This window comes from Pelobates fuscus, chromosome 7 (assembly GCF_036172605.1).
Source record: "Pelobates fuscus isolate aPelFus1 chromosome 7, aPelFus1.pri, whole genome shotgun sequence".
NCBI classification, from domain to species: domain Eukaryota; kingdom Metazoa; phylum Chordata; class Amphibia; order Anura; family Pelobatidae; genus Pelobates; species Pelobates fuscus.
The window spans coordinates 199034990-199107078 of record NC_086323.1 but is presented as its reverse complement, the minus strand read 5'-3'; the positions used below and the strand labels follow the sequence as shown (position 1 = coordinate 199107078).

General features: G+C 40.9%; 1 protein-coding gene across 1 annotated transcript; it reads left to right on the top strand.

Annotated features, from left to right (window-relative positions):
- Positions 1-17091: 17091 nt before the first annotated feature.
- On the top strand, positions 17092-59556 carry LOC134568457 (oocyte zinc finger protein XlCOF7.1-like). The gene is made up of 2 exons (XM_063427059.1): positions 17092-17196; positions 58055-59556. Exon 2 carries the CDS (start codon positions 58105-58107, stop codon positions 59500-59502), a length of 1398 nt encoding a protein of 465 aa, XP_063283129.1. The 5' UTR covers positions 17092-17196; positions 58055-58104; the 3' UTR covers positions 59503-59556.
- Positions 59557-72089: the final 12533 nt, after the last annotated feature.

Sequence of the window (72089 nt, the reverse complement as noted above, 5' to 3'; positions counted from 1 at the left end):
GAAGCACAGGACATGAAACTAGCAGACATGGAAGACAGATCCCGCAGGAATAACCTACGTCTAAGAGGTATAGAGGAGACAGTGGGCACAATCGACCTCCAGGCCCATGTCACAGGCCTCATGACACACCTTCTACCGGACTGGCTGCAGGACATGCTGCTTATAGATAGAATACACCGTACAGCGAAGCCGAGTTTTCTACCCCAAGACACACCGAGAGATGTGTTACTGCGGATGCACTACTTCCACGCTAAAGAAGCAGTCTTAGACGCAAATAGAAAGAAAACAAGCCTGCCAGATAAGTACAAGACTGTAGCAATATACGCAGACATATCTGCTTACACACTAAAACGCCGCAGAGATTTTAGAGAAATAACCCAAGCTCTGAGGGAACGGCACCTTCCGTACCGATGGGGATATCCTACAAAGCTCCTGGTGAATAGAAAAGGGAAAACCATTGTGTTACTGACACCTGAAGAAGGACGAAAGACCCTAGCAACATGGGGAATTGATGCGCCAGCCCAGCCGACCACAGAACAGAACAACATCAGACTGTCCCCGGACTGGAGGAAGAACAAGAAAAAATGAACTATCAGATACATTCCAGATAAAGATAGGGTGTACTAAGTTACAGAGACTTAAACCGGGCTGAACGGGGGATGGGTAAAGTATATAATATTGTAAATGTCATCTATTCCTATGTTGCTTGACTAGATACACCTTGCAAGGCGCTAGTTTATTCTGATGACGCTAAACACTAAAGTAGATCTTATGCCACTATGCACACTTCCATAGAAGATAGAGCAGCCTGCAAGAGATCTGAAGCAGACCTACAGCACAAGCAGCACTGTATAATTGACCTACCTAACCCTCCCGGTAATGAGACAATAGACCTCACCCTAAAATACCCCAACAAGTCAAAATAAAGGTGACTGAGTACCGACAGTCAATAGCCTACCTAAAGGCGATACATAAATATAGTAACAGAGATTAGCCGTAGGAGCGGAGATTTGCCAGGCAGTGAAGCTCGGCTTCATCCCCCGAGGCACATATATGCAGTGCCAAGCCGCAAGTAAGGCAACTCCAATCTTTGTAAATACTTTTGTTATTCTGGTTTTGTTTATGTTTATGTTTATGTTTCATACTTTGATTAATGGTTATGCTCCTATATGTTACCCTCCAAGCAATATAGGGAGAATAGGGAGCTACCCCCTAGTGCCAACCCCACCACACAGGCAAAAAGAGCCTCCACAGATCCCCCTAGCCGCCATTTCTATGTCACCTTCATGCACCCCTCTAAACTTTCGTAGCAAAAGGGAACCAGCGCTTGGCTTGACGCTGCTGGGAGAAGTGCTGGTCCCCGAGCAGGTAGACTACATAACAAAACATTTATACAGATACCTTGGGAAACCACCGTGAGAATCTGCACTTATAATGTGAGGGGACTGAACATCCCTGCAAAGAGGCATATGCTTAACAGAGAACTAAAAACCCTCGAGGCTGACATAGTATGTCTCCAGGAGACACACTTCCGACACAATGACCACCCCCACATACAAACGACCAACTACCCGTACCAATACCACGCCACGACACCGTATAAATCTAGAGGCACCTCCATCCTGCTGAGTAGACACCTACACTTTGAATTGAAACGCCAAGAGACTGACAGTAATGGCAGGTACATCATCCTTCAGGGCATCATAAACAATATGACTTACACACTAGTCAACCTGTATGCACCAAACAGGAACCAAAAGAACTTCCTCGAGGGAATCCTCAGGAAGATAGGCCAACTACAAATGGGCATCACCATCCTGTGCGGGGATTTCAACCACATTTGGGACCCTACCCTAGACTCCACTATTTCCCAGAATAGCCGTAGACAAAAGCCGCTGAGAAGGCAGTGCAAGGCAATACAAAAACTACTACACGAGCACCACTTTTATGATGCATGGAGAACCATGCACCCAGGGGAGAGAGCATTTACACACTTCTCCACAGTCCACAACACATACTCAAGGATAGATGGTTTCCTTATCTCTGGGTCACACTTAAACCAAGTCAGTCAATGTGACACAAAACAGATCACATGGTCAGACCACGCGCCAGTTATCCTTGACATGAAAAACATCTACGATTTCAAAAATCGTAGCCCATGGAAGCTTAATGACACACTACTGCTAAGTAAAGAATATGTAGAGGAACTCAGCAGGGATCTCAGGTCATACTTCACCCTGAACGATAATGGAGAGGTAGCCCCAGAGATGGTTTGGCAGGCACACAAGACGGTAGCAAGGGGCTTATTAATCAGGAGAGCGTCCTATCTCAAAAAAATATCACAAGCTAGATTAACACAATGGCATCAAGAACTAGGTGACCTAAACGTACAAAACCAAATACACCCGACGGAGGACAGGAAACGCCGCATACTGCTAATAACGGGGTTAATACGACAACAAGCGCTAGAGCAAACGCAGGCCAACATGACCAAACTTAAAATTAACCATTACATGCAGGGAAACAAAGCGGGTAAACTCCTAGCAAACCATCTTAAAAAGAAACAGGCCACTCAAAAAATCGCCTACTTAACAGACAAGGGCCAAAAACGCACCTCACCCAGAGAAATCAGCGAAATATTTGCCGCATACTACCGAGGCCTATATAACCTACAAGACGACAAAGACACAACACAACCAGACAACAAGAACATAACGTCCTATCTAAATAAGGTAAAACTCCCCACATTGACCCCACAACAAGTAACAGACCTGACCAGGAAAATAGAACCACAAGAGGTCATAAATATCATCCAGACCCTACCATCAGGCAAATCGCCAGGCCCGGATGGGTTCACTAATCTATATTACAAGAAGTTCAACCAGATACTGGCACCCTTTCTGGCAACAACATTTAACAATGCAATAGAGACAAGAACCCTACCAAGGGAGATACTAATGGCACACATAGTTACACTACCAAAACCTAACAAGCCCCCTACCTCGCCACAAAACTTCAGACCCATTTCATTACTAAATACAGATGCGAAAATGTTCGCAAAAATCTACGCTGCGAGACTGGGGACCACCATTCCACACATAATACACACAGACCAAGTGGGCTTTGTAAAGGGGAGACAGGGGGCGGACAACACACGAAAGGTTATAAACTTGCTGCACAAACTCCAGACGCAAAAAGAAGGGGGAGTGTTTCTGTCATTAGACGCTGAGAAAGCCTTCGACAGACTACATTGGGGCTTCCTCAAAGCGGTACTAACAAAATATGGGATGCCAGAACAATTCATAGCGGTAGTAGAGGCGCTATACAGCGCGCCTGAGGGGCTCAACTCGGGGTTCCTCTCAGACCCGTTTAGACTGTCGAACGGCACGAGGCAGGGATGCCCCCTGTCACCCCTATTATACATACTGGCGTTAGAACCATTGGCCGCTAGGCTGCGAAACAATACGAACATACACGGGATAAGGATAGGACACAAGGAATACAAAGCGAGTTTATTCGCAGACGACGTTATGCTGACAATTACACAACCACAGATCTCCCTGCCAAACCTTCTAGGGGAAATTAAAGAGTTTGGGGAACAATCATATTATAAATTAAACGTCAATAAAACGCAGGCCATGGGAATAGGGATGTCACAAGCCACGATAACCACCTTAAAGGAAACTTTTCAATTCGACTGGAGAGTCGACTACCTAACATTCCTAGGGTTACGCATCCCAAAATACCCAGGCAAACTCCTAGAACTGAACTATGGCAAGCTATTGAAAGAGACAAGCGACACGTTAAAATCATGGGAAACCAAATACTTGTCGTGGGTGGGCAGATTAACGGCCTTAAAAATGATGCTATTGCCCAAGTTTCTATATCTGATAAGGACACTACAAATCTTCCTACCAAACACGTATCTAAACAAACTCCAACGCACGCTCACGCAATTTGTATGGGCACATAAAAAGATACGGGTGGCCTCGGCAACACTGTGCAGACCCATAACCAAAGGAGGACTGAGCATGCCAGATGTGAAAATGTACTACAGGGCGACACTCGTGGCAACTGGCCTTCTACTACACACAAACAGAGATAAACCTCAATGGGCAGAAATGGAGGCTATGGAAATAGGACAGAGCAACTTAAAATATATGTTCTGGGTGCCCCACGTTCTGAGACCCATCCCCGACAAATTGCTCCCAACTACATCACTTCTATTAAAAATGTGGGATACCACGATGAACACGCTAGGTCAAAGCACACAATGGGGCATGTCCACTCCACTGCTCAGCCTACACGTAGCAAACCCCACGCTAAATCTCCGCCCATGGATACAGGCAGGGTGCACTTTAATAAAACATCTTTATCATGAGGGCACTCTAGAACAATACCCTGTTTTGAGTCACAAATATCAATTACCTAGCAACACGATATTCTCCTACCTCCAAATTAAATCACTGTTGGCAAAAAACACGAATGTTAATACCCCGACACCCCTAAAACGTGTGCACAACATATGCGAATCAGGGAAGATTCCGGACAAAACGATATCATTCATGTATGCACTACTTCTTGAATATCCCATGTCGAACAAAGCGGACAAGTTCAAGGAACAATGGCATGCCGACTTGCACACACAGTTCACAGATGCACAATGGCTGAAAGCTTTCACAGCACATAAGGGGAGATCAAGATGCACAACACACCTAGAGCTCATGAGGAAAATACAATATAGGTGGTATATGGTACCAACCAAATTAGCTGCGATGTACCCGCAGGTTTCAGGTATGTGCTGGAGATGCGGCACAGAAAAGGGCACAATGCTCCACACATGGTGGACATGCAACAGAATAAAACCATATTGGCAAGAGGTTGAGGGGATAATCAGGAAATCCCTCGGCCCTGACATATCGTTGCAGCCTGAGTGTGGATTACTATTCATGACACTAGAATCATACAGAAAGCCGCAAGCGGCATTACTGTTCCACATCCTTATAGCAGCGAACACGCTGATAGCCAGGGCATGGAAACAAACCACACAACCTGACCTGGAAGACCTTATAGCACAAATCTCCACTAACCTGATATATGAAACAAAACTTAACACGATACATGGGGCATCCCAGCATGTACTAGAGGCCAAAGAACGGTGGGATGATACGCAGAGGGAGATAAAGGAAGGAGTGGTATAAATGTATATATGTCAATGTAAAAAGTGAAAGAACAAGAGAGGAGAGAAAGAGGTGACACAGCCGAGCTTAGACGGCAGCTACAAGACTGACATGAGACACTGTAGAGAGGGCAGCAGACGGGCAAGAGGGACAGACACCAAGGGCTCAATGGCACTAGCATGTATATTGATATGTGTATATAGTTATGTAGACTAGGAATTGTATGTTAATAGCTAGGACAAACCACACAAGAATCCATACCAGTACTGAAGAAGAGCTAAATCGAGATTGGTGATAGGAGATGACACCCCTGAAAAAAGTGGTGCACCTAACTTATCTAAGCTTCCTAGGTTGTACTGTATAAACTGTTCTTTTAAAATTGCAACCCCATGACCTGGGGAAAGTGTATGGAAAATTTCTGTAACTACAATGCATGTGGACTTGTCCCCCCCCCCCTTTTTCTATTTCTGTACCCTAATTAAGAAAATGTTCAATAAAAAGACGATTGGAAATAGAACCTCTTCCTCTGCAAACTCACGTGTAATAAATGACTCATTTATCCTTTTTCTTAACTGAGGTCCCTTTCCTTCATTTTCATCTGTAAATACCGAACAAAAATATTCATTGAGGCAGTCAGCTAGACCTTTATCCTCATCTACATACCTTCCTTCTTTTGTTTTTAATCTAACTAATCCTTGTTTTACTTTTCTTTTCTCATTTATGTATCTAAAAAAAGTTTTGTCCCCCTTTTTTACTGACTGTGCTATTTTCTCTTCTGTGTGGGATTTGGAAGCTCTTATAACTTGCTTAGCCTCTTTCTGCCTAATCTTATAGGTCATTCTGTCTTCCTCACTCTGGGTTTTTTTATAATTACTAAATGCTAACTTTTTGTTTTTTACTATTTTGGCCACATCTGCGGAGTACCACAGTGGTTTCTTGAATTTTTTGCTTTTACTGACAAGCCTAATGCAATTTTCTGTTGCCTTCAGTAGTGTAATCCCATTTCTTTTGGACTCCATATAAATTGCTCCAGTCTGATAATGACTCCTTTACACATATTCTAATTTTAGAAAAGTCTGTTTTTCTAAAGTCTAAAACTTTTGTTTTTGTGTGGTGTGACTCAGTCACTGTTCTTATATTAAACCACACTGACTGATGATCACTGGATCCTAAACTTTCACCTACAGTAATATCTGATACCAAATCTCCATTTGTTAACACTAAATCTAGTATGCCCTCTTTACGAGTTGGCTCCTCAACGACTTGTTTTAGAGACAATCCCAGTAGGGAGTTTAGAATATGTGTGCTCCTGGCACAAGTAGCTATTTTTGTTTTCCAATTCACATCAGGAAGATTAAAGTCACCCATGATGATAACTTCCCCCTTCATTGTCATTTTAGCTATTTCTTCAACTAGTAGATTATCTAACTCTTCAATTTGTCCTGGGGGCCTATAAATCACACCTACACGAGTTACTGTGTGATTACCAAATTCTAACGTAACCCAAACGGACTCTATGTTCGCCTCACTAACCTTTATTAGGCTAGATTTTATGCTATCCTTTACATACAGGGCCACCCCTCCCCCTTTCTTGCCTTCCCTGTCTTTTCTATATAAAGAGTACCCTGGTATTGCTATGTCCCAGTCATTTTTCTCATTATACCATGTCTCAGTAACAGCGACTAAATCTACACTATCAGTTGCCATTATTGCCACAAGTTCATGGATCTTATTCCCTAAACTGCGAGCATTTGTAGACATGACTCTAAGCTTATCATTTTTTAACACACTTGCTACAGGCACCTTCTGTCCTTGTTTTGGGGGACAATTGGATTGATGTTTTATCACCCTTTTGCCCCCCCTCCTAGTTTAAAAACATCCTAGCAAAACCTCTGAACTGCTCACTGAGAACATTTGTTCCCTTTTGAGAAAGATGCAAACCATCTTTTTTGTACAGTTTATTTCCATTCCAAACAGAGCTACCATGAGCAATAAAGCCAAATCCTTGCTCCCGACACCATTCACCAAGCCACAAGTTAAAGTCCCTAATACGCATCCGCCTGTCGTTCTGAGTGTTATGCACAGGCAGAACTTCAGAGAATGACAGTGTGGAAGCAACCTGCCGTATATCATTGGCAAAAACACTAAAAACTTCCTTAACCTCTGAAGCCTCATTGCAAGCCAAGTCATTTGTCCCTAAATGGACAAGTACATCCAATTCCCCTTCCTGCTTTGCTTGCTTAACAATATTACAGATACGTCTCCTGTCTCTGTGAGCAGTAGCTCCGGGAAGACACCTCACAAGACCACCATTGTCCATCTCCACACCTCTTATGATGGAATCTCCCAACAACAACTGCTTTCTATTAGGCCTCACCATAGTCTTCAAGCCTCTCTGCACAACACCACTAGCCTCAGTGCCTCTCTGCACAACACCACTAGCCTCAGTGCCTCTCTGCACAACACCACTAGCCTCAGTGCCTCTCTGCACAACACCACTAGCCTCAGTGCCTCTCTGCACAACACCACTAGCCTCAGTGCCTCTCTGCACAACACCACTAGCCTCAGTGCCTCTCTGCACAACACCACTAGCCTCAGTGCCTCTCTGCACAACACCACTAGCCTCAGTGCCTCTTTGCACAACACCACTAGCCTCAGTGCCTCTCTGCACAACACCACTAGCCTCAGTGCCTATCTCCAGGACACCACTACACTCTGAAAGTGCAGAAAATGAATTATGTAGAACAACAGACTGTGCAATATGCCTTTTATCCACAACTCCAAGTCTACCAGATCCTACAGTAATCCATCTGCCATTCCTAGTATGTCTCTGCGGCAATGGCTTTGCAGCAGTTCCAGACTGAATCTGTTTACCAGATAATTTACAAATCTCAGACTTCAAAAATACAATCTCCTGCCGCAAGATAGAGAACTGTCTACAGATTAGACAACAACCAAACCTCCAAAAAGTGGAACGTGAAACAAATGCAAAGCAACTATTACACTGAACTAAGTCTGCCATTTCAATGAGGCGAATAATTTAAATCAAACAAATTTTACCTTTTTTTTTATTTATCCTCCTGAATACCTCAGATTACCTCCAGATAATCTCCAGAATATCTCCAACCACACACACACTTAGAAGCAACACTCTCCAGAATATCTCCAACCACACACACACTTAGAAGCAACACTTAGATGAAGCAACCAATCTCTATTAGCCAAGCTAATGACAACAGCCCTTATATACTCCTCAAATCACCTCCCACTAGGAATGTTTAACACCTGGGCAGGCCTCTGCTTATTAGCAAACAATAGCTAATTTACACAGCAATCAATAGCAAGTAGCTACCTAATCAAATCAAATGCCTTATAATTACCAACAGGAAATCAAACCTTGTGCAATCAGTAACCTTTTCCTACAGACGAATCTTACCTGTAACAGTAAAAAAGAAAACTCTTAGCACAACTCTTAGACAGTTGAAGCTTCTGTAAAACTCTCCAGAATATCTCCAACCACACACACACTTAGAAGCAACACTTAGATGAAGCAACCAAGCTCTATTAGCCAAGCTAATGACAACAGCCCTTATATACTCCTCAAATCACCTCCCACTAGGAATGTTTAACACCTGGGTAGGCCTCTGCTTATTAGCAAACAATAGCTAATTTACACAGCAATCAATAGCAAGTAGCTACCTAATCAAATCAAATGCCTTATAATTACCAACAGGAAATCAAACCTTGTGCAATCAGTAACCTTTTCCTACAGATGAATCTTACCTGTAACAGTAAAAAAGAAAACTCTTAGCACAACTCTTAGACAGTTGAAGCTTCTGTAAAACTCTCCAGAATATCTCCAACCACACACACACTTAGAAGCAACACTTAGATGAAGCAACCACGCTCTTTGCGTCCATAGAGCAGCTCGAATGGAGAGAACCCTGTTGTTTCCTGGGGCACCTCCCGGTAAGCGAACAGGAGGTGGAGAAGGCATCGCTCCCAGCCTTTATATTCCTGGGTGAAAGTTTGCAACATCTGTTTGAGGGTTCCATTGAACCTCTCACAGAGACCATTAGTCTGTGACAGACATGCCATAGCTGCTGCGTGAGTTCAGTCGTAAATTGGGTGCCCCTGTCGGATTGGATTTAACTCGGGAATCCTACCCAGGAAAACACCTGAACTAACGCATTAGCTACGGTGTCTGCTTGGATGTTAGATAGGGCTACTGCCTCTGGGTAACGAGACGCATAGTCCACCACGGTAAGGATATACCTCTTCCCAGATGGACTGGGGGTGGCTAGTGGTCCCACTAGGTCGATGGTGACCCGGCTAAACGACTCCTCTATAATAGGCATATTCACTAGTAGACAATCACACGAAAAATAAATTCATTGCATAAGCAAAATCTATTCGTCCTGAGAACAAAGGGAAATGCCTAGAAATCAAATGTTGACAAACATTTATAATGTTGTCATCCAACCAGTTATTTTTTTCAATATCCCATTTATCACGGTAAGTGAGTGAAATATTATTTATAGTCACCCATTTATCTAATGGATTTAAGTCAACCACTCTTGCAAAAGGATCTTCACTACTTTCCCAAACCTCTTGTTTTTGCATGTCTGCTTTGGACCCAAATCTTTGTGATCCGAGCGTTTTAGGCCTTCCATATGCTCTTATTGGTAAAGGCTGCAGATTTTTCGAAAGTTTGGATTTCTGTGGAGACTCAAACAGAGGGAGTCCATGGTCTACAGATATTTTTAGTTTTGCGCCTTGGAGCAGATCTTTGATTGAGGAATCCAATTCCCCAAGATAGTCTTCATCCTTGATTAAATACACAGAATCCAAGAGACGCTTTAAATTCTGTGTACAGCTACGCAGTAATGTAACTCTTTTTGTTCTCCTGCATGGTGGAAGTGGAGGTGGAGTAAGAATATCAAGGTGCAATAAGGTAGGGCTATTAAAATCTGAAGTTTTTGTTTCTAGCTTGTGCTCAAAATGCAATAAAAAACATTCTAAATCCAAAGAGAACAGGGGATTACTAGAATATTATGAATGGAGCTTTTCCCATGCCCATCCATCCACAAATTTAAAAATGCAACACATGTGCTTACAAGGTAATAAATGTTTTTTCCAGTCCTCACATGTGCATATTGGTACATTTCCTGAAAAATTAACAGTATATTCTTGAGATTTTTGTGACTCGCTGTTTACTGTAAACAGTCCTACTGTGTAGTTGACATTGGTGATATCAGCCTCCGTAAGAGAGCTTGACATTCTATACATCACGTGAGAAATAAACTCTCTTGGACGATTTTTAAAAAATGCAGGAACATCTTCTTTATATCGCCGATACAGTTCAGAACTTTGTGAATTCATTTGCACATATCTGAAAAATAGTTTTAAAAATGTAAATATCAAATTCAACCATGTTTACTACAGGCGTGTATTATATGCATTCATTAATATTTTTCTACATTGTATAACATACAATGATCTTTGTGGGATAAGTGTTCTTCAGCATAAACACCTTCCTTGCCTGTATACTCAATCTTGTTATCGCCTTCCCTACATCTTCCAATTGAATAATGTACCTTTTACTACAAGCATCAGATAAAGTGATATTATATTAACACAGGTCACTACCTCTGTGCAATTTTACATTTCTTTCCTGTGTGCCAATGACCGGAACGTAATATGTACCCTGCTGTATGTACCTAGTACTAGCTATCTTTTTTAATTTGTCAATGTATAATGATGACATTTAGGAAAATAAAGTATCACATGTATGTTTAAATAAATATATTAATTGAAATAAACTTTGCAATATCTGACATCCATTGTCACCCAATATCTGGATCCGAGGCTTATTAGCGGATCTCTATTGAAAAAATTTGATCATAAGGTGAAATAGAATATAAGGTGAGGTAACTTTAATAGCATTTCCTCAGAAAAATTACTTTTATTATATTTGAGTAAATACGATATATACTTTTATAGTGTTATAGTTCACATAAAATGATTTCCAATAGCTTAACTTACTTTTTGTAGGCATTTGGAAAAAAAATACAATGAAGAACTGTTATCAACTCTCCAAGGGTGCAGTTATTATTATTATTATTATATTATTATTTATAGAGCGCCGTCAAATTCCGCAGCGCTTTACAATGGGTGGACGAACAGACATGTAGTTGTAACCAGACAAGTTGGACACACAGGAACAGAGGGGTTGAGGGCCCTGCTCAATGAGCTTACATGCTAGAGGGAGTGGGGTAAAATGACACAAAAGGTAAGGATAGTATTAGACTAGTGACAGTTGCAGAAGAGGAATCAGTTGGGAGCTATTAAGAGTTTAATTGATACGCTTTTATGAAGAAGTGGGTTTTTAATGATTTTTTGAAGGAGTGGAGACTGGGTGAGCATCTAACGGAGGAGGGAAGCGAGTTCCACAGGAACGGTGCAGCCCTCGAGAAGTCTTGAAGGCGAGCATCACAGGTGGGAGTACGGACAGAAGATAGACGTAAGTCTTCAGCAGATCGTAAGGGCCTAGACAGGACATACTTGTGTATAAGGGAGGATAGATAGGTGGGAGCAGCATTATGTAGAGATTTAAAAGCAAGAACCAGAATTTTAAATTGAGCTCTATATTTTATAGGAAGCCAATGTAGGGACTGACAGAAGGGTGAGGCATGGGAGGTGCGGGCGGACAGGAAGATGAGCCTCGCCGCCGCATTCATTATGGACTGTAACGGCGCAAGTTGGGAGCACGTAAGACCACTGAGAAGCGGATTACAGTAGTCAAGGCGAGAAAGGACAGTGGAATGGACCAACACCTTAGTCGCATCTGGCGTTAAGTAGGGTCGGATGCGCGCAATGTTTTTGAGATGGAAATGACAGGATTTGGCGATAGAGTGAACATGAGGCTTGAAGGAGAGGTTGGAGTCAAATATAACACCTAGGCAGTGAGCCTGCGTGGTGGAGCTGATGGTAGCACCATTGACTTGGAGGGAGACAGATACAGGAGTAACAACACTTGAGGGAGGAAAGCCCAGAATTTCAGTTTTCGTCAAGTTTAGTTTAACCCCTTTAAGGACACATGACATGTGTGACATGTCATGATTCCATTTTATTTCAGAAGTTTGGTCCTTAAGGGGTTAAGGAAGTGGGCAGCCATCCAGTTAAAAACAGCAGAGAGGCAGTCAGAGACACTAGTCAAGAGGGACGGGGAGAGATCAGGAGAGGACAGGTAGATTTGCGTGTCATCTGCATAGAAATGATATTGGAAGCCAAAGGAGCTAATGAGTTTACCAAGGGAGGCACTATAGATGGAGAACAGTAGGGGACCAAGGACTGAACCTTGGGGGACACCAACAGAGAGGAGTTGGGGAGAAGAAGCAGAGTCAGAGAAAGAAACACTGAAAGAGCGCTGGGAGAGGTAGGAGGAGCACCAGGAGAGAGCAATATCTTGTAGACCGATATTGCTGAGGATGAGAAGAAGCTGTTGATGATCAACAGTGTCAAAAGCTGCAGACAGGTCAAGGAGAATTAAGATAGAGTAGTGACCATGAGATTTTGCAGCGAGTAGATCATTGGATACTTTGGTCAGTGCCGTTTCCACAGAGTGCTTAGCGCGGAAACCAGACTGAAGCAGGTCTAGCAGAGAGTTTGATTCGAGGAAGTCTGTCAATCTCGCATACACAATTCTTTCAAGGATCTTGGATGCAAAAGGCAGTAGCGAGATAGGACGATAGTTGGATGGGGAGTTAGGGTCAAGATTGGGCTTCTTTAGAATTGGGGTTACAGTTGCAAGTTTGAAGGGCGATGGAAATATACCAGAGGAGAGAGAGAGATTGAGAATTTTAGTGTGAGGTGGAGAAAGAGAAGAAGACAGAGTACGGATGAGATGCGAGGGAATTGGATCTAGGGAGCAGGTGGTGGGGTGGGAGGACTGGAGCAGAGCAGAAACCTCTTCCAATGTAGCGGGTGCGAATGAATATAGAACAGCAGAGGGAGTGAAGTTAGGGGAAGTATTGCAAGAGGGAGGAGAAAGATGAGAGATCTCTTCTCTGATTGTAGAGATCTTGTCAGTGAAGTGGGTTGCAAAGTCTGAGGCAGTCAAGTTAGTAGGTGGAGGAGGAACAGCAGGGCGAAGAAGAGAGTTAAATGTGTGAAACAGTCATTTGGGTTGGCGGGAGAGTGTGGTTATGAGGGTATTGAAGTAATTAACTTTTGCAGAGGAAAGAGCCAAGCTGTATGAGCTCAGCATAAATTTATAGTGGAGAAAGTCAGATGCACAGTGAGACTTTCTCCAACAGCGTTCAGCAGTTCTGGAGCATTTTTGGAGGTATTGAGTGAGCTTGGTGTGCCAGGGTTGTTGTTGGGGGGGCCTGCGGCGTTTAAATGTACAAGGTGCCATGATGTCTAGTTGAGAGGAGAGGGTGGAATTGTAGAAGGAGGTTGCAGAACTAGGACAGGTGAGGAGATTGTGTCGGAGATTGCGGCCTGTCGGCGCCATCTTGTTCACTCGCGTCCGATGCGAGTTGTTTCTCTAGATGAGAATGCAGGGTTTTCTGCTTAAATTTTTTTATAGGTTTAGTTGCCATCCCGTCCGGGATCCGATTAGCTCTATAAAATGAGCGTTAATCGCTATTTTCGCCGTTTTTTACACGTTGAATTGCTCGCCACGCGGAGGAGCTGCAGTCCTACACGTCTGTTCCCATGCGCGGTCAGGACACGCCCCCCTACAAAAGTATTTTTTATGAGAGAAAGTTGGAAGAAGGCTCGAATGGAGAGAGAGGTTTGGGATGATTGGAGGAAAAGAATTGATTACTTGAGTAAATTGAAAGAATTAGGTTGGGATGTTGAAATTGAACTTGAGGATGCAAGAGAAATGAGGCGTAAATGTTTGGAAGAGAAAGGTAGAAAAATTGTATTTGCAGCAAAATTGAATGTTTTGGAGTGTGATGAAAAGTGTACGAGATATTTTTTTAAGAAAGCGTATGATTGTAGAAAAGGTATGGAGGGTGTGTTGAATGAGCGTGGGGAAGTGCTGCATGGTAAAAATGAGATTTTGAATGAGGTTAAAAAATTTTATGAGAACTTATACATGGAAAAAAGGCGTGATGAGAGTTTGGAAGAGGAGATGTTTGATAAACTTGAGAATGGTGTAAGTAAGGAGGATGTTAGCTGGTTAGTGAGGGAATTGAATAAGAAGGAGTTGTATGAAACTGTTTTTGAATTTAAGTTGAATAAAACACCTGGGAGTGACGGTTTGCCTGTGGAATTTTATAGAATGTGTTGGGAGATTGTTGGGGATGATTTTTTGGATGTTTGTAAGTATGTGTTGGAAAAAGGTGTGATGTCTGATTCAATGAAGAAAGGTGTGGTTGTTTTGCTTTTTAAGAAGTGTGATAAGTATGATTTGGGTAATTGGAGGCCTATTACGTTGCTGAATGTTGACTATAAGATTGTTGCTAAGATGATGCTAATAGAATGAAAAGAGTGATTGAAAGTATGGTAGGTGACGAGCAAGTTTGTGCGGTTCCTGGCAGACAAATAGCGGAAAGCTTGATTGGTGTGAGAGATGTGCTATGGTTTTGTAAAGTAAGGAAGATAGAGGTAGCGATTGCAACGATAGATTTTGAGAAAGCGTATGATAGGGTAGCGCATGAATTTATGTTTCGTGTTTTAGAGAGAATGGGATTGCCTGGGCAAATGATAAATTGGATAAAGTGTATGTATAGAGGTATTGAAAGTGTTGTGCAAGTTAATGGATGGTTTACTGATAGTTTTAAGGTATGTTCGGGAGTTAGACAGGGCTGTCCTTTATCTCCTGTTATTTTTATCTGTGTTATTGAACCTTTGTTGCGTAACTTAATGAATGATAAGATTGTGAAAGGGGTTGAGATTCCTGGGAGTGGTGGAAGATGCATGAAAGTAATTGGGTATATGGATGATGTCACGGTTGTATGTAGATCACAGGCGGGCTTGAGGAGGGTGAAACTGATAGTGGAATTTTTTTGTATGGCGAGTGGATTTCGAGTTAATTGGGATAAATGTAAGTGTAAGGCTTTTGGTGAATGGAGGGAATTGGAGTTGTGTGGATGGCCGGTTGCTGAATATGAGATTGAGGTTTTGGGAGTGAAGTTTGATGAGGATTTGAAAGGGAAAGAAAGTTGGAAGAAAGTTGTTAATAGAGTGAATCAAAAGATTGGATGGTGGAGTGTAAGGATTTTGTCGTTTGAAGGTAAAGTGTTGATAATAAAATCTGTTTTGATCCCTATTATGTTGTATTTGAGTTTTGTGTTCCCCCAGGATGAGAAGAGTTTGAGGAAATTGATTAGGATAATCTTTTTATTTTTTTGGAGTAGTCGCATGGAGAGATTGAGTAGAGAGAAAGTAGTGAAATTACGAGAGAATGGGGGTATGAATGTCCCGGATGTGGAAAGATTTTTAATGGTGCACTATGTAAGAATGTGTGTTAGGATTTGTAAAAAGGATAGTTTGATTGCATGTATGTTGAAGTATGCAGCTGGGATGTGTTTGAGGAGGTATGGTTTGCATGAGTTTGATCAAATGAAACCTTTGTGTTTTAATATTCCGTGGTTTTACAGAAAGATTGAGGTGTGTTTAAAGAAGTATGAAGTTCAGAATGTGAAGTGGGAGGATTGGTGTGAGAAGAAAAAAGTTTTTAAAATTTTGAATGACAGAGAAACTGTGTTAAGGATTGATGGATTGACTGAAAATATGAGTAAGGAAGTATGGAAGAGATTGAGTGATATAGAAATTTTGAATAGGCTAAAGGATATAGCATGGATGGCGATACACAATTGTCTGGCTACAAGAGAGGTACAGTATGGAAGAAGATTAGGGAGAACAGAGATGTGTCCAAGGGAAGGGTGTGGAGATAGAGAGAATGTGGTGCATGTCTTCTGGAATTGTGGTTTTGTGAGAGAAGTGTTGAAAAGATTGTTGAAATTGGTAATAGGTTTGACTGGGATTTCTGTATTTTCATTTGATGTATTGTTATTTGGTATGTGTTCAATAGAGAAGAAAAGTGAGAGAGTGTTGTGGACTATTAAGGCATGTATAAAAGAGTCGTTGTGGGATGTTCGTAATTTGTTAGTTTTTAGACATGAATGTTTAACGGTGGATGCATGTGTACGTATGGTAAGAGGGAAAGTATATTTGTATTATTTGAGAGATGTTCGGAAAAATGGAGAAATGGATGCGGAAGGTGTATGGAAGACGAAAAAATTGAATAAATGGTGTGCGTAAATATGGGATTTTTTGGGGTTTTGTTTCAATTACTGAGTTTCGTTTTAAAAAAAAAAAGAAAATATATCAAAAGTGGGAGAGATGGCATTCTTTTCATGTGAATAACATGTTTATTTTGTATTTTTCTTTAGGTTTGTGAAGATAAATTTTATTGGTGGGTGGAGAGGTAATAGAGGATAAGTGATGGGTATTGGTAAGGTAGGGTGGTGGGTTAGGTGGTTTAATGTAGAATGAAAATAATGTAAATATTGTAGAAATGTAAATATTGTAGAAAAGTAAATGAAATTTGTATTACTATGTTGGGGGTAAGTATGAATGGATGGATGACTGCGCTATATGAGGTTGGGGTAAGTAATTTGCTGTGCCTTTTTTGGTGTGTTGGGTGGTGGGTTGTGGTGGTGTTTAAGGGGAGGTGGAGGGGCTTTGCTGTGGTTTTGCTGTGATGTAAATATTTATAAAATTTTATTGAAAAGAATCATGAGGATGTTATCCGAGAGATTCCTTGAACTTTATCTGGAGGAAATGCTCTTTGACGGAATGGTTCAAGAAAAAAAAAAAAAAAAGTGTGCAAGGCATGCTGGGTTGGATACACCCCCTAGATTTGCTCTCTCTTCCCAGTGTGTGTATGGAGTTCGGCCATGTTGGGTGTATGTTACAGCAGGAATGTGTATATCAACAAAGGGATCGAACATAATATGTGACTTGTGATCAATAAATCCTGGCTGATTAATAGACGGTATGTTATTGTAAGTCAGCTATCATCAAACATAACAGGTACTCGGTATCATTATACAGAGCGACATGTTTATTATCAGTGTATAGATACTCAGTATTATTATACAGAGCGACATGTTTATTACATAGGCGTGCGCAGCCTATTGCATTAGGGTGTGCACCCTAAAGCACAAACACACGCCGCATGTATATGTATATATATATATATATATATATATATATATATATATATATATATATATATACACACACACACACATATATACATACACAGCTGTGTGTGTGTGTGTGCTGTTAGTGTGCTGTGTGAGGGTGGTGTGTGTAAGGGTGCTGCTGTTTGTGTGATGTGTGTGGGTGTCTTGTATTTCTGAGGGGGCTGTTTGTGTGTGTGTGTTTGCGAGGGTGTTGTTAGTGTGCTGTGTGTGAGGGTGTTGTGTGTTTGTAAAGGTGCTGTGTGTGTTTGTGAGGGTGCGGTTAGTGTACTGTGTGTGTGAGGGTGCTGTATGTGTACTGTATGTGTGTGGGTGCTGTTTGGGTGCTGTGTGTGTGAGGGTGCTGTGTGTGCTGTTTGTGTGAGAGTGCTGTATGTCTGTAGGTGCTTTTTGTGTGTGGGTGCCATATGTGTGTGTGTGTGCTGTATGTTTGGACAGATTGTGGAGGTGGGGGCAGATTAGTAAATATCCCCCCTCCCTTCTTACCTTATGTAGGGAGGGGGGATCCTTGCTGCCATGTGCCATCCCTGGTGGTCCAGTGGAGAGTGAACTCTAGCCTGCGGGGCTAGAGTTAACTCTCGTGAGATCTGAGCGTTGCCGCGGCAACGCTCAGATCTCGCCAGAGGAACCTGGCGGAGCTGCTGTCTAGAGCTCCCCGGGTCCTCTTCTGCCTCCCTTCATGCTGCTGTGGGCCGGTGAGGTAGATCATTGATCTCCCCGCCGGCCCATGGAGGCTTAGAGCAGAGCTGACACTCAGCGCCGGTTCTGCGTGAGCCGACAGTGGAGAATAAAGTCCTGGGGAATAAAGTGTGGGAACCAAGATTCCCACCCCCCCAAAAAATAATATACACTCCAGTGTGTGTATGTATATGTGTGTGTGTGTGTGTGTGTGTGTGTGTGTGTGTGTGTATATATATATATATATATATATATATATATATATACACACTGACACGCATACTCAAACACACACACATACACTCACAGACACACACACACTCATACATTCATAGACACACACATTCACAGACACACATATTCACATACACTGCCACACATTTACAGACACACATTCACAGATACACATACACACATACACTCACACACACACATTCACAGACACACACACACACACACACACACACACACACAAACAGACACACACACACACACAAACAGACACACACACACAAACAGACACACACACACAGACACACACACAAACACAGTCACAGACACACACACACAGTCACAGACACACACACACATTCACACACCCAAATTATTATTTTTTTAATTAAAAAAATGTCCACCCAGCCTCCCTACCTGGAGTGCTGGCGTGGACTTGTCCCTGGGGTCCAGTGGGTCGGGCGGCTCTCTCCATATCAGCCGCGGCGAGGGCTACAGCAGACAGCCCGCGCGGCGAGAGGGAGCAGAGAGCACACAGCTCACTCGCCGCGGCTGATATGGAGAGAGCCGACCGGGGGGGGGGGGGTTGTTCCATAACCTCTTGCCCCCCCCCCTCCCATCCATGACAGGGGGGGCATGGGGGGAGGAAGGGTGGCGCTGAGTGCCTGCAGGCACCCCGTGTGCACGCCTATGGTTTATTATCAGCGTATAGATACTCAGTATTATTATACAGTGCGACATGTTTATTATCAGCGTATTGATACTCAGTATTATTATACAGAGCGACATGTTTATTATCAGCGTATAGATACTCAGTATTATTATACAGAGTGACATGTTTATTATCAGCGTATAGATACTCAATATTATTATACAGAGCGACATGTTTATTATCAGCGTATAGATACTCAGTATTATTATACAGACCGACATGTTTATTATCAGTGTCTAGATACTCGATATCATTATACAGAGCGACATGTTTATTATCTGCGTATAGATACTCAGAATTATTATACAGAGCCACATGTTTATTATCTGCATATAGATACTCAGTATCAATATACAGAGCAACATGTTTATTATCAGCGTATAGATACTCGGTATCATTATACAGAGCCACATGTTTATTATCAGTGTATAGATACTCAGTATTATTATACAGAGCGACATGTTTATTATCAGTGTATAGATACTCAGTATTATTATACATAGCTACAGTTTTATTATCAGATTATAGGTACTCAGTATTATTATACAGAGCAACATGTTTATTATCAGCGTATAGATACTCGGTATTATTATACAGAGCGACGTGTTTATTACCAGTGTATAGATACTCGGTATTATTATACAGAGCGACATGTTTATTCTCAGTGTATAGATACTCAGTATTATTATACATAGCTACAGTTTTATTATCAGATTATAGGTACTCAGTATTATTATACAGAGCAACATGTTTATTATCAGCGTATAGATACTCGGTATTATTATACAGAGCGACGAATTTATTACCAGTGTATAGATACTCGGTATTATTATACAGAGCGACATGTTTATTCTCAGTGTATAGATACTCAGAATCATTATACAGAGCGACGTGTTTGTTATCAGTGTATAGATACTCATGATTATTATACAGCGACATGTTTATTATCAGCGTATAGATACTCGGTATTATTATACAGAGCGACGTGTTTATTATCAGTGTATAGATACTCAGTATTATTATACAGAGCGACATGTTTATTATCAGTGTATAGATACTCCGTATTATTATACAGAGTGACATGTTTATTATCAGCGTATAGATACTCCGTATTATTATACAGAGTGACATGTTTATTATCAGCGTATAGATACTCGGTATCATTATACAGAGCGACATGTTTATTATCAGCGTATAGATACTCAGTGCTATTATACAGAGCAACATGTTTATTATCAACGTATAGATACTCAGTATTATTATACATAGCTACAGTTTTATTATCAGATTATAGGTACTCAGTATTATTATACAGAGTGTGGTGGAATCTCGGTAAAAATAAATTTAGTAGGCCGAGATTACCACGTGGCATGTGTACGTGCATATGCTGACGTATCGATCAGTTGGTTGCACGAGGCAAGATACGATCAGTAGTGTACGGAGCATGTGCAAGAATACAGGATATAGTATTCCCCTCCTCCATTGTGTTGGACAAGCCATGCGGTCAAGCAGGAAGTTAATTCTTATTTGTGTTGATTGGTTAAGAGAATGTGCGGGTGGAGCTTAATATGGGAGGAGTTATGTGCCTATATAAGGAGCCTGCACTATTGTCCGGGGCTCAGAACTTGCTGTATTTTTGGTGACATTAGTCCCTCTGAGTCCCGATCGGTGATCCAATAAAGAATCTCTTCCTTCCTGAAGAAACCTGTGTCCATCTCTCTGTGCTTCGCTTCCGTCAGTTTCTCCTGTATCATTTGGTGCATTGGCCGGGAAACTCATCGTTCAACGGTAGCTGAGAGGCAGAGGCGTGAGACGGTCTATCTTTGCCCACGTTCTCTACCGCTGCACCCCTGAACTTCTGCGTGGACCTCCCTTCGTCTCGGCGCCACTGGTCTGTTGTCCAGGAGATCATCGGCCTCTACGTAAGAAGTGCTGGGGTGTCCCCATCGATGAGTGTGAACTCAGGTTCAGGAACGAGGAGGTAAGACAACTGCTGTTTTAGACGGCAGACCCACTAGGGGTATACCGATTGTGCGGTAGGCCCATAAGGGGTTTGAATTGTGTATGGAATCTGCCCCCTCTGTCGGAGGGAAGGAGCGAAGGCGCACCGCTCGATCGAACGCTCTTTAGTCAGACCGTTTGATTTTGTTAGTCAGGCGGGGTTCTGGTGTAAATAGCCCTAGCCGGACACCGGTGTCTTGTCTAGACTAGCATTCTAGGGTGTATATTTTGTTCGCTAGGTCGGAGGGACCGGGAGACTAAGCGGCGTCTGTGTAAATTCGGTTCGCTAGCTCTCAACCTATCTTGGCTAAGTGGGAAGGCGTGTAAATTTGGAACCCACTAGATTTTTGATAGTTATCGACTAAGAGGCGTCTGTGTAAATTCGGTCCTCTAGCTCGCTATATGTGGTGCTTGGGCAGTGTGGCTAACCAAAACGGATGTAGATAGTTTTAGGTAGTCCATTCAAGGTACTGGCCAATAGTTTAGTTGGGAATTGTAAATGTGTTAAAGATTGTTTAGTAAAGTGTATATCTTGTTAGATAGCGCGAGCTCAGCCGTCTAGCGAGAGTGTTAATAGTGTGTTGCTGTATCATAGTGCACGGTACCATAACCCTGTATATTTACTGACACTGTATATAAGTACTAATCACTGTCGTCCATTGCATGTTTAACACCATAACCACTAATAATTGTATTATAGACGGGTAATTCATATATAGAGAATTATAGCGTGGGTGACTGTATAGTTTCGCCAAAGGGCATAATATTGATTATCTAGTGACTGGTGTAACAGCTGTGCGTGTACGGGAATTCCCTGAGTGTTTATTGTGTTATTGTGTACGTTTCACTTGGTAACCGTACCACGTGGTGCTGTTGCCAGAGGAAACGGGTGTGACTGTTGAAAAGTGCGTGTGCATAGTATTCGTTGTCAACGACGTTCCATTGATAAGTATGGGCGCGTCGGAGTCAACGATTCCGGATCCCTTAGGTTGTATGGTGAAGAATTTTAAAAAGGGATTCAAAACTTGTGATTTTGGGGTTAAAATGTCTCCTGTACGTTTGGTCACTTTGTGTACTAGGGAGTGGCCTACTTTGGTTGCGGAATGGCCGCCACGTGGCAGTTTGGATCCAACTCTGGTACAGCGCTTACACGTGGCTGTATCAGGTAGGCCTGAACTTTACGGGCAGTTTCCTTATATTGATTGTTGGAGACAGGCCGTAAATGACTCGCCAAAATGGATTCAGACATGCCACGAGGAGCAATGTCGCCTCATGGTGGCTAGGACTTGTTTGTCCACTAGGACTGGTGTTAGGCCCATTTTGGACACGCCCCCTGAGTCCGAGATCCCTTTGCCGCCCCTTTACTTTCCTTTAAGAGGAAGTGACGCAAATGCAGGAAGTCCTGCACCCCTCCCCTCATTGCCCTCATCCACTTCCGCTTCCTCCTCCAGTACAGAATCCACCCCCTCTCGTACTAAATCTCCCCTTCAGGAACCAGAACCAACCCCCATTAGATCTGAATATCCTGATTTGGCGCCACTTCAGACTTCCGGTCAAGCTTCTTCTAGCTCGGCTTGAAGTGTTTTATTTACTACCTTTTCCCAAAACCAACCTCCCCCATCCTCATGCCTTATTACCCCCCGACCGGAACCTCTAACTGACGCCCCTCTACGTAGCCCCATACTAACCCGACAACTGACCGGTACCCAACAATTAAAACATTATCAGATGCCTCTACGTCTGAATCCCGGGTCAGCCTATATCGATGCCGCAGGTCAAATGGCACATGCTGACCCAGTCTTCGTATATGTCCCGTTCACGACAACCGATCTCTTAAATTGGAAGACCCACAATTCCTCGTATACTGAGAAACCACAAGCTATGACCGATCTGTTCACCTCAATAGTTCAGACACATAACCCAACATGGGCTGATTGCCAGCAGTTATTAATGACTTTGTTTAACAATGAGGAAAGGACAAGGATTAATCAAGCGGCCATTAAAGCGCTAGAGGATAGAGCCCGTGCTTTGAATCAAGCCAATCCAGCAGCATGGGCCGCAACACATTATCCTAACACCGATCCCGACTGGAATGTAAATGGTGCTGATATGGTTCAACTCAGAGCCTATAGGGACGCTATAATTGCTGGCATGAAAGCCGGAGGAAAGAAAGCCATTAATATGTCGAAGACAGTTGAGGTGATTCAGAAAAGTGATGAAGCGCCCAGTGTCTTTTATGACCGATTATTGGAGGCATACCGCTTGTATACCCCCTTTAATCCGGAAGACGCAGATAATTCCCGAATGGTGAACTCCGCCTTTGTCAGCCAAGCTTACGGAGATATTAAGCGCAAGCTACAGAAGTTAGAAGGGTTTGCAGGTATGTCAATCACCCAACTAATGGAGGTAGCGAATAAAGTATATATGAACAGGGAAACAGAAAGTAAGAAAGAGGAAGAGCGCAAGATGCGTAGAAAGGCAGATATGTTAGCGGTAGCGATCACAGGCGTAGATAGACGGGGCCCAGATAGAGGCGATAGTAAGTGGAATGAGGAACCTTTAAGTAGAAATCAGTGCGCATACTGTAGGGAAGAAGGGCATTGGAGAAATGAGTGTCCGCGAAGAGAACAGTATGAGAGAGACAGACCTAGGACAGGTTATGGAAACTTTAGAGGCAGAGCGAGAGGTAGAGGAGGCCCCGGAGGGAGTAATGGTAATAGAGGGAGCAAAGGGAACAGAGGAAGTGTTAGGGAAGATAGGTATTTTCCAGCAGCGCAAAGGTCCCGCGATAGAGAAGGTAGGGACTTTGTAGGATTGGCTGACACGGTCATGGAGGACTATTGATACCGACCGGGCTCCATCCCCCTTGGTCGAAAAAGGAGTGCGTTCATGATCGACACTGGTGCTGAACATTCGGTGGTGACTAACCTAGTTGCTCCTCCATCTGGAAGGACTATTACTGTGATAGGAGCAACTGGAAGAAGTGCTGAAAAACCGGTTCTTAAAAGTCGACTCTGTACATTGGGAGGCCACGTAGTAAAACATCAATTCCTTTATATGCCTGAATGTCCAGTCCAATTGCTGGGACGTGATATGCTATCTAAATTACAAGCGCAGATTACGATCCTACCAAATGGAACAACATCCTTAAAGTTTAATGGACCTTCAGGTATTATGACATTATCCGTACCAAAGGAAGAAGAGTGGCGACTTTATACAGCGTTGACTAGCCAAAACCCTAGGAGTGATGAATCCTTATTCAACATACCAGGAGTTTGGGCAGAGAACAACCCACCAGGACTGGCCCGCAATATTCCACCTATTAAAATTGAACTAAAACTTGGGGTTTATCCAGTGAGCCTAAGACAATACCACATCCCGCAGAAGGCTAAGAAGAACATCCAATCTTATCTGGATAAGTTCATACGGTATGATATCCTAAAATTCTGTACTTCCCCCTGGAACACCCCATTGCTGCCTGTTCAAAAGCCCGGTACAGATGAGTATCGACCTGTGCAGGACTTGAGAGCAGTCAATGATGCGGTTGTTAGTATACATCCAGTTGTACCCAATCCATATAACCTGCTTGCTTTAATTCCGGGCGGGGCTACTTACTTTACAGTCTTAGATCTCAAAGATGCCTTCTTTTGCCTCCGAATTGCCGCAGAAAGTCAATGTATCTTCGCTTTCCAATGGGAAAACGCTGTAACGGGCTCAAAACGCCAAATGACCTGGACAAGACTGCCCCAAGGGTTTAAAAATTCACCTACCCTATTTGGTTCAGCTCTAAGTCAAGATCTACTGGATTTCGAGTCCATCCCAGGAGAGTGTGTATTGTTACAATATGTAGATGACTTGTTGATAGCAGCAGTTACAAAGGAAATATGTCAGCAAGCAACGCACGATCTACTACACATTCTCTGGAAGGCAGGATACAAGGTGTCTAGAAAGAAGGCTCAGTTGTGTTTGCCAACTGTCAAATATCTGGGATTCCATATCTCTGAAGGTCAAAGAATTATGGGGCCAGAGAGAAAAGAAGCTGTGTGCCAAATACCGATACCCAAGAATAGAAGACAAGTGCGAGAATTCTTGGGGGCAGCAGGCTTCTGTAGGATATGGATTCCCAGCTACGCGATACTGGCAAAACCTCTGTATGCAGCTATCAAAGGTACAGAGCACGACCCCTTCTTATGGACTCAAGAACAGCAAACGGCATTTGAAGATGTGAAAAAGGCTTTGATGAGTGCCCCAGCATTAGGTCTACCTGATCACACACGACCATTCTACCTGTATGTACATGAGCAAAGAAGAATGGCTGTGGGAGTATTGACACAGTACTTGGGATCATGGCAAAGACCTGTTGCCTACATGTCTAAGCAACTGGATGCAGTGGCCAGCGGACTTCCACCTTGTCTAAGAGCCGTAGCTGCAGCCGCCCTGCTAGTAGCTGAAGCCGATAAACTCACTCTGGGTCAAGAACTTTATGTACGAGTCCCACATGCAGTACAGACGTTGTTGGATTACAAAGGAAATCATTGGTTTAGTAACAGCCGTATGACCAAGTATCAAGCAATGTTGTGTGAAAACCCAAGAGTGCATTTAGAGACTGTAAACACCTTAAATCCAGCTACCCTTTTGCCACAACCTACTGAAAGTCAACATGATTGTTTGGAAGTAATGGATGAAGTATTTTCAAGTAGACCAGATCTTCGTGATTTTCCCATCCAGAACCCCGATGTTCAATATTATACCGACGGCAGTAGTTATGTGAAAGAAGGGATCCGCTATGCAGGATATGCAGTAACAACAATAGACAAGGTGATAGAAGCTCGGCCACTAGCAAAAGGAACATCAGCACAAAAGGCAGAATTGATAGCACTGACACGAGCGTTACAATTGGCTGAAGGTTTAAGAGTGAACATCTACACGGACTCCAAGTATGCGTTTTTAACCACTCATGCCCACGGAGCTTTGTATAAAGAAAGAGGACTATTGAATTCAGAAGGCAAAGAAATCAAGTATGCAGCTGAAATCCTACAACTATTGGAAGCAGTGTGGGAGCCGAAAGAAGTCGGTATTATTCATTGTCGAGCGCATCTGAGAGGAGATGGTGATGTGATCAAAGGAAATCGGATGGCAGATAGTGCAGCTAAGCGTGCCGCTGAATCGGGAAGACAGGAGTATGTGGGGCATATAGCTGCTCTTATACCAACTCCACTGTCTCAATGGACTCCAGTTTATACAGCTCAAGAAGAGGAGTGGTTAAAGACTGAACCTGGAAAGTATTTGGAGAACAAATGGTATCAGTTAGAAGATGGAAGAATAGTCATTCCAGCATCACTAGCGGTAGAAATTGTCCAAAACTATCACAACGGGACACATTCTGGGAGACAGCACAGAAGAATCTCTCAGAAAACATTTCTACATACCAAGATTGTCCAACTTGACTCAGGCCATTGTACGAAGATGTGTAACGTGTGCTAAAAATAATGCAAGACAAGGACCAGTAAAGCCACCAGGAGTCCAGTTTATGGGGGGACTCCCCATGTCCGATCTACAAATAGACTATACAGTGATGCCTAAATCGGGTGGACATCGTTACCTGCTGGTAATTGTGTGCACCTATTCAGGCTGGGTAGAAGCATGTCCTACTCGTACAGAGAAAGCAGGAGAAGTTGTGAGATTCCTGCTACGAGAAATAATACCTCGATATGGACTACCCTGCTCTATAGGATCGGACAATGGTCCAGCTTTTGTTCATCAGTGCCTACAACAACTGACTCATATGCTTGGTATAAAGTGGAGGCTTCATACGGCATATAGACCCCAGAGTTCTGGTAAGGTAGAGAGAATGAATAGAACTATCAAGAATCAGTTGGCTAAAATGTGTCAGGAAACCCAACTTAAGTGGAACGTTCTCTTACCCATAGCTCTATTGCGAATCCGCTGTACCCCTACCAGAAGGATGGGCCTCTCTCCTTTTGAAATCATGTATGGGCGACCACCTCCCGTACTTGGTAACTTAAGGGGGGATTTGAGTCAGTTGGGAGAAGGAATTACCCGGCAGCAGGTTGTAGAGTTGGGTAAGACTATGGAGGAGGTACAGAAATGGGTACAAGATAGATTACCTGTGAATATTTATCCCCCAGTTCATAGTTACCACCCAGGAGATCAAGTGTGGATTAAAGAGTGGAATAATGTACCGTTAGGGCCCAAGTGGAGAGGTCCTTATGTTGTTCTTTTGTCTACCCCTACAGCGATAAAAGTAGCCGAAGTGACTCCGTGGATACATCACTCCAGGGTTAAACCAGCAGCAGTCGATTCTTGGCAAGTTACAGCAGATCCAGAGAATCCCTGCAAGATCCGGTTGAAACGCACGACTCAGTCGGAGTAACGAGGAACTTTGTGGATTACAAATTTTATTGTTACAGAGATTTGGTGAAGTGAGTGTTTAGACGGCCATAATAAAGCCTGTCCGCTCACCGACGTATAGTGTATAAGCCAGGAAAGTCTCGAAGGGACTCCTGTGAAGACGAGCAGAACTCCATTCCCTGCAGCCCTTACACCCTGGAAGCTGAGGTGCCTTCGCACGGACGAAGACTGAGGATGACGACGAAAGATGTGTTCTTAATAATGTTTATTTATGTGTGTTTTTATATTCAGGAAGGTAGAGGTACCGACACTCCTAGCTGTGAGGTATGCATTAAGACTACAAGAACAGGTAACCATATTTCCCAAACCCTAATTTGGCATTCACAATACGAGTGTAAAGGAGATGTATCAAGATGTAGATACCTAAATATAGAATATAGTGTGTGCCATTTAGGAGTAGGAGAACCTAAGTGCTTCAGTCCGGAGTATCAACCTCGTACAATTTGGTTGACTCTCAGGAATGGAGATCCTCAGGGGACCCTAATTAATAAGACGTTGTTAGAATCCGTACATTCTTCGGGTGTTCTGCTATTTGATGCATGTAAGGCGATATCAAGTGGTAGAAAGCCGTGGAATGTATGTGGGGATCTTAGATGGGAGAGGACGTATGGGTCTAATGATAAATATATTTGTCCCAGTAATAAAAATAAATATGTGAGTCCTAGATGCCCAAATAGAGATTATAACTTTTGCCCATATTGGTCTTGTGTGGGGTGGGCAACTTGGGGACAGACAGTAGACAAGGACATGATAGTGACTAAGTTGCCTACCAGCCCATATTGTAAGTCTATGGAATGCAATCCAGTCCATATACTTATAAATAACCCCGACAAGTTCTTAGACAAGTATGGTAAATTATTTGGGTTTCAAATATATGGGACGGGTTTAGATCCTGGGACAGTATTGTTTATAGGGATAGAGACTGATACGGTATCCTCCCAAACTCATCAAGTATACCATTCCTTTTATGAAGAGATGAGTATAGATAATAAGATCCCCCATAATGCTAAAAACCTGTTCATTGATTTAGCCGAAAGTATTGCCGGTAGTCTTAATGTTACCAACTGCTATGTGTGTGGAGGTACTAACATGGGAGACCAATGGCCTTGGGAAGCAAAGGAGGTAATGTCCGGTTCTGAGGCAGTTGACCAATTAATATCTACACAAGCCGATTATCATATGAGTGTTAGAGGTAAATCTGAGTGGAGATTAAAGACCTCCATCATAGGTTATGTTTGCATAGCAAGGAAAGGAATGATGTATAATACTTCTGTAGCAGAATTAACTTGTCTAGGGCAAAAAGCTTATGATGATGATACAAAGAATACAACTTGGTGGTCGGCTTCAAATGTCTCAGAACCATCTAACCCGTTTGCTAGATACGCCAATTTAAAGGATGTGTGGTTTGACCTATCCATCATATCTACCTGGAGAGCCCCAGCAAATTTGTACTGGATCTGTGGTAAGAAAGCCTATTCGGAGTTGCCACAGGACTGGGAAGGGGCATGTGTGTTGGGTATGCTCAAACCATCCTTCTTCTTGTTACCTATTGAAACAGGTGAGACTTTAGGTGTTAAAGTGTATGATGTGAATCATAGGAAGAAAAGGGGACCCATAGAGATAGGCGCCTGGGAAGATAATGAATCCCCAGCGTATTATAGATTATTATGGGCCAGCCACGTGGGCAGAAGATGGTACCTTTGGTTATAGAACCCCTATTTATATGCTCAACCGTATTATACGATTACAGGCGGTGGTTGAGATTATTACTAACGAGACATCACAAGCGCTCAATCTTCTAGCGAAGCATAATACCAGGATGAGGACAGCAGTCTACCAAAATAGATTAGCCTTGGATTACCTTTTGGCAGTAGAGGGAGGTGTATGTGGGAAGTTTAACCTGAGCAATTGCTGTCTTCAAATAGATGACGAAGGGCAAGCAATAGCTGAGCTTACTAGCCATATGGTTAAACTAGCGCATGTGCCTACTCAGGTATGGAAAGGGTATAATCCAAGTAGTTGGTTTGGTAGCTGGTATGAGTGGTTTGGAGGGCTTAAGGCAGTGGTAGGTGGAGTCCTACTGATTTTAATGTTGTGTCTACTCCTGCCGTGTCTTATACCCTTAGTAGTTAGGTCTGTGCAAAGCCTGATAGAAAATATAGCAGAGAGAAAGGCTGCTGCACAGATAATGGCAATTTATAAATATGAGGCTCTAGATCAGGGAGAACCAATGCAGGAAGATGAGTGTTGAAGATTTGGTCTGGTCTGGTCTGGTTCAAGGTAACTTGTGGTGTATGCAAACTAAGGTTAAGTGATGCCTCAAGTAATTGTGAAATATCAAGAGGCATCAAAGGGGGGAATGTGGTGGAATCTCGGTAAAAATAAATTTAGTAGGCCGAGATTACCACGTGGCATGTGTACGTGCATATGCTGACGTATCGATCAGTTGGTTGCACAAGGCAAGATAAGATCAGTAGTGTACGGAGCATGTGCAAGAATACAGGATATAGTATTCCCCTCCTCCATTGTGTTGGACAAGCCATGCGGTCACGCAGGAAGTTAATTCTTATTTGTGTTGATTGGTTAAGAGAATGTGCGGGTGGAGCTTAATATGGGAGGAGTTATGTGCCTATATAAGGAGCCTGCACTATTGTCCGGGGCTCAGAACTTGCTGTATTTTTGGTGACATTAGTCCCTCTGAGTCCCGATCGGTGATCCAATAAAGAATCTCTTCCTTCCTGAAGATACCTGTGTCCATCTCTCTGTGCTTCGCTTCCGTCAGTTTCTCCGGTATCAAGAGCAACATGTTTATTATCAGTGTATAGATACTCAGTATTATTATACAGAGCAACATGTTTATTAGCAGTGTATAGATACTCGGTATCATTATACAGAGCGACATGTTTATTATCAGCGTATAGATACTCAGTATTATTATACAGAGCGACATGTTTATTATCAGCGTATAGATACTCAGTATTATTATACAGAGCGAGATGTTTATTATCTGTGTATATATACTCAGTATCATTATACAGAGCGACATGTTTATTATCAGTGTAAAGATACTCAGAATTATTATACAGAGCGACATGTTTATTATTAGTTTATAAATATTCAGAATTATTATGTGGGTACTGTGTTTTATACCAGCAGTCCCCTCTAAGGGAGCTTTGCACAATGCACAGTTTGTCCCTAGCCAGCTCCTGTAGTAAGTGTGCAAGGCATGCTGGGTTGGATACACCCCCTAGATTTGCTCTCTCTTCCCAGTGTGTGTATGGAGTTCGGCCATGTTGGGTGTATGTTACAGCAGGAATGTGTATATCAACAAAGGGATCGAACATAATGTGTGACTTGTGATCAATAAATCCAGGCTGATTAATAGACGGTATGTTACTGTAAGTCAGCTATCATCAAACATACCAGGTACTCGGTATCATTATACAGAGCGACATGTTTATTATCAGCGTATAGATACTCAGTATTATTATACAGAGCAACATGTTTATTATCACTGTATAGATACTCAGTATTATTATACAGAGCGACATGTTTATTATCAGCGTATAGATACTCAGTATTATTATACAGATCGACATGTTTATTATCACTGTATAGATACTCAGTATTATTATACAGAGCGACATGTTTATTATCAGCGTATAGATACTCAGAATTATTATACAGAGCGACATGTTTATTATCAGCGTATAGATACTCAGTATTATTATACAGATCGACATGTTTATTATCACTGTATAGATACTCAGTATTATTATACAGAGCGACATGTTTATTATCAGCGTATAGATACTCAGAATTATTATACAGAGCGACATGTTTATTATCAGCGTATAGATACTCAGTATTATTATACAGTGCGACATGTTTATTATCAGCATATAGATACTCATTATTATTATACAGAGTGACATGTTTATTATCAGCGTATAGATACTTAGTATTATTATACAGATCGACATGTTTATTATCAGTGTATAGATACTCAGTATTATTATACAGAGCGACATGTTTATTATCAGCGTATAGATACTCAGAATTATTATACAGAGCGACATGTTTATTATCAGCGTATAGATACTCAGAATTATTATACAGTGCGACATGTTTATTATCAGCATATAGATACTCATTATTATTATACAGAGTGACATGTTTATTATCAGCGTATAGATACTCAATATTATTATACAGAGCGACATGTTTATTATCAGCGTATAGATACTCAGTATTATTATACAGAGCGACATGTTTATTATTAGTGTATAGATACTCGATATCATTATACAGAGCGACATGTTTATTATCTGCGTATAGATACTCAGAATTATTATACAGAGCCACATGTTTATTATCTGCATATAGATACTCAGTATCAATATACAGAGCAACATGTTTATTATCAGCGTATAGATACTCGGTATCATTATACAGAGCCACATGTTTATTATCAGCGTATAGATACTCAGTATTATCATACAGAGTGACCTGTTTATTATCAGCGTATAGATACTCAGTATTATCATACAGAGCGACATGTTTATTATCAGCGTATAGATACTCGGTATCATTATACAGAGCCACATGTTATTATCAGTGTATAGATACTCGGTATTATTATACAGAGCGACCTGTTTATTATCAGCGTATAGATACTCAGTATTATCATACAGAGCGACATGTTTATTATCAGCGTATCGATACTCAGTATTATTATACAGAGCGACATGTTTATTATCAGTGTATAGATACTCAGTATTATTATACATAGCTACAGTTTTATTATCAGATTATAGGTACTCAGTATTATTATACAGAGCAACATGTTTATTATCAGTGTATAGATACTCATGATTATTATACAGCGACATGTTTGTTATCAGCGTATAGATACTCGGTATTATTATACAGAGCGACGTGTTTATTATCAGTGTATAGATACTCAGTATTATTATACAGAGCGACATGTTTATTATCAGCGTATAGATACTCAGTATTATTATACAGATCGACATGTTTATTATCACTGTATAGATACTCAGTATTATTATACAGATCGACATGTTTATTATCAGCGTATAGATACTCAGTATTATTATACAGAGCGACATGTTTATTATCAGCGTATAGATACTCAGAATTATTATACAGAGCGACATGTTTATTATCAGCGTATAGATACTCAGTATTATTATACAGTGCGACATGTTTATTATCAGCATATAGATACTCATTATTATTATACAGAGTGACATGTTTATTATCAGCGTATAGATACTCAGTATTATTATACAGATCGACATGTTTATTATCAGTGTATAGATACTCAGTATTATTATACAGAGCGACATGTTTATTATCAGCGTATAGATACTCAGAATTATTATACAGAGCGACATGTTTATTATCAGCGTATAGATACTCAGTATTATTATACAGTGCGACATGTTTATTATCAGCATATAGATACTCATTATTATTATTCAGAGTGACATGTTTATTATCAGCGTATAGATACTCAATATTATTATACAGAGCGACATGTTTATTATCAGCGTATAGATACTCAGTATTATTATACAGAGTGACATGTTTATTATCAGTGTATAGATACTCGATATCATTATACAGAGCGACATGTTTATTATCTGCGTATAGATACTCAGAATTATTATACAGAGCCACATGTTTATTATCTGCATATAGATACTCAGTATCAATATACAGAGCAACATGTGTATTATCAGCGTATAGATACTCGGTATCATTATACAGAGCCACATGTTTATTATCAGCGTATAGATACTCAGTATTATCATACAGAGTGACGTGTTTATTATCAGTGTATAGATACTCAGTATTATTATTTCAGAGCGACATGTTTATTATCAGCGTATAGATACTCAGTATTATCATACAGAGCGACATGTTTATTATCAGCGTATCGATACTCAGTATTATTATACAGAACGACATGTTTATTATCAGTGTATAGATACTCAGTATTATTATACAGAGCAACATGTTTATTATCAGTGTATAGATACTCATGATTATTATACAGCGACATGTTTATTATCAGCGTATAGATACTCGGTATTATTATACAGAGCGACGTGTTTATTATCATTGTATAGATACTCAGTATTATTATACAGAGCGACATGTTTATTATCAGCGTATAGATACTCCGTATTATTATACAGAGTGACATGTTTATTATCAGCGTATAGATACTCTGTATCATTATACAGAGCGACATGTTTATTATCAGTGTATAGATACTCAGTATTATTATACATAGCTACAGTTTTATTATCAGATTATAGGTACTCAGTATTATTATACAGAGCAACATGTTTATTATCAGTGTATAGATACTCATGATTATTATACAGCGACATGTTTGTTATCAGCGTATAGATACTTGGTATTATAATACAGAGCGACGTGTTTATTATCAGTGTATAGATACTCAGTATTATTATACAGAGCGACATGTTTATTATCAGCGTATAGATACTCAGTATTATTATACAGAGCGACATGTTTATTATCAGCGTATAGATACTCAGTATTATTATACAGATCGACATGTTTATTATCACTGTATAGATACTCAGTATTATTATACAGAGCGACATGTTTATTATCACTGTATAGATACTCAGTATTATTATACAGATCGACATGTTTATTATCACTGTATAGATACTCAGTATTATTATACAGAGCGACATGTTTATTATCAGCGTATAGATACTCAGAATTATTATACAGAGCGACATGTTTATTATCAGCGTATAGATACTCAGTATTATTATACAGTGCGACATGTTTATTATCAGCATATAGATACTCATTATTATTATACAGAGTGACATGTTTATTATCAGCGTATAGATACTCAGTATTATTATACAGATCGACATGTTTATTATCAGTGTACAGATACTCAGTATTATTATACAGAGCGACATGTTTATTATCAGCGTATAGATACTCAGAATTATTATACAGAGCGACATGTTTATTATCAGCGTATAGATACTCAGTATTATTATACAGTGCGACATGTTTATTATCAGCATATAGATACTCATTATTATTATACAGAGTGACATGTTTATTATCAGCGTATAGATACTCAATATTATTATACAGAGCGACATGTTTATTATCAGCGTATAGATACTCAGTATTATTATACAGAGCGACATGTTTATTATCAGCGTATAGATACTCAGAATCATTATACAGAGCGACATGTTTATTATCTGCGTATAGATACTCAGAATTATTATACAGAGCCACATGTTTATTATCTGCATATAGATACTCAGTATCAATATACAGAGCAACATGTTTATTATCAGCGTATAGATACTCGGTATCATTATACAGAGCCACATGTTTATTATCAGCGTATAGATACTCAGTATTATCATACAGAGTGACGTGTTTATTATCAGTGTATAGATACTCAGTATTATTATTTCAGAGCGACATGTTTATTATCAGCGTATAGATACTCAGTATTATCATACAGAGCGACATGTTTATTATCAGCGTATCGATACTCAGTATTATTATACAGAGCGACATGTTTATTATCAGCGTATCGATACTCAGTATTATTATACAGAACGACATGTTTATTATCAGTGTATAGATACTCAGTATTATTATACAGAGCAACATGTTTATTATCAGTGTATAGATACTCATGATTATTATACAGCGACATGTTTATTATCAGCGTATAGATACTCGGTATTATTATACAGAGCGACGTGTTTATTATCAGTGTATAGATACTCAGTATTATTATACAGAGCGACATGTTTATTATCAGCGTATAGATACTCTGTATCATTATACAGAGCGACATGTTTATTATCAGTGTATAGATACTCTGTATTATTATACAGAGTGACATGTTTATTATCAGCGAATAGATACTCAGTACTATTATACTGAGCAACATGTTTATTATCAGCGTATAGATACTCAGTATTATTATACAGAGCGACATGTTTATTATCAGTGTATAGATACTCAGTATTATTATACAGAGCAACATGTTTATTATCAGTGTATAGATACTCAGTATTATTATACATAGCTACAGTTTTATTATCAGATTATAGGTACTCAGTATTATTATACAGAGCAACATGTTTATTATCAGTGTATAGATACTCAGTATTATTATACAGAACAACATGTTTATTAGCAGTGTATAGATACTCGGATCATTATACAGAGCGACATGTTTATTATCAGCGTATAGATACTCAGTATTATTATACAGAGCGACATGTTTATTATCAGCGTATAGATACTCAGTATTATTATACAGAGCGACATGTTTATTATCAGTGTATAGATACTCAGTATTATTATACAGAGCGACATGTTTATTATCAGTGTATAGATACTCAGTATTATTATACAGAGCCACATGTTTATTATCAGCGTATTGATACTCAGTATTATAATACAGAGCGGCATGTTTATTATCAGTGTATAGATACTCCGTATTATTATAGAGAGCGACGTGTTTATTATTAGTGTATAGATACTCAGTATTATTATACAGAGCGACATGATTATTATCAGTGTATAGATACTCAGTATCATTATACAGAGCGACGTGTTTATTATCGGCGTATAGATATTCAGTATTATTATACAGCGACATGTTTATTATCAGCGTATAGATACTCAGTATTATTATACATAGCTACAGTTTTATTATCAGAATATAGGTACTCAGTATTATTATACAGAGCGTTATGTTTATTATCAGTGTATAGATACTCAGTATCATTATACAGAGCGACATGTTTATTTTCAGCGTGTAGATACTCAATATTATTATACAGAGCAACATGTTTATTATAAGTGTATAGATACTTGGTATTATTATACAGAGCGTTATGTTTATTATCAGTGTATAGATACTCGGTATCATTATACAGAGCAACATGTTTATTATCAGCGTATAGATACTCAGTATTATTATACAGAGCGACGTGTTTATTATCAGTGTATAGATACTCAGTATTATTATACAGAGCGACGTGTTTATTATCAGTGTATAGATACTCAGTATTATTATACAGAGCGACATGTTTATTATCGGCGTATAGATACTCAGTATTATTATACAGAGCTACATGTTTATTATCAGCGTATAGATACTCAGTATTATTATACTCAGAGACATGTTTATTATCAGCGTATAGATACTCAGAATTATTATACAGAGCGACATGTTTATTATCAGCGTATAGATACTCTGTATCATTATACAGAGCGACATGTTTATTATCAGTGTATAGATACTCGGTATTATTATACAGAGCAACATGTTTATTATCAGTGTATAGATACTCAGTATTATTATACAGAGCGACATGTTTATTATCAGTGTATAGATACTCCGTATTATTATACAGAGCAACATGTTTATTATCAGCGTATAGATACTTGGTATCATTATACAGAGCGACATGTTTATTATCAGCGTATAGATACTCAGTATTATTATACAGAGCGACATGTTTATTATCAGTGTATAGATACTCAGGATTATTATACAGTGCGACATGTTTATTATCAGCATATAGATACTCATTATTATTATACAGAGTGGCATGTTTATTATCAGCGTATAGATACTCAATATTATTATACAGAGCGACATGTTTATTATCAGCATATAGATACTCATTATTATTATACAGAGTGGCATGTTTATTATCAGCGTATAGATACTCGGTATTATTATACAGAGCCACATGTTTATTATCAGCGTATAGATACTTAGTATTATTATACAGAGCGACATGTTTATTATCAGCGTATAGATACTCAGTATTATTATACAGAGCGACATGTTTATTATCAGTGTATAGATACTCGATATCATTATACAGAGCGACATGTTTATTATCTGCGTATAGATACTCAGAATTATTATACAGAGCCACATGTTTATTATCAGCGTATAGATACTCAGTATTATCATACAGAGTGACGTGTTTATTATCAGTGTATAGATACTCAGTATTATTATACAGAGCGACATGTTTATTATCAGCGTATAGATACTCAGTATTATCATACAGAGCGACATGTTTATTATCAGCGTATAGATACTCAGTATTATTATACAGAGCGAGATGTTTATTATCAGCGTATAGATACTCAGTATTATTATACTGAGCGACATGTTTATTATCAGTGTATAGATACTCAGTATTATTATACAGAGCGACATGTTTATTATCAGTGTATAGATACTCGCCATCATTATATAGAGCGACATGTTTATTATCAGCGTATAGATACTCAGCTGTCACGTTTAAACATTTGTTATGAAGGAACACAACTGCAGATTTCTTATAGTTCGAATATTTATTAGAAAGTAATTGGTATTGACTTTAATTCCAATTTACAGGTACTGTAGCATTAAGTAATAAACGATAACTGAAGTCCACAATTATATGCACTGTAGCTTTAAGGAGTAAACGGTAACTGAAGTCCACAATTATATGCACTGCAGCTTTAAGGAGTAAACGATAACTGAAGTCCACAATTATATGCACTGTAGCTTTAAGGAGTAAACGATAACTGAAGTCCACAATTATATGCACTGTAGCTTTAAGGAGTAAACGGTAACTGAAGCAGCAAGAGTCCTTTAGTAGTATTAATTAATTAGATGATAAGAAGTTACAATAGCTGTTCCATAGACTTTAACTGAAGAAAGATAGATGCAGCTAACTGAGACAAGTATGAGTTGAAGTTAGCTGTAACGGGTTGGCTTTAACGAAGGACTTTGGAGACAGAAAATAACAGCTTTAGATGCAACGCTTATCAGAGAAGTTTTACTTAGCTTCCGGCACATAGAACACTGGTTCCCGAGATTTCCTCAGAGGCGGATTATCCTGCATGGATAGAGTTCAGCTTTAGCCGTGGATGAGGAAAGGTGAAGGGAACTTGAAGTCTTCCAGTCCGGTCCGGTAACAGAGGGCTTTCACAACGATGTTGCAGCCGGTTCGTGAGTACGGAACGTAGTTCATTAATCCAGCCTCGATCAGCTGGTGCGGTCAGATTAAGTAGGGAGACCGGGTCATGAAGAGGTGTGGCTAAGCTCCGTGGAACCAGGAAGTAAGGGGATATTATAATTAAGGCATGACATCAGCATTATTATACAGAGCGACACATTTATTATCAGTAGGGATCGACCGATATTGATTTTTTAGAGCCGATACCGATAAGCTGTGAACCTTCAGGCCGATAGCCGATAACTTGCCGTTATTCTGTACTTTTACCATTTTGAAAAAATAAACTCTTTCTAACGGTAAATGCACAAAATATACATGCCACATGTAGTGGATGAAGTGTATTTAGGCAGGGGAGCTGTGTGTGTAGTGGATGCAGTGTGTATTTGTGTAGTGTGTATAGTGAATGCAGTGAGTGTTTGTGTAGTGTGTGTGTGTATATATATATATATATATATATATATATATATATATATATATATATATATATATATATAGTGAATGCAGAGTGTGTGTTTGTAAAGTGAATGCAGAGTGTGTGTTTGTATAGTGTGTAAAGTGAATGCAGAGTGTGTGTTTGTGTAGTGTGTATAGTGAATGCAGAGTGTGTGTTTGTGTAGTGTGTGTATAGTGAATGCAGAGTGTGTGTTTGTGTAGTGTGTATAGTGAATGCAGAGTGTGTGTTTGTGTAGTGTGTGTATAGTGAATGCAGAGTGTGTGTTTGTGTAGTGTGTGTATAGTGAATGCAGAGTCTGTTTGTGTAGTGTGTGTATAGTGAATGTAGTGTGGGTAAAGTGAATGCAGTGTGTGTATATAATGTAGTGTGTGTATAGTGAATGTAGTGTGGGTAAAGTGAATGCAGTGTGTGTGTTTGTGTAGTGTGTGTATGTAATGCAGTGTGTGTTTGTGTAGAGTGTGTGTTTGTGTAGTGTGTATGTGTATGGAATGCAGTGTGTTTGTGTAGTGTGTATATATAATGCAGCGTGTGTTTGTGTAGTGTATGCATGTATGTAATGCAGTGTATGTGTTTGTGTAGTGTGTATATATAATGCAGTGTGTGTTTGTGTAGTGTATGCATGTATGTAATGCAGTGTATGTGTTTGTGTAGTGTGTATGTATGTAATGCAGTGTGTGTGTGTGCTTGTGTATGTAATGCAGTGTGTGTGTGTTTGTGTAGTGTGTATGTATGTAATGCAGTGTGTGTGTTTGTGTAGTGTGTATGTATGTAATGCAGTTTGTGTGTGTTTGTATAGTGTGTATGTATGTAATGCAGTTTGTGTGTGTTTGTGTAGTGTGTATGTATGTAATGCAGTTTGTGTAGTGTATGTATGTAATGGAGTGTTTGTTTGTGTAGTGTGTATGCATGTAATGGAGTGTTTGTTTGTGTAGTGTGTATGCATGTAATGCAGTGTGTGTGTGTTTGTGTAGTGTGTATGCATGTAATGCAGTGTGTGTGTTTGTGTAGTGTGTATGTATGTAATGCAGTGTGTGTGTGTTTGTATAGTGTGTATGTATGTAATGCAGTTTGTGTGTGTTTGTGTAGTGTGTATGTATGTAATGCAGTTTGTGTAGTGTATGTATGTAATGGAGTGTTTGTTTGTGTAGTGTGTATGCATGTAATGGAGTGTTTGTTTGTGTAGTGTGTATGCATGTAATGCAGTGTGTGTGTTTGTGTAGTGTGTATGCATGTAATGCAGTGTGTGTGTTTGTGTAGTGTGTATGTATGTAATGCAGTGTGTGTGTGTTTGTGTATGTAATGCAGTGTGTGTGTTTGTGTAGTGTGTATGTATGTAATGCAGTGTGTGTGTTTGTGTAGTGTGTATGTATGTAATGCAGTTTGTGTGTGTTTGTATAGTGTGTATGTATGTAATGCAGTTTGTGTGTGTTTGTGTAGTGTGTATGTATGTAATGCAGTTTGTGTAGTGTATGTATGTAATGTAGTGTTTGTTTGTGTAGTGTGTATGCATGTAATGGAGTGTTTGTTTGTGTAGTGTGTATGCATGTAATGCAGTGTGTGTGTTTGTGTAGTGTGTATGCATGTAATGCAGTGTGTGTGTTTGTGTAGTGTGTATGTATGTAATGCAGTGTGTGTTTGTGTAGTGTGTATGCATGTAATGCAGTTTGTGTGTGTGTGTGTTTGTGTAGTGTGTATGTATGTATGTAATGCAGTGAGTGTGTGTGTTTGTGTAGTGTGTATGTATGTAATGCAGTGTGTGTGTGTGTGTGGGTGTGTTTGTGTAGTGATGTAATTTGTGTAAAATGGAGGGGGGGATTTTTTTATGTTAATTATTATTATTTTTTTTAATATTTAAATTGTGTTGTTTTTGTTTTACATATTTTTATTGGTATCATGTCATAAGCGTGGGTTACCATTGCATTCAATCATTACGTTCGGTTGCCTGCGCAGAGGCATGTTTCTCTTTGCGTCAATCTGTATATGCAGTTGCCTGCGCAGAGGCGTTTACTCATTACATCCATCACAACATACAGTTGCCTACGCAGAGGCTTTTTACTCATTACATCAAACACAACATTTAGTTGCCTGCGCTGAGGCTTCGTTTTCATAACTTTGTACATAACGCTTTGCTACCTGCACTGAGGCATGGTTCTCCTTACGTCTGGTGTAGCGTTTGGTTGCCCGCTCGGGGGCTGTTCTTGCATCTTTATCATCTGTCATAGTGCGTGTGTTGCCTTTAGTTTGGTTCGTGCGTGTGTGTAGTTCGATGAGTGTGAGCGTGTTCCTGTGTGTGTTTTGGGTTTTGTCGCGTGTTGTAGCGCTGTGTGTCGTATCTACAGAGGTGGCCGCCTGCCTTATGTGCGGTTGGAGCGTTTTGAAGGCAGTGTGTGGTTGTGTATTGTATGGGTGCGTGGTGTGAGCGGGGCTTGTTGCGGTCCTATGGGCAGCACTGTATCCAGTGTTCCAGGTGGGTTCATGCCCTTGGGTTGTCGCTATGTAGTTCCTCTGGTCTGGGCGTGTCTCATTCTTTGGTCATGTTGTCGCTTTTACCTAACTGGTTGTTCAGCTAATGCGCGGGTCAGGATTTAGTTTTTAATTTGATGTGTGGGATGGGGTGGTCGTTGTCGCGGCCCGTGTCTCCTGTGTTCGAGTCTGTGGTGTGGGAGCAATTATATTACTTTGTCACGTCTTGGTCATACCGTGTTTGTTCGTCGTAAGCTCTCGGAATGTACTCCGGTGTTTGTGTTGTGTGGGTTAGGTTTGTCATGCGTGTATCGTTTTGGCCTGTGGTTGGTTGTGGTCGCGGTGTGCTTCCCCTTCACTTCATATGGTGGTGTAACTTTCTCTCGTGTCCGAAGTCGAATTTTGAGTATGTTAGTGTGTGTGGATGTGTCATGGATGGGTGGGTGAGGGGAGGGTTGGTGGCCTGTTTTCTGTTTTCCAGTCCCCCGTCGCCGCCCCGTTCCGTTCAGCCCCCGGGCTCCCCGGACTCCCGCTCGAGCCTGTCTCCCTCTCCCTCTCGCTCGTTCCTCTCAGGGGTGTTTGCTGCGAGGCGGCTTTGGAAGGGGTCCGACGCGGTGTGGTGTAGCCAGTGAAACCAGCGTTGAGTGTAGCGATCTCTTTGTCGCGTGGTGTCGGCTTTCAGGTCCTCAAATTTTCGCGTCGCTTCCACCTCTTCTATCCAGCGACTCAGTGGGGGTGTAGTAGTTTGCTTCCAGTAGATGGGGATGGTCGCTTTGGCTGCATTGAGTAGTCTGGGAATAATGGATCTGATGTATGTCTGTGTCGGCATGGTGGTTTTGTGTAGAAGGAAGGCGGCTGGGGTCTCAGGCAGTAATTCATCCGTTACTTCATGTATAGTTTTCCGGACCGTCTCCCAGTATGGGCGGATCTTGGGGCATGTCCACCAGATGTGTGTGAACGTCCCCACTGCCCCCTCGCATCTCCAGCAGGTGTCTGGTATCTCCGAGTTTCTTGCATGGAGCGTTGTTGGTGTCAAGTACCACCTGGTGAAGAGTTTGTAGGAGTTCTCCTGTAGGCGTGCTGAGCCTGGTGTTTTCGGTATCAAGGTGATGAGGGTGTTCCATTCCGCCTCTGTCATGGGTTCTTCTAGTTCCTCCTCCCACTGTCTGATGCACGGGGGTGCTAGTATATATCTGCTCGTGATTAGGAGCGTATAGATTTGTGATATGGCGCGCGGCGGCTCTTTGTCTTGCATACAGATGTGTTCAAACGTTGTTAGGTCTCTCAGGAGAGATGGTTTTTGAGGGATGGATCGGGCGTATCGTGTCATTTGTGCCCTCTGGAGTGTGTGCGCAAATGTATGCGGTCTATCCGGGAATAGTTCGTTCAGCGGTCGGATGTCGAAGGGGTTCCGAAGGACATCCTTCATGCGGATGATTGGCTTGTGCCCTATTGGGTATGGGGTTGGGCCCATGTCCCCTGCCGGGAAATCTGGGTTGCCTTTCAAGGGGAGGAGTGGGCCTGGGTCCGTCGTTAGGTATTGCCTTGTGCCTTGTCCGTGCCAGACTCGCATGGTGGCCGCCACAAATGGGTTGTTGATGTGTTTATGTTTGTATGCTTCTTTTGGGATCCAAGGTAGTGTTCTGAGGTCGCAGTTGGTCGTGTCTGACTCTAGTTGGGTCCATGGTTTCGTGCCGCTGGCCACCGTCCAACTGATGATTCTCGTGAGGTGTGCCGCGTGATAGTACTTTTCAAAGTCTGGCAGTGCCAGTCCCCCGCGGAGTTTGGGGAGGATTAGTTGGGTGTGCGCTACCCGGGGAGACTTGCCCTTCCATATGAATTTACGGACTTCCGTTTTCAGAGTCTTGAAGAAGGTTGGTGGGGCTGCTATCGGGACTGTTTGAAATATGAATAGTAGTTTGGGAAGCAGCGTCATTTTGACCGCATTTACCCTTCCTAGCCATGATATGTAGTAGGAGTTCCATTTGTGCAGTTTCTCCGTTGCCTTTTTTAGCATGGGGAGGTAATTGTGTGTGTATAGGTCTGCTGGGTTGGGCGTGAGCCAGACCCCCAGGTATCTCATCCGGTGGTCACACCAGCGATATGGGTGTTGTCTCCGGATCGTGGCACTCAGTGCGTGGTTGATGTTTAAATTTAAGATCTCCGACTTTGAGTAGTTGATTTGGAGGTTCGATAGTCGGCCGTATTGTTCAAATTCCCCCTGTATGGCCCGGAGGGAGGTCTCCGGGTTCGTGACCACGAACAGGAGGTCGTCCGCGTAGGCCAGGATTTTATGGTGCGAGTGTCCAATCCTCATTCCTTGTATATCTGTGTTCTGTCGGATCCTATTGAGGAAGGGCTCCAGTGTCATTGCAAACAATAAGGGCGATAGTGGGCAGCCTTGCCTGGTCCCGTTGAGGATGTGGAACGGGTCTGATAATGCGCCATTTATCCTGATCCTTGCCGTCGGGTGAGTGTAGAGTGCCGTCACCCAGGTGAGGTATCTTGCCCCTATGCCGAATTGTCGTAGGGTGGCGAACATCATGTCCCAGTCTACCCTGTCGAACGCTTTTTCCGCGTCAGTTGACAGGAGTAGCACTGGCGTCCGTTGTGTTTTGACGTGGGCTATGATGTTCAGGGCTCTGATGGTGTTGTCCCGTACTTCTCTACCTGGGATGAAACCCGTTTGGTCTGGGTGGATTGATTCGGGGAGCAGTGGCGCCAGCCGGGTTGCGAGGATACTAGCGAGAAGCTTAAGGTCCGTGTTAAGTACTGATATCGGGCGATAACTGGGGCACAGTGTTGGGTCCTTCCCCTCTTTCGGGAGCAGGGTAATGTTGGCCGAAGTGAATTGGGCCGTCGGTAAGGCCCCATCTTGGATGGAATTTAGTGCCTTCAGGAGCTTCGGTGTCGTGTCTAGTGTAAATGTTTTGTAATACTGGAGGGGGAGGCCATCTGGTCCTGGTGCTCTGCCGGTTTTCGCTCTCTTGATGGCATACGCTATGTCTTCTGCCGTAATGGGTGCTTGCAGCGCTTCTCGTGCTGCGTCGCCTATGTCAGGCACGTTTGCGGAGTTCAAGTAGTCTCGAATGTTTTCAGTTATGCTCGCCCGCGAAGTTCCTGGGGCAGTTCGGCGGAGGTTATACAGGTTCTGGTAGTATGCTCGGAACGCTGTGGATATGTGGTCTGGTCGGTGTCTGAGTTGCTGTCTTGTGTCCTTGATTTTCGGAATGTAGAGTTGGGTTTTGCGGTGTTTGAGGAGGTTCGCTAGTAGCCTCCCGCACTTGTCTCCGTGTTCGTGTATCATGTGTTTGTAGTGTTGGTATGAGCGTTGTATCGAACGGTTGAGGTGTGTGGTGAGTTGGTCTCGTTTGGCCACCAGGTCCCTGTACGTTGTCGCGTCCAGAGTGCGTTTGTGTCTAGCTTCTAGGGTTGCTATGTCTTGGCTGAGGTCGAGGATCTCTTGTGTCGCTGCCTTCTTGCGGGATGCGCTGAGTGCGATGATCTGGCCGCGTATCACTGTTTTGTGTGCCTCCCAACATGTCAGCGGCGTCACGTCGTCTGTCTCGTTTACCTCAAAGTATGTCCGTATGGAGTTGCCGATTTTATCTACCACCGTCTTGTCTGATAGAAGTGATTCATTCAACCGCCACAACATTTGTCTGGGTCTGAACAGTGGTGACTGCAGCCGTAAGCGGATCGGGCAATGGTCTGACCATGTCATCGGCAAGATCTCTGCGCTGGTGAGTAAGGTCAAGTTTCGGTGCGGCGTGAGGAAGTAGTCGTGCCTGGTGTAAGTTGAGTGGGTCCTTGAGTAGAAGGTGTAATCGCGGGTCGTAGGGTGCATAGCCCGCCAGCAGTCTGCTAATTGGTGGTGGTGGAGGAGGCGCAGTGTGTTCGCGTACTTGTTGTGCGGGGTTGCGTTCTGTGGGGATGAGGAGTCTTTGTCCGGGTGTAGCGCCAGGTTCAGGTCTCCTCCGATTATTAGAGTGCCTTCTGTGAATTTCATCAAGGTGTTCAGCGTGCGTCCTAGGAATTGGTGTTGTTTTGTGTTCGGGGCATACACGTTAATTGTGTTGTTTTTGTTTCTTTTAGTCCCCCCCCCCCCCCCTCCCTGCTTCTTACCAGGGAGGGGGGATATAGTATTCCCTGGTGGTCCGGTGGCTTTTTAAGTACTGTGGGGGGTCCGGCAGCAAGCGCAATACTCAGAATTATTATACAGAGCGACATGTTTATTATCAGTGTATAGATACTCAGGATTATTATACAGAGCGACATGTTTATTATCAGCGTATAGATACTCAGTATTATTATAAAGAGCCACATGTTTATTATCAGCGTATAGATACTCAGTAATATTATACAGAGCGACATGTTTATTATCAGCGTATAGATACTCAGTATTATTATAAAGAGCCACATGTTTATTATCAGTGTATAGATACTCAGTATTATTATACAGAGTGACATGTTTATTATCAGCGTATAGATACTCAGGATTATTATACAGAGCGACATGTTTATTATCAGCGTATAGATACTCAGTATTATTATAAAGAGCCACATGTTTATTATCAGCGTATAGATACTCAGTATTATTATACAGAGTGACATGTTTATTAACAGCGTATAGATACTCAGTAATATTATACAGAGCGACATGTTTATTATCAGCGTATAGATACTCAGTATTATTATAAAGAGCCACATGTTTATTATCAGTGTATAGATACTCAGTATTATTATACAGAGTGACATGTTTATTATCAGCGTATAGATACTCAGGATTATTATACAGAGCGACATGTTTATTATCAGCGTATAGATACTCAGTATTATTATAAAGAGCCACATGTTTATTATCAGCGTATAGATACTCAGTATTATTATACAGAGCCACATGTTTATTATCAGCGTATAGATACTCTGTATTATTATACAGAGCGACATGTTTATTATCAGTGTATAGATACTTAGTATTATTATACAGAGCATTGAGTTTATTATCAGCGTATAGATACTCAGTATTATTATACAGAGCGACATGTTTATTATTAGTGTATAGATTCTCAGTATTATACAGAGTGACATGAATATTTTCAGTGTATAGATACTCAGGATTATTATACAGAGCGACATGTTTATTATCAGCGTATAGATACTCAGTAATATACAGAGCGACATGTTTATTATCAGCGTATAGATACTCAGTATTATTATACAGAGTGACATGTTTATTAACAGCGTATAGATACTCAGTAATATACAGAGCGACATGTTTATTATCAGCGTATAGATACTCAGTATTATTATACAGAGTGACATGTTTATTAACAGCGTATAGATACTCAGTAATATTATACAGAGCGACATGTTTATTATCAGCGTATAGATACTCAGTATTATTATAAAGAGCCACATGTTTATTATCAGTGTATAGATACTCAGTATTATTATAAAGAGCCACATGTTTATTATCAGTGTATAGATACTCAGTATTATACAGAGCGACATGTTTATTATCAGTGTATAGATACTCAGTACTATTATACAGAGCGACATGTTTATTATCAGTGTATAGATACTCAGTATTATTATAAAGAGCCACATGTTTATTATCAGTGTATAGATACTCAGTATTATTATACAGGGCGACATGTTTATTATCAGTGTATAGATACTCAGTATTATTATACAGAGCGACATGTTTATTATCAGCGTATTGATACTCAGTATTATTATACAGAACGACATGTTTATTATCAGTGTATAGATACTCAGTATTATTATACAGAGCGACATGTTTATTATCAGTGTATAGATACTCAGTATTATTATACAGAGCGACATGTTTATTATCAGCGTATAGATACTGAGTATTATTATACAGAGTGACATGTTTATTATCAGTGTATAGATACTCAGTATCATTATACAGGGCGACATGTTTATTATCAGCGTATAGATACGCAGTATTATTATACAGAGCGACATGTTCATTATTAGTTTATATCCTCCTTTCTGTTTGATTAGTTTCAAAACCCAATCACATGCACATCCCTTGGCTCTAAATGTATATTAATTGTAAAGAGCTGAAAATCATAATAAAACAAAAACATGTCAAAACCCATAGAGTGGTGAGAAAGGTGTGTTGTTTTTGCAGAAAAACACTAGGTATATGTGTTATAAATATTAGGGATGCAACAAAATTTCCGGCCGACAATGGGCCTATCCCGTTTTGGCTGAAAAAGGGTAAAATTTGGCAAAAAATAAAATAAAAAATACATTTTGTTTTTGGGACAGAGGAGGGGGGAAAGAACACTATGGGACAGGGGGGAGGGGGTGGGAACGAACAATACGCTAGTTAGAACATTCAAGTAGAACCTCTATTCGCCCTAACGCAGTATGACCACTAAAAGAGAAGGGAAGTTTTTTTATATTAAATTAATTACATTTATTAAAAAGTCTAATATTACAAAAATTATAGAAAAAATAACAATTTTTTTTTAAATCATTTGGGGGGGAAAAAGTCATTTTCGGTTTCAGTTTTCGGCCAAGGACATCCTGAATTTTTCGGTTTCGAACCAGAATTTTGATTTCGGTGCATCCTTAATAAATATACAAACAAATTGTTATTACTGAACTAAAAATGTATATAACCATAAACCAGAAAAAATATTGTCAGTTTTTCTATGTATGGGTTTTACTATTTTCATTTCCACTGGCAGGTCAAACAAGGAATCTACTACAATTTCAATATCAGAACCTTAGGTAGTAGATGCTGCATGTGTTTAGAATGTAGATAAGTGAGGCTTTATGGACTAAATCGAATTTTGCAAAGCAAATTAAAGTAAAAGAGAGTATACATAATTTTGCTAGGGAAGGGGGTAAAGCACACAAAATACTTAAAGCGGCACTGTCATGGCCGAATCACGTTTTTTTTTAACCCCCCCTCCCGACTCCACTACATCTAACTGACCACTTAGTCACCCCCAAATTTCCCTAAGCCACCCATATTACCTATTTTCTAATCTTTATTTTCTTCCCCGTTCTATATTCAAGGTGCCGTCATCTTTGTGTGGGTAGAGGAAGTTCCTGTGGACCCCCATAATAGGATAAGGGAGATTAAAATCTCCAAAATGCCCCTACTCGCTATATGGGGCATGTCTACTTAACAGTGAGCAGCCTGTGGGGGCTCTAAATAGCTATAAGGGTCCCCGCCCCTGAGCGATGTGTGGGGGCCCTAATTAACAATAAGGGCGGGGGGACCTGTTGTCCTCCCCCTCTGGCCCCCAACCCTGAGGAGCGGGTGGGGGCTCTAAATGAAAATCCCTCCCCCCCCCCCCCAAGTTGACTAGTGGTCCCCAAGCCCCACGTCAGCCCCCCCATCCAAATAAAAAACTATCCCCTACCTACCCCCCTCACCCTAAAATTGGTGAGAGGGGGGATAAAATAACTAACCTATAAAGAAAAATAAAACTTACCATTTGATGTCTTAATTTTTCTAAAATCTTCATTTTCCTGGCATATGGTGGCAGTACAATAGGGATGTACTCTTCCCATAGGCAAGCATCTGAAAGAAATCATCAATTAACATAAAAAGTTCCTCCCCCTACCAGGTATAAGAGACCCTGCAGCCTTAGGACCTCAGTTCTTTCTTGTTCCAACAGGAACTGTCGGCATCTGGAAGATGGAGAGCAGTGGTGAGGCACATGGGTTGCTGCCAGGGGGATCCGGCCTGATAGCCTCCCGGGTGGAGTGCTGAACGGCCATTGGACATACTGCAGTTACGGAGGCAGGTATGAAAGCCTGCTTTTATGCCGCGTGAGGTCACCGGCTAAGCAAGGAGCCAGTCCTTTAGGGCAGCGAATCCCTGTCCCTCGGAGGAGCATGCGCACAGCGGTTGAACGCACGCCCGGGTGGTTTTGCGTTCCACCGGAGTTCCAACCGCGCTATCGCGCATGCGTGGTTTGAACTCCCCAAACAATGGCGCCAAATTTGAAATAAGCTGCATATAATGCTGTGCAGATCTGTCTGTCAGCATGGATGCTTGGCATTGAGGATCTCCCGTGTCACCAGCCCCCCCACACGGGTCAGAGGTTTTAGAGGTAGGATCCTGATGGCTTCTATTCTTCAAAACTTTCTAGATAGATTGATTCAAGTCCAATTCAAATATTGTTTACATTTATATGTCTAGCCCTTTTTCTACGGACAATATGGATAAAGACAAGGTTCCTACTCCTGTTTCTAAAAAGCCAGTTCCAAGTCTAAACATCTCTGTTGTAGTGAATGCTCCACTCCTTTTCCAGATGGGTTCAAAAGGAAAATCTGTAATAATTGCTCCTCATTATCGCTAGAAAAATCCAAGCAACAAGAAATGAAGTCTTTTTTGTCTTGGTTTCAGGATAATCTAGCCCAGACCTTTGAGTCTTTTAAAGAAACAGCTCAGACTTCTCCTGTTATAACTAATAAGCAGAGAGCTAAAAGGAAGAGGACACCATCTGGTTCAGAACTCTCTTCTTGGGAATGTTCCTTTTCAGATTCAGATCTTCTAGTGAATCTTTTGATAATGATGTGGGGTTTCCTCGTGACGAGCTGAGGAAATTTATTAAAGAGGTTACTATGGTCCTTGCTGATGAGACAGCTGATAAAACCAGGAGTAAATTTCTTCCAATCCAACAAAAGATGCTGGATTTAATTTTCAGGGAATGGAAGAACCCAGAAAAAAGGGCCTTTATCTCCAGTCATTTTAAAAGTATTGTTAAAATACAGGAGGATGATAAATAGGAAGATTTTCCAGTAGTTGATGTACAAGTTGCGCAATTGTCTAAAAAAACTACTTTACCTATTGGGGAGATTTCGGGTCTGAAAGACCCTATGGATAAGAGAGCTGAAACTTCCAGCAGACGGGCTTATCAGGCAGCAGGTTTTCAGGCAAAAGCTGCATTAGCCGGGGCTTCAGTGGCAAGAGCTCAGAATCTTTGGTTGAATACCTTGGAAGAAGGTCTGGGTGATACCCAGGACAAAGGCCTGTCCCTCCTATTCCAAAATTTGAGGTTGTCAAATGAATATCTTATGGATATTGTTGCGGAGGTGATTAAACTATCAGCTCGTATCATGGGTTTGTCATCTGTAACCTGAAGGGCACTGTGGCTTAAGGCCTGGGCAGCAGACACTGCTTCAAAAGCTGCATTATGTGAACTTCCCTTGGAGAAAAAAAGTTGTTTGGGTCTCCCCTAGAAGAATTGGTACGACAAATGTCAGAAACTAAGAAGGCCTTGCCCCAAGACAGAAAGTATTCCTGGAAGCCCAGGTACAGAAATTTCAAATTCATGCACCGGAGGGGTTTTCAAGTCAAACCCAGGGGTTTTCGTCAACAAAAGAGATATCAGAAGTTTGACACTCAAACAGACAAATCTGACAGAAACAAACATTTCTGACGCCATCAGAGTAGAAGGAGGGTTACAGAGTTTCGTTCACAAATGGAGAGAAACAACTACAAATCCATGGGTTTTGAATATAATCCAAAATGGTTACCGAATAGAATTCTTGGATTTTCCAAGGTCGAAATTCCTTGTCTCCTCCTACCAGTCAAGATTAAAAAAACAAGCCCTTTTTACCGCCACTGTTTCCCTCTTAAGAAAAGGTGTTATAGAAAGGGTTCCAAATTCTCAAGTTTATCAAGGGGTATGCTCCCGCTTGTTCCTTGTTCCAAAACCAGACATGTCTTTTCGCCCAATTTTAGATCTAAAATCCCTAAACAAACTCATTTCTTATCAACATTTCCGAATGGAAACAATAGTCTGTCACTCATATCCTTCGAAGAGGAGATTTTATGGCCACCTTGGATCTAAAGGATGCCTATCTGCATGTTCCTATGGATGTGAGCTCAAGAAGATACCTCAGGTTTGCTATAAAGAAAGGAAAGAGTATCCATCATTTCCAGTTCAGGGCTCTCCCGTTCGGGCTAGCCTCAGCACCCAGGATTTTTACAAAGATCCTCACGCCAATCACTGCACTTCTAAGGCTACGAGGTATCACAATCGTACCCTATTTGGACGACTGGTGGATAAAAGCAGATACAAGAACCACACTGAATTCAGATGTGGCCTACACTCTAAAAACCCTGGAAGAACATGGGTGGGTTATAAATCTAGAAAAGTCACATCTTACCCCTTCAAAGTCCATCCTATTTTTAGGGTTTTTGATCAAGTCAGATACCCTGTCAATTCATCTTTCAAGCAAGAAGAAGACAAAGATAAAGAGGTTGATAATGAAACTTCTTCAGGTATCAGAATGTTCCGTAAGAAAAGCCATGCAGGTTTTGGGTCAACTGACCTCTACGATTCCAGCAGTAAAATGGGCCAGAGCGGAATCAAGGCCCTTGCAATAGGAAATACTTACGCAGTGGTCGAAAAAGGAAGAAGACTTGGATGCAATCATGTGTATATCAAATCATACAAAAGAAAGAATCCCTTGGTGGCTGCAGGAAAAATTTGTTACAAAAGGCCGGTCCTTTCACCTAAGATCCTGGGTAGTTATTTCAACAGACGCATCAAAAACAGGTTGGGGAGCTCACCTAGGTTATCACTTAAGACAGGGTGTTTGGTCAAAAGACGAAAGAAAGGAATCGTCAAATTTCAGAGAAATGCTAGCAGTCTTCTACGCCCTTCAACAGTTCGAAGTTTTCAATTTCGGGAAAGCTGTAAAGATCCAGTCGGACAATCCGACTACTGTGTCCTACCTGAACAAACAAGGCAGTACAAAAGTAAAAAAAAGTATCTTCTTATGTCCTGGGCTCAGTACCATCTGGAAGACATTTCAGCCGTTCACATTCGGGGGGTAGACAACATTCAATTGCTTTTAAACTCCACCTCTTCTATATACTTGAAGATTTGGACAAGATTTCTTCACTGGTGCATTACTAAAGATGGCATTAGATCCCATCCGTCTGCTGACACAATCCTTAATTTTTTGCAAGATGGTCTTTTACAGGGTTTTAGTCGGTCTACCCTCAAGGTCCAAGCTTCTGCTCTGAGTCATTTTTTGGTAAAGAATTGGGCTTCTAATCCTCTCATTAGGAGATTTTTAAAGGCCTCCTATAAAAGTCTGGTTTCCCTCTTGGGATTTGTCCTTAGTTTTGAAATTTCTTTGTTCTCAACCTTTTGAGCCGCTAGAAAACGCCTCTTTGAAGAATGTGGCCCTAAAATCCGTGTTTCTAGTAGCAATTACTTCAGCTAGGAGAATTGGGGAACTGCAGGCGCTGTCCTCTTCGCCTGACTTTACTAAGTTTTATCCGGATAAAGTGGTTATCTTCCCTAAGCCTTCATTTCTTCCAAAAGTCATCTCCTCCAAAGTTATTAACCAACCTATTTGTCTGCCTTCCTTCATTAGTCCAGCTGAGCCGGATTGGGAATTTGATTGGAACCTACTGGATGTAGGAAGGTCGCTTAAAATCTACTTAGAACGCTCCTCTACATATAGAAAAACTGATCTTTTTTTGTGAATTTCTTTGGAAAATTCAAAGGTCAAGTAGTGTCCAAAGCCACGTTGGCAAGATGGCTGGTAGAGTTTATAAAGTTGGCTTATTCTTCATCGAACCTTCCTATGCCTACTTCCTTGAAAGCATATTCCACTAGAGCCATGGCTACGTCTTGGGCCGAAAAAGCATGTGCATCTCCGGAAGAGATATGTAAAGCAGCTACCTGGTCTTATTTCAACACCTTTGTGAAGCATTACAGACTAGATGTATTCTCTGCCTCTGACGCTGATTTCGGGCACAAGGTGTTATAAGCTGTTTTGGCCTAATTATAAATCTAGAAAAGTCACATCTTACCCCTTCAAAGTCCATCCTATTTTTAGGGTTTTTGATCAAGTCAGATACCCTGTCAATTCATCTTTCAAGCAAGAAGAAGACAAAGTTAAGAGGTTGATAATGAAACTTCTTCAGGTATCAGAATGTTCCGTAAGAAAAGCCATGCAGGTTTTGGGTCATCTGACCTCTACGATTCCAGCAGTAAAATGGGCCAGAGCGGAATCAAGGCCCTTGCAATAGGAAATACTTACTTGGGATCTCGATATATCCCTATTGTACTGCCACCATATGCCAGGAAAAACTGCAATTTTACTCACCGTAAATTCTTTTTTCCTTAATATGGTGGCAGTACAGCACACCCTCCCTTTATCTAATTAATACGTTTTTTTGAGGTTTTTGTGATTCCGCTGTGGTTTTCTTGACACGTACTGAGGTCTTAAGGCTGCAGGGTCTCTTATACCTGGTAGGGGGGGGAACTTTTTATGTTAATTGATGATTTCTTTCAGATGCTTGCCTATGGAAAGAGTACATCCCTATTGTGCTGCCACCATATTAAGGAAAAAGGAATTTACGGTGAGTAAAATTGCAGTTTTTTTCTAAAATCTTCATTTTTCTAAAATCTTAAATTTTCAGCCCCCAAAAAGGCCAAATAAAAAACCATCATACTCGTCGAATTTAAAATAAAATAAACCCGAGTGCAAAAAGAAATAACCTGACGCTAAAAAAAATTAATCCATCTTCACCCATGGAGGTGAATTAAAAAAAAATTAGCGTCAGGTTTTTTTGTTTTTGCGCCCGGGTTTTTTATTTTATTTTAAGTTCGACAAGTATGATGGTTTTTTATTTGGCCTTTTTTGGGGCTGAAAAATGAAGATTTAAGAAAAATTCAAAAGATTTTTGAAAAAAGAAGAAATCAAATGGTAAGTTTTATTTTTCTTTACAAGTTAGTTATCTTATTTCCCCCTCACTATTTTAATGATTGAACAGTGCACATTTTTTAATATGGTATAGATTGATGCGTTAATCTGACAAGGCAACAATAATAGAGCATGTAAAATGAAATAACGTAAGATTAGGTCTAGAGGTTAGAGCATTTCCATGCAGGCGTACAGTATTAACATTGCTTGGGTGAGCAGTTATCTTTGTATCTGCATTGATATGGCTTTTCAGGCACCTTCTCCCGGTCTGTTATCAGGACTAGAGAGGTACACGCTTAGATAGGACATAGTGCCATAAAACAATATTTGATCTGCGCCACAAGTTATGGTCATCAATGCCTTGGTGTCAGGGTTATAGGGAAATTATTGCTTAGGAGTACTTGCTAAGGAGGTGAGCGTTAGTATGTTACTCGGCGCTTAATACACAACATATGGAACTCAGAATAAATTCTCACTTTAAAGAAACAAACAAAGGCAGCAAAACATATAACATTGCTTTTCCTGCTAAAGAGGATGCCGTTATGCTCAATTCAGTAACAGCATGTTTTAGACAAAAAAAAGTAAACCATCAGTGTTATGCCATATATAAACAGGCTTGGATTGCTGCCTTAAGTTATGTTGGCAAGTGGTCTAATGCAATGCAATTTAGGTTATCACATAGAAAAAACAAAGGCAAAAATTCTGTAGGAATTAAAGTAAAATAAAATAACAGCAGGTTAAAGACTATTACTGTACACTAATCTAACATATAAATGCAGGTCTTATGTTATGAGGTGTGGTGAGGGAGTCCAGTTGTAGCGAGGTGTATGCCTGGCAGGCTTCGTTCGTGTGCCTACGCTCAGCCGATCCCCTCTGAGTGCCTAGTACAGTCCCTGGGAACTTTTATCAGTGAGCTTTACTTGAAGGGCCCTCCCGGCCCGCTGTCTCGGTATTACCAGCCCGGAGTGTGTCTTTGCCAGGTTCAGTAGCCTTCCAGTGGAGGGACCCACAGGTTTAGTGTGGATGTGGAGCGGGCATTGTGAAGCTCGTCGGGGCTGTCCGGGTGGTCCTGAGACCCGCACTGGGTGCTTTGCACCATCCAAGTCTTGGCTTGCCCTGTATTCAGGGGCAGGAGTAGCTGCACTTCTCTGGATTTGCTGCGGTTCTCTGGATTTAGGTGGGTTCGGATTTTCCTTGTGTTGGAACTTAGCCAGCATTGGGTTTCGGCCTGTGAGCTTGTATGCCCGTGTGGGGTCTTCGGCGCCATGTCTGGGCCCTCTGTGTTCGAGGGTGTGCGCACCTGTGAAGGGATTGTGTCGGCTGCGCCTTTGGTAAGTGTTCCTCCTGTTTGTGTCTTTTAGCCTGCTGCTCCCTAAGTGCTAATTTTCCCCAGAAGGCGTTAAATAGGTCGCTTATCCTGGTCAGCAAGTCAGGCTGTTATCGGTGTTGCTTGACATCACACGTGGCGTCCGCCATTTTGCTTGGCTCTGCCCGCATGTTTTGCTCGCCCAGCACTATTTTTTGATTTTTTTTTTTTTACAGGTGGGTCGCCTCTTAGAAGCGGACCGGGTTAACCCCCGCCGGTCCGGGGGTGGAACGGGTAGAGTTTCAGTGGTTTCACACCCCCGCAGTAAGGGCGAGGAGAGCGGCCGTCTCTCCCCAGCTCCGTCACAAGCAGGCCGTGCTGTGCCACTTCGGGTCTCTGATCACCGAAGTCACTCGGATAAAGTATCAGGATGGTCTCCAGCGTGTCCTGGACCCAGGTTTTGCGCCCTGGTTCATGTAGAGTCTCGATTATTTTGAGTATTCACCGGTAATCGGCTTTTAGAGCAGGAGCCCATCTATCTTGCGACTGTTCAGCTTGTTCGTTAGGACCCCCACTCACTGCTGTAGGGTGGGGAGTGGGGGAGGACAATAACCCACCCCTCTTATTGTTATTTAGGGCCCCACCTGCCGCTCGGGGGGAGGAAAATAGCCCCCCCCCCCCACCACTGGCTGCTCACTGTTTACTAGGCATGCCCCTACTCACAATATAGCGAGTAGGGGCAGAATTTACTTAATACTAAGTCATCTTTACTTAGTATTCGTAAATTTGGCTGAAAGACCAATTTAGGTTGTAGAGGTTGATAGATTGTAGAGGGGTATCAGCCGTTGGAGACGTCCTTCCTGTCAAGACGCTGTGTTGTAGTAGAGTTGCGATATCCCATCCGCTGGATCAGAATAGAGAAAAAAGCAGAGCTTTTAAAAGAGTTAGTGATTATGCTGAGCAGGTTCAATAACGAGACGAGGCTACGTTTTGAAGGGTGAAGTAAAACTGATTTAATGACCACACAGCAGCTGCTTTTATGCAGGTTTTTACAGTAATGTTACCATCCACTGGACCTGGTGGGGCACCAACAATGAAAGTACAGCAGCCAATCAGTTACAATATCACAGTAAAAGCACACCCATTAATTACAAGACATTCCTCCCCTCTGCTTAGGAGATAATTGAGTTAATCGTATCAGTTCAATTATCTCCAAGCTGAAAATCTTTTCCAAATTTTTCAAAACTTAAAAAATATGCCTGGGGTTTTAACAAAAGTTACATATCATAACCAATACATTCAGGGGAACAATATATCCAAAAATGGCACGAATTGGACAAGGGGTTCGGGAGTTAGTAAAAATGTGGATGTGAACGACTGTTCTCTGCCCAAAATAGTTCCACAATTTCAATCTCTGCAGTCGGTCTATTTTCCCTTTGTAATATGTGTAAAATGCACAAATGGAACCGTTCGTACTTCCCATCATTGAACGCAGATTGTTCGGATGTATACGTTCACAAATTAGCGCCTTGATCGTAGGGTTCTAGTTGAAAGCACAGAAGGTAGAAGTTCAGCGGTGTTCGTGGAAAAAGGTAGTCAAAATCAGTTCCACGCGGTCGCTGACCAAACACCGCTGAGTGCGTTAGACTAGACAAAATGCATAAACAAATGCCTACCACCCTGTTGATCCATTAGAATGTTAAGGTGTTTGCGGTATTCCACAGGTCAACGGGGTAAATTGGTGCCACACTCCTACTCTGGGTGGTCGGTCGTTCAACAGAAAATTCTGTATACGAACAGTATAGCCAAATGCACGATCAGTCCTTTCGAGGGAATGCTAAATAAAACAAATAGTCTTTGTTCACAGTTCCATGCAGCAATTATAAGGATAAAACAGGGTTTTTTGTTACAAGGTCATTCAGCCTTTTGGTAGATAGCTCCCTAATTCCCACGGTATTAGGGAGCTATCTACTAAAGTAATGCAAGATGCAGCCGTGGTAATTAATAGGATTGGAGTTTCATTAATTCGAATAAAATTCCGATATGAACAAAGTCGCGAATTGCGTTCTAACACAAATGGAGATACTGTTCTCATTATGATAGGACGCAATTTGGCAGTTTTGCCGGCGTTCTGTCTTGGTGACAGAACGTTCGGCAATACTGACAGGAAGCATGGTAGGAACAGGGAGGAAAGCTAAGAATTATGGGAAAATGTATCTGACCACCGGAAATAAAGCACACTTTGTTCCTCCGCTGGTCATGGTGTAGGAAACTTCCACAAGGCAAGTGAAATTTGTCTTATGTTTTAAAGAAAACTAGAGCAGACCGCAAGACATGAATAACAGATCCTGACAGAGGGAGAGAAGAGGAATTGATTGGGGAAAGGTAAGTTCGGCATGACAGTGCCGCTTTAATTTCTTCTCAGTCACTGACACCTTATGGTTGTATTTCTTAACTATTAAAAAAAAAATATTGTAATTAGTATGTCAAACAATAATTTCTAGTGACCGATTTCCTTTAATTCCCAGTATATTTCTTTCAGGAGTATTTGTCAGGAGAGATTTTACTGAAAGAAATACACGAAGCAATGCTATGAAGAAATCTTTTAATAACAGAACCAAGGACTTTAACTCTGAAAAATCAAGCATTTTCTCAGATTCCTATATGTTCTCACAGGAGATAGTAAACATAAACCCCAAACCATTCTCATGTTCTGAAAGTGGAAGATGTTTTAGTCATAAAGAAACTCTTGCTAGACAGCAGAGAACTCACACAGGAGAGAAACGGTTTTCATGTTCTGAATGTGGAAAATGTTTTATCAATAAATCAAAACTTGTCCGTCATCAGCGAACTCACACAGGAGAGAAACCTTTCTTTTGTAGTGAATGTGGAAAATATTTTGTCACTAAAGCAGAGCTTGTCCGTCATCAGAAAGCTCACACAGGAGAGAAACCTTTCTCATGTTCTGAATGTGGAAAATGTTTTGTCACTAAAGCAGAGCTTGTTTGTCATCAGCGAACTCACACTGGAGAGAAACCGTTCTCATGTTCTGAATGTGGAAAATGTTTTCAGCAACATTCACATCTTGTCTGTCATCAGAAAACTCACACAGGAGAGACACCGTTCTCGTGTTCTGAATGTAAAAAATGTTTCAGCAAAAATGCAGCGCTTGTGCGTCATCAGCGAACTCACACAGGAGAGAAACCGTTCTCATGTTCTGAATGTGGAAAATGTTTTCTTAAAAAATCAGTGTTTGTAGATCATCAAAGAACTCATACAGGAGAGAAACCGTTCTCATGTTCTGAATGTGGAAAATGTTTTGGGCAACATTCACATCTTGTCAGTCATCAGAAAACACACACAGGAGAGAAACCGTTCTCATGTTCTGAATGTGGAAAATGTTTTGGGCAACATTCAACTCTTGTCATTCATCAGAGAACACACACAGGAGAGAAACCGTTCTCATGTTCTGAATGTGGAAAATGTTTTCAACAACATTCAAGTCTTGTCAGTCATCAGAGAACTCACACAGGAGAGAAACCGTTTTCATGTTCTGAATGTGGAAAATGTTTTCGGCAACATTCAAGTCTTGTCAGTCATCGGAGAACTCACACAGGAGAGAAACCGTTCTCATGTTCTGAATGTGGAAAATGTTTTCGTAGAAAATCAGTGTTTGTAGATCATCAAAGAACTCATACAGGAGAGAAACCATTCTCATGTTCTGAATGTGGAAAATGTTTTGGGCAACATTCACATCTTGTCCGTCATCAGAGAACACACACAGGAGAGAAACCGTTCTCATGTTCTGAATGTGGAAAATGTTTTGGGCAACATTCACATCTTGTCATTCATCAGCGAACTCACACAGGAGAGAAACAGTTTTCATGTTCTGAATGTGGAAAATGTTTTATCAATAAATCAAAACTTGTCAGTCATCAGCGAACTCACACAGGAGAGAAACCGTTTTCATGTTCTGAATGTGGAAAATGATTTTTCGTTTAACCTAATCTTGATAGACATCAGAGATCTCACACAGGTGATGAGTCTCTAAAATTGTATAAAGAAGAAAAGATCACAGGCACTCCAAATGTTAAGCCGTATGCAGCTTTAATGTAACAAAATGCAACGCAACGTTTCGACCAACAAAGGTTTTTTTTAGATCGAAACGTTGCGTTGCATTTTGTTACATTAAAGCTGCATACGGCTTAACATTTGGAGTGCCTGTGATCTTTTCTTCTTTGTATATTGTCCTGGGATTGCTGGTCCTGATCTGGAGCACCCTTGGCCGTTTGGATTGAGTGCGGTTCCCACCATCTACTCTAAAATTGTATAAGTCATCCATGCCTTAACAGAGAAATAAAATATCTTGTATTGTGAATTTTGATCATGCTGACACTGTACGTAGTAACTGTGATAGTAGCAGTCAACGTACGTATGATGAAACAAAAAAGTGGAAACCACATCCAATAAGCATACACTATTAAGATACAACCTGGAGAGTAAAAACTAGAGCTGGAATATTCTATATAAGAATAATATTGAATCTAAAATAATGAAAAAATACAAATCATAGCATAATCCAGTATTATAATGGTGAGAAATGTGGTGCTAGTAGCAAACTCACAAACAAAAGTAGAAATCAGGCCTCTCACCCCCTTGGGGTTTGGGTATCTTGATAGTAGATTCAAGCAATATGAATATCTTCAAAGGAATGGATAAAAAGAACCATACATCATGAAGTATGTAAGAAAAATACAAAATATATTTATTAGATTGCACTTACAGACATAAAGATGTTAGGAAACATATCTCCAAGTGGAACTGAACAGCAGTGTGATGGGAATTGTCAACTGGAGAGAATTCCAACTTGGGCAACGCGTTTCGTCCAAACTTTGTATCAGGGACTTCTTCAGGGATATGATACAAAGTTTGGACGAAACGCATTGCCCAAGTTGGAATTCTCTCCAGTTGACAATTCCCATCACACTGCTGTTCAGTTCCACTTGTTTTTTACTCTCCAGGTTGTATCTTAATAGTGTATGCTTATTGGATGAGGTTTCACTGTTTACTATTTTGGGTGTTAGTGAGGTACACCTGGGACCCTTTCAATTTAGCAGATTTATTATTCTGTTGTTAGTGTGTATACTATTGTCTTATCACTTTGATTATTAACGTACATATGATGACTTTCCAGCAACTCAGGATACATTGTGATTGTATGTTCTGTCTGTTACAGAGTGAAATGCTACTTCCCCCAACCCCCATGTTAATACAGACTTCAAGCAAAGGTTATGTTTACTTCAAATTTTCTAGGGTTTTCTTAGGGCATACAATGCAGCTGAGACCATAACTAATAAATATACTAATTTTGTGTCATATGCCAATCAGTCACTCATAATTTGGAGTCAAATGTCAACCTTCTTAAAAATATTTAATGAGCTTTAAAATATCTAATGTGTTTTAGGATTTTATATTTGTAATATTATTATTAGCATTCTTGTATTAGTTGCAAATTACATGATTTCCGACTTCTTTCATACACAGGAACTGAGAGGCCCTACCTAGACATCTAATATCAGTTGTAGAACATATGTCCATTGTATATCAATGATGAAGGCCCACTGTTAATATAACCTTCGACCCAGCATTCCAGGCAAGACTCCCATGTGTATTAAGAAAGGCATTTTTCTGAATGTATTCATTTAAATATATGTGTAAATTCTATTTAACCTCCCAAGTGTAACCATTATTATAACGTATGACTTTAATAATAGATTGGACAGAATGGTGATTAAGCCACATCCCTTTTTTAAACTTATTTTAAATAATCAAATAACCTTATCCTAATTAACTGAATTCTTAGATGACATGTAATACCTTTTGCAGATAGCTATTCATCACCAATACTAAACATCAAAAATGGATATTAACTTAAGTGCATACATATTGCTGTATTGGTACAGATGTGTGCAAAGATTTTATGTTATTTTGAGATGCCGTGTATTGTTTGAATAAATATACATTTTAAGGCTGCAAGACGATTTGATTATTGGAACTCTGATGTGACAAACATCTCAGGATCAGCTAATTTCCTACATTTACTGGTGGAGAAAGCATGGGCAAGATTTAAGTCTTAATGAATAACTAAAAAGATTCTGCTGCAAGAAGATTACAAGAAGATAACTGAAGAAAAAGTAAAACTGTTCCCTGCAACGAGTGTTAGTAAACATCCATGGCGATTGAACTGTATGTAAGTGATCTGAGCGCCATTCAGTCATAATGTGCGCTCAGATCTAAGCTATCTGGGGATATGTTGAATGTACCTGTTTTATGCAATGGCTGCACAGTTAAATATTTTTATGTATTTGATTGTATTTTGCTACCACGTGGCTAATGGAGTTTTGCCTCTGTCCTTGGAGATAATTGGATTACTTCCCAATTATCTCCAGGATGGAAGACTCTGTGGAACTGGTTTTGGGCAGAATAGGACTTTCCCTTAACTTTTTAACCCCTGAATCGATTGCCCTGATTTTTGAGTGTGTATATTTCAAGCATGCTGATTCTGAAAATCTATGTTTTATGTGAATGGCATGTATATTTTGGAAGTTATGAATATATTGTAAAAACTGTTTTTCTCTGCCTGTGATAATTATATTACCCATTGTGTTCAGTAGTCATATCACAGGCAGAGGGGAGGATTTTGTGTGGGAGTGTCTGTGTGTATTGTACGGATTGATTGGTTGTATTTCAAAACCCTGTGGGCAGTACTATGTTTGTGGATTCTGAATAAAAGAGGCTGTATGTGCCAGTACAGTCAGTTCTGCTTAACCTCAAAATGAAGTGTCGTCTCGTTATTGGGGGAATTGGATTGTATGCTGATTGCCAGGAGTGTAAGCGGATTGTATGCTTTTCCTGTTCAGCTGTTTACAGCATTCATATGCGTGAGACCATTCATATGCTTCTCCGGTTCGGTGGTTGTGGTGTCTACTGCAGTGCTTGGAGTCCTCAGGAAGCGCTAGGAGCATCCTTCAACAAAGGTACCCAGTCGGGGTGCCCGTCGATCCGTTACACCTCTAAACTACTTTCAATTACTTCCTCCCTTAGACTATTGCAGTGGGCTAGTTCTCCCACTCATGTAGCTGGCAATACCCTCAACCTTATTTTCTCTTAGTCATGCACAGTATCTAATATCTGCAACACTCCATTTCCTCTCTCTGATCACCAGCTCCTATCGGTTGCTCTCAATTACCCCCTCACCCAACAACCTCGGCCTAACCCCCCTCAGCTCAGAAGGAACCTTAACTCTATTGACCCCCAGCAGCTGTCAGCTGACATTGATTCACAACTGCTATCCATCCCTTCCCTCTCCTGTCCCTCACTGGCCATATCCAAATACAACACTGTAACGGATCGCCTGCCACCCCGACTGGGTACCACCGTTGAAGGATGCTCCTAGCGTTTCCTGAGCACTGCAACAGACACCACAACCACCGAATCAGAGAAGCGCATAAGTACTCTCAAGCATATAAATGCTGTAGACAGTTGAATAGGAAACCATACGTATAGGTTTTCACTCCTAGCAGTCAAACTGGAACAGCATACAATAAATCCTCCCCCAATAATGAGACGACACTTCACTTTGAGGGTTAAGCAGGAACTCCTTGTGCTGGCACATACAGCCTCTTTTATTTACCATCCACAAAACATAATACTGCCCACAGGGTTTTGCAGAACAACCAATAAACACATTACCACACATACAATGCAAGTACAACAGCCAATCAGACACAATGGGACAGTAGAAACACACCCAGCATATTCCTCCCCTCTGCTTAGGAGATAATTGAGTCAATTACTGTATCTACTAAATTATCTCCAAGCTGAAAAGTTACACTTTTATAAAATTTTCATAAGTCCCTGATTTTACATCACATACGAATAAAATTATATTTCTGTGATCAGCATAACTTGGGGAGCAACATATGTAAAAATCACATGAATCCATCTAGGGTTAAAAAGTTAGGTCAGGTCCCTTTATTATCACTTACCAGCATGGCTTTACCTGCCAAAACCAGTTCCCACTGGTCTGGCAGTGTCCCTGGGACAACGCCCTGCTGGAGAACAATGGAGCTGGGGGAGGCGAAGAGCCTCACCTTCCCAGAGGAAGAAAAGGTGTCAAAAAAGTTTCCATGAGTCCGTACACTGTTTTTAAAAGGACCAGCACTGTACAATAAAGGTCCATAAGCCCAAATATGGTGCCTTGAAGGGCAATCCATCCCAGGGCCATAGTCGCAGGGCAGGAGGCTAGCAAGCAGTCCCTCCAGCAAACTGGGGCAGACTCTGGTGCAGAGTCCAGTCCGCTACAAACACTACCCGCACATCTGCCTTGAACGCTGCAGCCCCGCTCCAAACATGCACCTCGAGGAGGACACGACCCCAACCTTGGCATAATAAATCAATACACTATCTGCAGAGTTGCTCCCATTGTGCTGTACGCTCCTGGAGGAAGTCTCGCACCCAGGCAGACTTTCTCCATTACAGATTCATGTTGCTTTCATACAGCGCTGCCCTTGCCCTCGCAAAACAATCATACTTTTGCTCTCTCAGTAGTTCATGCTCCCGCAATCCCAGACGTTTCTTTGACACCTTTAATTCCCTTCTCCGTCCTGCTGTGGCCACCCCCCAAACTAACCTTACAGCTGATAGCTTTGCAAGCTACTTAGAAACATAGAATGTGACGGCAGATAAGAACCATTCGGCCCATCTTGTCTGCCCAATTTTCTAAATACTTTCATTAGTCTCTGGCCTTATCTTATAGTTAGGATAGCCTTATGCCTATCCCACGCATGCTTAAACTCCTTTACTGTGCTAACCTCTACCACTTCAGCTGGAAGGCTATTCCATGCATCCACTACCCTCTCAGTAAAGTAATACTTCCTGATATTATTTTTAAACCTTTGTCCCTCTAATTTAAGACTATGTCCTCTTGTTGTGGTAGTTTTTCTTCTTTTAAATATAGTCTCCTCCTTTACTGTGTTGATTCCCTTTATATATTTAAATGTTTCTATCATATCCCCCCTGTCTCGTCTTTCCTCCAAGCTATACATCTTAAGATCCTTTAACCTTTCCTGGTAAGTTTTATCCTGCAATCCATGAACCAGTTTAGTAGCCCTTCTTTGAACTCTCTCTAAGGTATCAATATCCTTCTGAAGATAGGGTCTCCAGTACTGTGTACAGTACTCCAAGTGAGGTCTCACCAGTGTTCTGTACAATGGCATGAGCACTTCCCTCTTTCTACTGCTAATACCTCTCCCTATACAACCAAGCATTCTGCTAGCATTTCCTGCTGCTCTATTACATTATATATATATATATATATATATATATATATATATATATATATATATATACACACAAAAAAAACCACCCAGGTGCAGCAATAGGTTAGGGAGGAAAGATTGATTACTTCCCTCTGGGTCTAGGCTGTAACAAAGGATTCCTCAGATCCTCACAAACCAATATGTAAAACAAGATACACCTAGATAAAACAAAAGCAGAGAACACTCATAGGGAAACACAGTTTAGTGTATATGTCCCTGCTATGAATATTTTGCACTCACAAAATAAAGGAGTATTTCAAGCCCATCAGGTGTCTTTAGATCTTGAAGTATAATTCCTCAGGAGTACATGCAGAAAAAAGAAGAACTGGACATAGTGTGAAATCTTAATTGTATAAAAAAATCACATTTAATGGAAAAACTTACAGAAAATCAGAAGTAAAAATGCTCATCAAAGATTAAATTCCTCCCTCTGAGATGATGAATGGAAGGAGCAGGTTGCAGCATTTATGAAGCAGCTCTACGCGTTTTGTCTATATGTTAGACTTCATCAGGAGCAATAACAATCAAGTATATAAAACAATAATAAAATACAAATACATCAATAAAAGTCCAGTGTCTTCAATCCGTAAGTCCCATAGCAGCTGTTGTAGATCTTTTCAAATTCGAGTCCATCTATGGACTTCCGCATTGTCACTGTGGAACGCACATGCGTTCCACCTACCCGGAAGAAATCCTCCCTTTTCAACGCATTTCCAAATACCTCATCTTTCCGCGGCCGAGAGATGTGAATACAGAAGGGGGGAAAAAAATGTGTACGAGTACATAAATTCACATAAAATAAAGTAATTAACATAAATAAAAGGCATAAGTGAATGCCCCCATCACTGGTTCAGACATTAAATATCTATAGATATGCTTGATGGAATTTACATCTAATCTAAATAGTATATAAAATAAAAAATACATAAAAAGAGTAAATGGGGATATTAGAAGGGAGGGATACTGGAATATGCAAACTATAATGAAAATAAACATCAATGAATGAATAAAATACATAATAAAAATAAATATAAAATAAAATAAAAATAAATAATAAAGATAATGATGAATTAAAAATAATAGTAATTAAAAAAAACAAATTAGGTCAAAATCCACATTCAACCCGTAGGGTTGAAGTGTTCTAAGTTTGTGGATCCAGTATCCCTCTCTTTGTTTAAGTCTTGTGATAATATCTCCTCCTCTTACACCAAGAGAAATTTGCTCTATGACCACCCAAGAAACATTGCGTGAATGGAATTGCAGCTATCCATTACAGTGTACTGGTACAGAATGATTTTTTTACATTTTTCCTGATATTATTTTTATGTTCTAAGAAACGAGTTTTGGCTGGTCTCCCCGTTCTCCCCACATACTGTGCACCACATCCACATGAGAGGAGGTACACAACATGCGAGCCAGTATACTCGATTACGAAGAAACTGCTCTAATCAAGATGTATATTTAGAACAGGCTGCCATCCTGACCAATAAATTCATCGAAAATTGTTACGAGAAGGGAATACTTGATAGAGAGGTGGAAAGGGTCAAAAACACTGATAGAGGTAATCTTTTGGCAGATAAGGTTAAACCGGTAAATAATTCCAATAAGCGTTTTGAGTTTTCATTTCACACTCAAGATAATTCTAAGGCCTTTGCCATTAATACAATTTTCAAAAAGCATTTTAATATTTTAAAATTTGATGAATTTATAGGTCCACAACTACCCAAATATCCTCACATTGTTTATAGGAAAGGCAAGAGCTTGTCTACATACTTAACACCTAGTCACTTCCAGAATACAATCAATAGAAAAATAGAGAGTAGCAGAGGATTCTACACTTGTGGCTCATGTAAAGCGTGCAGAGGATTACCATCCCATACACGCTCTTTCTCAAGTTTTATCACTAAAGAGACTTTCCTCATTCAGGGAAGAGTCACCTGTTCTTCCTCGCATGTTGTGTACCTCCTCTCATGTGGATGTGGTGCACAGTATGTGGGGAGAACGGGGAGACCAGCCAAAACTCGTTTCTTAGAACATAAAAATAATATCAGGAAAAATGTAAAAAAATCATTCTGTACCAGTACACTGTAATGGATAGCTGCAATTCCATTCACGCAATCTTTCTTGGGTGGTCATAGAGCAAATTTCTCTTGGTGTAAGAGGAGGAGATATTATCACAAGACTTAAACAAAGAGAGGGATACTGGATCCACAAACTTAGAACACTTCAACCCTACGGGTTGAATGTGGATTTTGACCTAATTTGTTTTTTTTAATTACTATTATTTTTAATTCATCATTATCTTTATTATTTATTTTTTATTTTATTTTATATTTATTTTTATTATGTATTTTATTCATTCATTGATGTTTATTTTCATTATAGTTTGCATATTCCAGTATCCCTCCCTTCTAATATCCCCATTTACTCTTTTTATGTATTTTTTATTTGATATACTATTTAGATTAGATGTAAATTCCATCAAGCATATCTATAGATATTTAATGTCTGAACCAGTGATGGGGGCATTCACTTATGCCTTTTATTTATGTTAATTACTTTATTTTATGTGAATTTATGTACTCATACACATTTTTTTCCTCCTTCTGTATTCACATCTCTCGGCCGCGGCTGAGGTGGAACGCATGTGGAAAGATGACGTATTTGGAAATGCGTCGAAAAGGGAGGATATCTTCCGGGTAGGTGGAATGCATGTGCGTTCCACAGTGACAATGCGGAAGTCCATAGACGGACTCGAATTTGAAAAGATCTACAACAGCTGCTATGGGACTTACGGATTGGCGAATTTCTGGCGTGGAATTTGACAGAGGACCTATATAAGAAGAATTGAAGACACTGGACTTTTATTGATGTATTTGTATTTTATTATTGTTTTATATACTTGATTGTTATTGCTCCTGATGAAGTCTAACATATAGACAAAACGCGTAGAGCTGCTTCATAAATGTTGCAACCTGCTCCTTCCATTCATCATCTCAGAGGGAGGAATTTAATCTTTGATGAGCATTTTTACTTCTGATTTTCTGTAAGTTTTTCCATTAAATGTGATTTTTTATACAATTAAGATTTCACACTATGTCCAGTTCTTATTTTTTCTGCATGTACTCCTGAGGAATTATACTTCAAGATCTAAAGACACCTGATGGGCTTGAAATACTCCTTTATTTTGTGAGTGCAAAATATTCATAGCAGGGACATATACACTAAACTGTGTTTCCCTATGGGTTTTCTCTGCTTTTGTTTTATCTAGGTGTATCTTGTTTTACATATTGCTCTATTACATTGTCTGCCTACCTTTAAGTCATCAGAAATAATCACCCCTAAATCCCTTTCCTCAGTTGTTGAGGTTAGGACTCTATCAAATATTCTGTACTCTGCCCTTGGGTTTTTACGTCCAAGATGCATTATCTTGCACTTATCCACATTAAATGTCAGTTGCCACAACTCTGACCATTTTTCTAGTTTACCTAGATCATTAGCCATTTGGCTTATCCCTCCTGGAACATCAACCCTGTTACATATCTTAGTATCATCAGCAAAAAGACATACCTTACCATCAAGACCTTCTGCAATATCACTAATAAAAATATTAAAGAGAATGGGTCCAAGTACAGATCCCTGAGGTACCCCACTGGTGACAAGCCCAACCTTCGAATATACTCCATTGACTACAACCCTCTGTTGCCTGTCACTTAGCCACTGCCTCACCCATTCAACAATATTGGAATCCAAACTTAAATATTGCAGTTTATTGATAAGCCTTCTATGTGCAACAGTGTCAAAAGCCTTACTGAAATCTAGGTAAGCAATGTCTACTGCACCACCCTGATCTATAATTTTAGTTACCCAATCAAAAAAATCAATAAGATTAGTTTGGCATGATCTCCCATGTTGTCTCTGATCTTGAAATCCATGTGTTTTTAGATGTTCAACAATCCTATCCTTTAACATGGTTTCCATCACTTTCCCCACTACTGAAGTAAGGCTTACTGGCCTATAGTTGCCCGACTCCTCCCTATTACCTTTCTTGTGAATGGGCACAACATTCGCCAACTTCCAATCTTCTGGCACTACTCCTGTTATCAATGATTGGTTAGTCCCTCAAGGACCAAACTTCTGGAATAAAAGGGAATCATGACATGTCACACATGTCATGTGTCCTTAACCCCTTAAGGACCAAACTTCTGGAATAAAAGGGAATCATGACATGTCACACATGTCACGTATCCTTAAGGGGTTAAGGGGTTAAAAAAATCTGTTAATGGTTTTGCTAGTACACCACTAAGCTCTTTTAATAGCTTTGGGTGTATTCCATCAGGTCCCATTGACTTATTTGTCTTTACTTTTGACAGTTGAAATAGAACCTATTCCTCTGTAAACGCATGTGTAATAAATAACTAATTTATCCTTTTTATTAACCGAGGTCCCTCTCCTTCATTTTCATCTGTAAATACCGAACAAAAATATTCACTTTACCGACAAGATTGAACAGCTAAGGAAACAATTCTTCCCTCCTTGCCATTCTTTTTTTCAACCACACGTAAATCATGCATTCCCTACTCTCCAGACTTTCTCCCTGGCTACTGAACAAGAGGTGGCTGCACTTCTCCATTCCTCTCGCCCCACCACTTGCCCGCTCGATCCTGTCCCATCTCACCTCATCAGATCTCTCTCCCCTTGTCTTGTGCCTACCCTAACACACATCTTTAACCTGTCTGGCACTGTTCCTGCTGACCTTAAACATGCCACTGTAGTACATATTCTGAAAAAAACATCTCTTGAGAATGAGCATGCGGTCGGTCAAAAGAGACTTCCGGCCAACTCCCTAACAGCTGAACGGATTTGAATGAAATTTGGATATGTTGTTCCCATAACTATGCTGTTTCTAATAATGTATTTGAATGTGATGTGTACTTTTGGAGTTATGGTAATTGGGTAAAAGTGTGTGTTTAAACTGTACGGTTAATTATGTTATCTCTCAAGCTAAGGGGAGGGGATGTGTGGGAGGTAACCAGTTGGTGACTGGTTAATTCCTAATTGTCTGTGGGTTCCCTTGCATGGAAGAATTGCATAAAAGCATAGTATGTGTCATTAAACCTCAGTTCTACTTCACCCTCATTTTAGAGTCCTGTCTCTTATTGGGGGAATCTGCTACAAGGGATTGCTATGCTATTCATACTCCCTTGCTATAATCACTAAGTTATTTTAAGTGCTTGTTCCTGTGTTACTCTCTTGGAAAATAGGTTTACCCACTGGAGCCTGGAGCCTTGTCGTAGGTCCCAGGGTGGGTAGGAGACGGCGAGACCCCAACCAAGCTGCAGCGGTTTGGGAGGTCTGTGGTGGTTATGGTGTCTGGCGGAGTGCTTGGAGCCCTCAGGAAGCGCTAGGAGCATCCTTCAACGGAGGTACCCAGTCGGGGTGCCAGGTTATCCGTTACATTCTCCAATCCCCCAAACATGAGCCAACACTTCATGAAGGGGTAAATGGATCTCTTTAATGGGAGCCACACTTGGCCTTATATGACCATCCCCATGCAAGGGGTACGCCCACCGGGATCTTGTGGGGGACTGATTTTAGACTTCACAGATCAATAACAATAAGGTCACAAGGTACGACACTCCCACACACAGCACACAATCGCTCCCCTCTGCTTGGGAGATAATTGAATCAGTAACTGTACTAATTCTAAGCAAATTATCTCCAAGCACAGCAAAAACTAACTTTTTAAAAACACCCCAAAAGCACCCTAAAAAATACATAAAACCCCACAAATGTTACATCCCCTGATAGCCCTGATCTTGGTGGCAAACATATTAAAAAATCACCCAGATCAGTTCAGGAATTAACTGGAAGTCTTATTTTTTAAAACATTCACTCCAGCAGAAGTGCTGGCAGCCGGGCAGAGCGCCGCTGGCCTCTGCCCCCAAGTATCCCCAGCTATTTACCTATCTACACCGGGAAGGCCGAAGGTGGTGAACCTTCACCCTACAACCTATTTATTGTGGGGGAGCTACTCTGCCAATTTTTATTTGTGGGTGGGTTGCGAGACTAACTTAGGCACTGACCGACAGAAGGTCAGGTACCTGGTTAGTCTCCCCCCAAAAGAGGAGATATGTTACAAACTGCCTTTTGTAACTGGTTCTTCATTATTATAAAGGGAAAATAGACCGACCGCACAGACTAAATCTGTGGAACGGCTTTGGGCAGGGAAATATGCGAGCGGTTGGTCACATCCACCTTTTAACTAACTCCCGAACCACCGGTCCAATTCGACTCATTTTTTGATATGTTGTTTCCCTGATTGGACTGGTTATGAAAATGTAACTTGTGTTAAATTGTATGCATAGTTTTAGAGTTACAGAAAATGTGAAAAAGTATATATTTTTTTAACTTGGAGATAATTGAGCTAATATAATGATTAACTCAATTATCTCCTAAGCAGAGGGGAGGAATGTACAGTGATTAATGGATGTGCTTCTACTGTAAATCTGTAACTGATTGGCTGCTGTATTTTCACCTTCAGTGCCCCACCAGGTCCATGTGGTAAACTTACTGTAAAACCTGCATAAAAGAAGCTGCTTGTTTGGTCATTAAATCAGTTCTGCTTAACCCTTCAAAACGTAGCCTCATCTCATTATTGAAATGGAACCTGCTCAGTTTAATCATTAGGTCTTTTAAGAGCTCTGAATCTCTCTCTCTTCTGAACCAGCGGATGGGATATCGTGACTACACTACAGCACAGCATCTTGCCGGGCAGAAGGATGTCTCCAACGGCAGATACCCATCTACAACCTGGGTAGCCGTTCGAATCTTGTATACATCCCCTCCCCCCACTGGAACGGCCACAGTTTGACCTGACCGTTTGTGCTCTGAGACTAGGCAACTCTGGACTAATGTGATTGTAGCGCCGGTGTCCCTTAGTCCTTCAGCGGAGTGACCCTCCAGCCATACTTTCTGCCTGTGGTACTGGCGGTTGTTGTTGAGGGGGCAGTTGGCAATGAGGTGCCCGGGTTGTTTGCACTGGTAGCAAGTAGGTCGTGGGCAGTCAGCGTGGTGGTTGTTGGGTGGTCCCGTGTATCGGGTAGGTCCCGCTGGCCCAGGGGCTTGAAAATTATTTTGGGTCATTGCTCTGTAATTATCCCTGATCTCCGTTCTGCTTACCAGTTGGGAGTTTAC

Excerpts from the sequence above, each read along its gene's own strand:
- LOC134568457 (XM_063427059.1), top strand. The coding sequence starts at position 58,105 with ATGAAGAAATCTTTTAATAACAGAACCAAGGACTTTAACTCTGAAAAA.